The sequence below is a fragment of the Saccostrea echinata genome, unplaced genomic scaffold, assembly GCF_033153115.1.
Source record: "Saccostrea echinata isolate AGI-Se365-2 ecotype Australia unplaced genomic scaffold, CSIRO_AGI_Sech_v1 ptg000001l, whole genome shotgun sequence".
In the NCBI taxonomy this organism is placed as follows: Eukaryota; Metazoa; Mollusca; class Bivalvia; order Ostreida; family Ostreidae; genus Saccostrea; species Saccostrea echinata.
In genome coordinates, this window is record NW_026889750.1 from 29,764,270 (window position 1) to 29,827,124 (window position 62,855).

The 62,855-nt window shown below is 32.7% G+C and overlaps 2 protein-coding genes across 2 annotated transcripts; one reads left to right on the forward strand and one right to left on the reverse strand.

The window, feature by feature from the left end:
- Positions 1–5,568: 5,568 nt before the first annotated feature.
- On the forward strand, positions 5,569–14,118 carry LOC133189128 (eIF5-mimic protein 2-like). Its single transcript, XM_061324546.1, has 14 exons — positions 5,569–5,674; positions 5,989–6,056; positions 7,370–7,452; positions 7,656–7,749; positions 8,693–8,799; positions 8,939–9,004; positions 9,196–9,331; positions 11,288–11,397; positions 11,616–11,702; positions 11,810–11,893; positions 12,065–12,130; positions 12,298–12,517; positions 13,234–13,356; positions 13,522–14,118. The coding sequence occupies exons 2-14, from the start codon at positions 5,996–5,998 to the stop codon at positions 13,542–13,544; spliced, it is 1,260 nt and encodes a 419-aa protein (XP_061180530.1). The 5' UTR covers positions 5,569–5,674; positions 5,989–5,995; the 3' UTR covers positions 13,545–14,118.
- A 17,878-nt stretch (positions 14,119–31,996) lies between these two features.
- On the reverse strand, positions 31,997–59,391 carry LOC133196641 (uncharacterized). Its single transcript, XM_061332507.1, has 24 exons — positions 59,287–59,391; positions 56,294–56,538; positions 54,423–54,604; positions 53,642–53,748; positions 52,555–52,817; positions 51,700–51,861; positions 51,480–51,520; positions 51,085–51,182; positions 50,269–50,416; positions 50,142–50,189; positions 49,807–49,887; positions 49,397–49,657; positions 47,278–47,538; positions 44,264–44,518; positions 43,447–43,710; positions 42,927–43,184; positions 42,169–42,426; positions 41,502–41,756; positions 41,204–41,319; positions 34,443–34,510; positions 34,148–34,365; positions 33,744–33,840; positions 32,183–32,350; positions 31,997–32,082 (listed from the first exon to the last, which is right to left on the reverse strand). Exons 1-24 carry the CDS (start codon positions 59,389–59,391, stop codon positions 32,010–32,012), a joined length of 4,032 nt encoding a protein of 1,343 aa, XP_061188491.1. The 3' UTR covers positions 31,997–32,009.
- Between the last annotated feature and the right edge of the window lie 3,464 nt (positions 59,392–62,855).

The window sequence follows — 62,855 nt, forward strand, 5'->3', positions numbered from 1 at the left end:
AAATGTGAAACAGATGTTTCAGACTCTGTGGTATCTTTTATTTCAAGCTCACTGGGATATATCGTGTCGACATATGAATGGGAATAACTATTGTTAATTCGTCATCGATATTTCTAAATGTCGAGTTGAAGGCCACAGCAAGAGATTTCCTTTTCTCGTGTATAAGATTTTGAATAAATTCTGCTTCATATGAATACAAAAATATAAAGCACCAAATGATTTATTGTCTAATATGTCATGGCGTCAATGGTATTCTTATGGCGTCAATCATATTATTTTGATAACTCGATCTTGGATATTTTATACTATCAGTAATTATCAATTATAGAGCACAAAGAACTATGTATGGGAAAGTCGTGTTTTACACCCATTCGAGAAGAGAGCATAGCCATTAAAACAAACTTATCTTGATATCATTACTATCGCATCATCCATTACAGGTTGCATAACATTGATTTATTCATAGATTTATTCTACCTCGAATGCATCATTTTAAATGGTAAATGTATTTCATGTCCAGCAAAAAAAGCAGGAATGAAGCTAGTTAGGTCAACACATTTCTAATATCCTTATAAGACAAGGTCAACAACTCTCGAATATCCTTATACGACTAACTCATGTTCATTTTCATACCCTCTCCGTCTTCAGAATTTAACTATATTATATATTTTATTGAATAACTTAAAACTATACGGCCCATCAGTACAAAAAAAAATTAAACATAATAATGAATACATGGCGAAAGTTTGCAGGGGTGAGATCCCTAGTGTCCATCTGTCAGATTCCCCAACACTAATATTTACAGTTTATATATTTAAGCTCTGAATTAATTACATGTACATGACACTTTGACTATTCCATCATAATATGCATAAAAAAAAATAAATTTCTAAACTCATATACACAAGTATTCATATATCGATGCAATTTTATTTAATTATACAAAATGGTGAAACATTTTACAAATGAGGGAGCAAAAACTCAAAATTCTCAAACAAGTATCCATTATTTCTTAATCTGATTGCATGTCATGAATAAATAAATTTCGTAACCCATGCAACCAAAACAAGGAGGTCAGATGATGGTGAGGGTCTAGAGAGGTGTTTCTTTGGTCAGAGATTCACCAACAAAACTTAAAAGTTAATGCTAACCGTCTCAAACAGGTTCTGCCAGCAAGTCAATTATTACACCTCCTCAGTTTTGGTAACCCTGGAAATGCTACGACAGCTGAGTGACAGTGGCGAAAGGTGAGTCTCTGGCGCCTTTAAGGAACCGGAACCTGTGACTAAGGGAAGGAAAATCCTGACATAAAACTACTGTTCCAGGGGTTTTGATAAGGGTTAGCAACCCTAACATGTAAAAATTTAACTAGCATGCTACAAAAACCAAAGTCGATGAAAATAGTAACAAGGGAAGGATGGACACCACTTAGGAAACTGAACACATGATAGATGGCCAGTCAAACCCAGCAGGAAACTGATATTCAGATAGTGGACATCCCCAGTCCTTAAGAAGTATGTAGAGCTGGTTACTGGAAGTCCACACCCTCTGCCAGACAGGAAAATTGGCTAAAATCTGAAAGGAAATGGATAGGTACAACATCCAAATGCTAGGTACATGTTAAACGAGATGGATAGAAATGGGACTCGAAAACTTGCCACTGGTATTCAATTTATTTACTCAGGTAGAAACGTTGAACAGCACAGTCGTGGTGTAGGCTTAATACTCAGAAGGAAACTAAGGATGTGCATGTTATGTTGAAAACCATTCAGAGATAGACTTATTTCTGCAAGATTCCATTCAAAATATACCACCGAAAGACAAAGAAGTGGAGGAAAAGATTTTTTTAATGAAGAACTGTAGAAAGGTGTGAAGGAAACTCCATTTTATGATGTAGTCCTCAAATTAGGTGATATAAATGCAAAAGTTGGAATAATGAAAGAAAGAGATCTATAATGTGTAAATGTGGCTGTGGTGTGATAAACAACAACGGTGATAGACTAGTAGATTTTTGCCAAAAATGGTTAACTTTTGAAAGCACCATCTTCTAAAATAATACCATTCACAAGTTAACATACAGTAGACTTCACCTGATGGTCACACAAAGAACCAGATTGACCATGTACTGCATGACAAAAAGAGGTGGAGAAGAACATTGCAGGGTGTTAGAGGATTGAGAGGGGCTGATATATGAAGTGACCGCACGCTTGTCCTAGTAAAGCCGAAATTGAAACCGAGAAAGGTAAGGAAAGAACAATCACCTCAAGTGGATGTGAACAAACTCAAAGACCCCGAAGCCATGAAATCATTTCAGCTCGAGGTTAAAACCCGATTTATCATCCTAAAAAACCCAATAAGAACTCAGTATTGAACAATTCAACATCACACTCGTAGAAGCAGCAAATTAATAAAACACTGGGGTTGAAATGGGAAAAGAAAGAAAACTGGATATCATCTAAGACCTGGGAAATGGTCGAAATAAAATGCAAAACAAAGAAGAAAAAACGAACAGCCAAGTCAGCCAGACAAAGACCAGCTAAAAGTAACTTATATACTCAGAACAAGATAAAGATATAAAGAAAGGTGCACAGTGGGATAAAAGAGACTATGTAAGTATGTTGACATGCTAGCTAGCACAAAATGCAGAAGAGGCTGCCTCAAAACAAGACATGGGAACCTTAATATATCGCATCTCAAAAGCTCGAGTGGAGGATTCTAAAGCACAGATATACCTGTGCGAAAACAAGATGTAAAATTGGCCTCCAGCATAATAGAATAAGAACTTATATAGTGGAAAAATTACTCTGAAAGAGAGTAAACCAGAAATATCGATCAACAGAAGCTGAAATAAGTGAAGGTGTAGACCCCTTGGGGTCCCAGGGATCGACCGTGTACTTGCAGAAATGTTGAAAGCTGAGAAAGTATTAACTCCGAAACCCCTTATTTTACTGATATCCTGCAAACTATTTGGCAGACAGAAACGGTACCAGAGGAATAGAAGGTCGGTTTCATAGTGAAGCTGCCAAGAAAGGTGACTTAACGGACACAAATAACTGATGATGATTATGTTGTTGTCAGTTACCTCTTTATGGTTCTGAATCTTGGAAGGCGACAATCAAAATCACACAGAACTAGATACTTTTCAAACAAGATACCTTTGTAGAATACTCAATATATTCCAGCCGAACAAATTGCCACATTTTCCAATGTATCTAAAAATGTATAATCTGCAATTTCAAATAACAATAAATGGAATGTAAGACATTACACTGTCTTTGTATGGAGCTACATGTACATGCAACCCCCACTCTCCTTCATATGGAATTCCATATACGACAGCCAACTGCTGGCTGCTTACTGCCAACTGCCAGCTGCTTACTGCCAACTGCTCACTGCTTAATGCCAACTGCCACTGTTCATAGATGATATTGCCTGTTTTGTTATTTTTTTATATCTTAAATACGCATGCTTGAATAACTCCTATGATAGCAAGAACATTACAATGATAACAAAAAATTGTCGGATTCAGAAATTTTTAAACAGTGAAGGCGAGGAAGGAATAAATAGAAAGAAGGAGGATTTCTTCTTAAATGCGAAACATTTAATTTCCACATTTCCTTGCAGGCAAATAATTCAATGGCTTTTTTTGACGGGTTAGAGATTGAAGACTTATATAACGTCAGAAAAAGGGGGGGGGGGTTAAGTAGGATCCTGAGTAACTTTTATTGGTATAAGCATCTATACCAGAAATACTATAATGAAAAATCATAATACAATGCATTAATTTTACTCAATGTAAAAACTGTTGACCTCAGGTAAGGAATCAATTTCCGCTTGGGGGGGGGGGCACAACCCAACAGAAATCCCTAAACAAGTAATAAAAAGGTCACAGGCGCCATTATTAAGGGAGCACTACTGTATATTATATGTTGTCAATTTATTTGGGGACGCCCACAACCTCCACCACCAATGTTTTTATAAATCTAAGATTATCCATTAAAACGATTTAAATAAGACACGTATTAAAAAAATCACAAATACAGGTACCTTTCATAGGGTAAAAAGACACATAAAAAATATTACTAGATATTTTACCTTAGGCAAAAGTTAGGTTATTAAAATTTTTAGTAATATTTCTAGTATAAATACGTATTTCAACAAATGTTAATTTTTAGACCCTATTAAAGGTTTGTTCTTTTGTCGTATTTGCCATCAAGGACATGTGGGAATAAATGTTTTATTTTTAAGAGGAAATACTTATTCTTTCGATTTACTCCTCCCTCTCCGTCAAAGTTTCTAAATCAGCAATTGTTTTTAATACTGTAAGAACTACACACGCTAACGCTAATTCCCGTTTACATTTTACATCCATTTGATTCAATATCAATGGGAATTTGGTCATTAAAACTTGTTTGAGAACAAGAAAAGTTCATTAGTAATGGATTAATAATTTTAAAACCAGTGTCAAAGAGTTAATTGCTCTTATTGACAATTCCTTTCGGGGGGGGGGGGTTAGAAAATTTTATCAATTGAAATCAGGCTTCAAAACATCACCGGATTTTCAAATTCTCATGGAAATGGATAAATGACTCTTAATGTTTCAGTTATGTAAAATTCAACATATCAGATTGATAAAGTACATTTTTTACTTGTTATCTCATTTGAAATTGGTAATAAAATACATGTAACTATTTTTATTGTTGTTTCTAAACTTTTGGTATGAATTTTTGAAATAACAATTCATAATACCTGTAAAAAGAAATTGTTGTTTCACACGGGAGGTGGGGGTGAAAATAAATATCCGTTTTCCGTTGATTTGTATACTGATAAACACGAGTTTCACCAAAATTATAGACTTTTCCAAATATGTTATGTTTTATGAAAATTCACATAAATGTCTACATAAATATTAAAAAATCATTAAAATATGTTCAAACTATTTATTCAAGCATGAGTATTAAAGATATTAAGATATTAAAATATAAGCAATATCATCTATAGGCAGTAGCAGTTGGCAGTAAGCAGCCAGCAGTTGACTGTCGTATATGGAATTCCATATGAAGGAGAGTGGGGGTTGCATGTACATGTAGCTCCACACAAAGACAGTGTAATGTCTTACATTCCGTTTATTGTTATTTGGAATTGCAGATTATACGTACATTTTTAGATACATTGGAAAATGTGGCAATTTGTTCGGCTGGAATATTCCATACCTTCACGATATTAAGTTTTGGAGTTGAGCATTTTCATTCTTTTTAATTATTATTATTTTGTATGTCAAATTTTTTCAACCGAAGAAAAAAATAAATAATCTGTCCTTCATCATCTGCATGAAAATAAATATCTGACTCGAAAAAGTTTGAAAGTCCTCTCTCCCCCTCCTACCCCTCCCCCTTTTAATCAAATGGTCGTCCCTTTAGCATAGAATTACTTTATTCACACTAGAGAAGCTTTTAGGAAAGCTATTAATTGTTCAATGACTATTAGATTTGTTGTAAGACGCGCGAAAAGTAACTAATTTTTAAATTACGAAATATATGTAGATCAAACTATCTAATTTAAAATACCAAATCTCGCAAAATAACATCTGACGGGATTTCGGTGCGAGAGCATTTCTTTTCTATTTTTGGATCATTCTTTTTCTGAGGCAAACGGGCAAAAAGGAAGCTCTAAGGTTTGTAAATCATGTTCTTTTCAAAATGTATTTTCTAAAAGATTAAATATAATATCTCAAATTTTTAAGGTATTAATATTTCCACACTTAATCTTTTTACATTCCATAGAATTTCAGTGAGTTAATAATCACGTGTAAGACTGACATAAAAAAAAAACAATGGCTTCTTCAGGAATGGTGAAATTTTTTTCGTTTTTTGTTTTTTAACTCTCCTTTCTTCTGGAATCGTGTTCATTTTATTACATATAAAATGAATTATTGCAAATGTTAGACATTAAAAATTTACACTGTTACCAATGCTACAATATTTCCAGATTTTTTATGAGTCAGAAGGTAGAAAAACCCTCTCTATCAGGCCACCGTCTGAAAACTCGAAAAAGGGGTAAGTAATTTTTTTTTTTCAAAAAAATAAAACACACACACACACACAGTAATGTCTTCATTGAAAGGAGTGAAATCCACATGTTTACATGATAGTCTAGTAGTGTACAGAATCTATTGTTTTGTTTAGTTTTGAGACTTTTCAATGTTTATTTTACAAAATCCTCATTGTAGGATAGTGAACCCAGAGTAGAAGTTTCATTTATTATTTAGATAGTCTCTTCAAAACTGAAGATAATCTATGAATATTATATGTCTGGCAGTGAAACCTTTAGGCACCACAATCATGCTCAGGGTTCGATATTAACTTCTTTAGCACCGGTCCATATGGACCAGTGGATTTCAGTTTTCACAAGTCTGCCCGCTTTCATATGAAATTGATAATTCAGGCATCTTCAACATATTTAAATTAATGAAGAATGACTTTCCAATTAGTTGGTTCTTGTGTTTGGTCATATCTCCTATCTTTTTCTGAATGAAGAAGTAATTTCGGTCTATTGTTTGGTTTTCAACCTTAAACATGTTGGGAGGTCAAATCTTAAGTTTAAATATTTAAATGGAAAAGGAAAAAGATATATTAATTTAAAATCCGAATTAATTCGGTATTAAAATCCAAAATTTAACTAGTCAACATCAATTAGTGCTATATAAAGTTTACAAGTCCAACACTTTTTTACCAGTCTTGAACTTACAGACATGAGTAAATTTTAAACCTTGCAGCTGTTCACAGTTATTAATAATAGAATGTACACCTCTCAATAAGTAGATCCACTGTTTTGTTGTGCATAATTTTATTTTTTTCGATGCATTTTCATGACCTTAAAATAACTTAAATAAAAAATGTTGACAACCCCCCATATCTAGGGAGATTCCAGACTTCTTCAAAAACTCAAACAGAATCTGAGAAAATATGTAATGTTTCCATTGATTTGCTGACAAAAGAATGATGTCACAAACAAAGGCATATTAAATAAAAGTGCTACATTTGTCAGTTTTGTGGCAAGTTTCAAGTTCCAAGTTCAAGTTCTCAACATGCTCAAGTCGGTTTTGTGGCAGAAAGATTGATAATTTCTTTTTAACTTTTCAAGTAACTGCTTTAGCAACTAGAAAGTTTCAAACAAACCATATAATTTCAGAACACTTCTGTATTTACATGGCCCATATTAGGACCACAGAATGTGAACTTCTGTTGCTTTTGAGTAAATGGGATTTGATTTAAAGTATGCTTTAGTATACTATGGTGAACACATTTAAAAGAACCAAAAAATGGTCATTAGAAAGAATTATGTAGATTTTGAATTGTCACATTTGCAGATGAAAAGGAGAAATACGATCCTTCGTCTTTCCGTGATGCAATTATTCAAGGACTGACTGATACAGGGAATGATTTAGATCAGGTAAATATATGTAAGAAAATAATTCTGAGTTAAGTCAAGATTAGGTATCTACATCAGGCTTTGTAAAAATCATCTAGATAAAGAAGAAAGTGATGGTTAGAAATATTTTTGGCAGCATCATTCAAAATCAATAGGAAGTGTAGTAAAATGTAATTTTTTTTATGTGATTTATACAGTTAACTTTCTTGTTTTTTTTTTCAAAGGTTGCCAAATTTCTGGATTTGCAGGGAGGGAAGCTCGACTTTCGTCGATACGCAGATGTGTTATTTGACATCTTATTTGCTGGAGGACAGCTAGGTGATTATAGATAATGAAATTTGGCTGGGTGATTTTTGTTAATTTACTTTAGCTGAAAGCTTTTCTGATCAAATTTTTTGGGTGCATCATCTCATGTGTAGTAGTTAACTTTTTATATTGTCGACTTCTTAGGAACCACTAGCGCAAATTCAAACTTGCCACAAAGCATTCTTGAGTTACAAGAAATCAAGTTTTTTTTTCCAAATCATGTCCTTGTCTGCTAAGTGGGTCAGTTAAAGGGACTAATATTTTACTTGGGAGTATGCAGGATTTTTTTTTTAATTTCTCAAGATCACCAAGATCACAATTAGTTATATTAATATACAAGCATCTTTATGTAGTAAAGATTTGATTGGTCAAATCAGAATGAATAAAATGCTCCTTCTTAAGATTTTCAGGCTATAATTGGTCAAATCAGCAGTAAAGCATCTTCATGAAGTACATTTAGATATGCTCAAATCACTTCAGTGTGTTATGCATAAACCAACTCTTACAGATACATTATCATATAGGATGATCTGTTAAGACCCCCCCCCCCCCCCTCTTTCCCATTTTCAAAGTTTAATTTCTCATTTGAGAAATTTTCTAGATATATGGTATATGGGGGAAAAAAGATTTTAAAAATAAATTAAAATTTGAAGATTAATTAGAATCTAATACATGTATATAAGTAACACTAAATATGGAAGCTAATTTATGATAAAGAATGGGATAGCTGATTCTTAGTTTTTCATATGTTAATTACAACTTGTTTGATATGATGTAATAATATACTCAACAACAAGCTAGAAAAAATCTGTAATGTAATTAATTTTGAAATACATATAAAAGTTTTGCTTAAAAAATAATTACAAATTTAAAATGCAACACATGAAAGGAAGTCTAAGTGATCAAAAGTGGATACATTAATATACTGTATTTATCATTATTGATTGATTTTTAGCCCCGGGTGGATCAATTGTTGAAGATCCCACCGACACTGAAAAACTTTATAGAACAGAGGTCTGTGTGTTCAAGACTGATGATAGCAAATTGAAAGACTTTTATGAGGTAATTTTATATTGCTCAAACTTTAACATCCCATAAAAGTTGAGGTCATTGAATGCAACACTGTGTCACAAATCAAGAACATTTGATCATTTTTACTAGTGTGTGTAAGAGTTCATAACAGCCTGATTTACTTATGTAGGTATTTAACAAACTTCTGAGGAGATACAAGTACCTGGAGAGATCCTTTGAGGATGCACTGAAGAAGGTAAAATTTATTAAGAACTGAATTGGGTTTATAGCAGTATTATTTAATTTAAGGAGAATATAATCATGGAAAGAAAGAAAAAAAATTTACGATCATATGTCAGAATGTACTTTGGCCTTGTATGAATTTTTTCACAGAGTTTAAGATGGTTCACATTGTTTTAACACGTGAAATTTATTTATTGTTTTCAGATCTTGTATTTTATGAAAGGATTCAATGATGATGAAAAACGTAAACTGGCCATCATCACAGGGATATTTTTGGCAAACTCCTTTTGTTCTGCCAAAGTTCTCTCTAGCTTGTTTGAAGAACATCTGGTTAAAGATGGTAAGACATTTTACTCTTTTGACTATGAGAGATTCCAGTGTTCTAAATACTGAAATTAGGTTATTATATTTTACATTATTGGTCATATTCCGGTCATGGAAGCCTAGTAGTGGGGCATTTGCTTTGTGATTGGGAGGCCCTGGTTTGATTCTCATTCAGTCATATACCGTCATGGTAGCCCAGTGGTAGCGTATTCGCTTTGTGATCTGGAGACCTTTATTCAATTCTTGTGGTGTCAATCTAAGACATAAACATAGGTAGTGACTGTTCTTTGCCAAGTATCCAACATTAAAAGTAAAAGTCACTTTTTTTTGGATAAGACCTTAAGTGATAAGTGTCTTGGTAGATATTGGCATGATAAAGAACCCTCATGGTCATTGGCCCTGAGTGCTGAGTATAGGTCTAACTTTGAAGCTCTTCACAGATGTATGGGGACATCTATATATGAGTGCAAAATTTTCGAAAGGGATGTAAAACATCATACAATCAATCAATATTAGTCATAACAATGGGGAAAAAAGAATGCCAGAAGAGATAACTGATAAATTGTTGCAATATATGAGCATTGTACTAACATACCCCATACTGAGGGCTTTAGTGAAATAAAACAAATTCAAGTCTCCAGTTCTTATCATAATAGTAGAAAATATCCATTTTAGTTAGCAGAGGACATTCTCCCTTGAGATAAATGGTATAAATCATGAATTTGTTTATTAATTATACCCCCCCTCCCCCCGCAAACAAAGTTTAGGGGGGGTATATTGGAATCATCATGTCCGTCTGTCTGTCCATCTGTCTGTAGACGAGATTTTGTCCAGAGTGTTTCTCAGAAACTATTGTATAGATTTGTCTGAAAATTTGTACACTTATTATTCACCATATGAAGGTTTGCACCTGGTATTTTCATCATGATTGAATAATTTTTCTGCATTTTAAAGGTGTTTTTTTCATTTTTATTAAGTGATTTTGTCCTGACCTTTTCTCAAAGACTATTTCATAGAATTGTATGAAAATTTGTACACTCATTATTTACCATATGAAGATGTGCACCTGGTATTTTCAACATTATTTGATAGTTTTTCTGCATTTTACAGGGTTTTTTTTTTTTCATTTTTATTGACTTAGTCATTTTGGGTTTATTTCTAAGGTTTGAGACATAGAATCTAGAACATCTGTACAAAAATGTGAACTACAGCTTAAAACTATTCATTAAAACAAAAAAAAAATCACCAAGTATTAAAAAACAATTTTTACATTACACAGCAGATAGTGTAAATCCATTTGTCCCTTGGGAGTAAAGAGTGGACATGCATCCAGTTAAAGATTAATAATAAGTTCAGAGTGGGAAGCTGTTAGAGCATATCTGATCAAGCAGGTGTTATCTATATCTCTTGGGAATTTAAAGATTCTTTAATTCTCTTAATTGTAATTTATTGTCTGTCATAGCACATAGTTACTGGATGACCAGCCTTTTATTCTTAAAATGAATTTGATATAAAGTTATCAAGATTAATTTGATTTTGTTATTCATTGAATTTTTTTTTTCAACAATCAGTTTGCAGAGTGTCATGTCTCAAAAAGATGACAGATAATTGCAATTTATTTTTTCAATGTATTAAAAAAACAATGTCATTACAATGTATTGGTATTGATGTTTTAGTAGGTTGTTCCTTTTTGGTTTCATTCATTAAAAAAAATATAATGAGCAATTATTTTTTCACTCTAAATGTTTATAAGAAAATTGTGAACACCTCTTAGATCCATAAGATATTAGTGATTTGGCACCTCTGAAAAACCCAGCGGAGGGTATTTGTCCCTTTTGGACAGTTCTAGTTTATAAAGACCCAAGCTGTAACAATTCAAGAAATTAATGTACAGGATTTATAGATATGCATACTATAATGTTCACATCTTTTCATGGATTGTAAATATTTTGTTACTATGGTGTATCTACAGGAATATCACTGGATTTTGCTGTCATGATGTTCAAAACCTGGCTTGCAGAGAAGGACATGAACAGTATAACTACAGCTTTTAAGAAAGCTCAGCTGGAGAACAAGCTATTGGTTGGTGTTAACTGTAACAATTCAAATGCTTTAGATAATCGACATATTAGGAATATCTTATTTTGAATTAAATTTTGATCAAGACCTTGTATTCATTCACCTTTTTTTCATTGGAAAAAAAAATGTGAAAAATGAAAATGCATCAAAAAATTTTATGTTAAGTTTTCCAGCAATCAATTTTCATAACAACCTAGGTAAGGATTACAATTTTTTTACAGGAATTATTTCCTTCCAATAAGAGAGATCAGGATACCTTTGTGGCTCATTTTAAGAAAGTTGGATTGGATCCCATTGCAGATTTTCAGGTAGGACTCTGCTCTTATCAAGTTTGTAATTTTTATTTTTTAATTTTGTACTTGAGCTTTAATATTGAAAAATTTTCTTGTCATGATATTGTTGCTCTACTGAACAGGAAGCGCAAAGAAATTTTCAAGATAAGGTTGAGCTAAAGAAGCATTTAAGCGAAATGATCAAGGATGATGAGCCCCCAAAAGAGGTAATTGTCTGGGTTTTCTAATTCAGTAAATATAAAGGGATGGTGAGAGATATAATCATTCAGTCACATCATGTTTCAATCAGTTTAATTCATGTTATTTTCAGTTTGATAATGAAAGAACATCAGAGATAACAACTTCTTTGCTGATCATTATGCAATCTTTCATTTTAGATGGTTGCCTATGTGACGGAACATATGCAGAAACATAATCTTAAAGAACAAGAAGTGACCATATTGGTAAGTTATCCATAGCAATCATTGTAATTTGTTAAAAGTATATTTTACTTCTGCAGAATTCTAGCAAGATTATGATATTTTAAATAATAATCTCAGAAAGATGTATTTCATCATCTTTCTTTTACTAATTTAAGATTCATATACACTGGATATTGCATTGTTGACAGGTTTGGAGCACCATTATGGCCTCAGTGGAGTGGAACAAGAAGGATGAGTTGGTTGCAGAGCAAGCCATAAAACATCTGAAGACATATTGTCCACTTCTGGCAGCTGTGGCTAAATCTGGCAAAGCTGAACTCTCCCTTCTGGTCAAAATACAGGAGTATTGCTATGACAACATGAACTTCATGAAGTCATTTCAGAAGATCGTCTTCATGTTGTACAAAAGTAAGATTTTTTTTTTCAAAAATTTGGGTCAAGTATTCAAACAATTAATATTAATGAAGAGAAATGTGGTCCCTTTGAGCATTATAAAGCACCAAAATCCTGTGAACTTAGTAATGTAAAAGTTTGCTTGGTAAGTTTTCAAAATGTGCAAGTCTTTTATTGCATTTGATGACAAGAGCCCAGTTCCTCAAAACTATCATAAGATCTGTCATAAGTTATTTTAAAAATCTTGGATTGTTTCATGAATTAACTTGCACATGCAACAATCATTACAAATAACATTTCACAAAACTCTAAGATATTGTAAACCAACTATTATTCCCGTCATTTTTTATTCACGATTTGTCAGTTTGAAATCAATCCATGACGATTAATTTTCATGACTGAGGAAACATTCTTTACAAATATAATTAATATTCGCATTAAAGCAGGTCGTGAAACTCGCAGATATTTCTAGCACGCTAATAAAAAGTTGGTTTACAGTATGATAAAATGTTTAGACTGGTCATTGCTCACACAATAATTCTCTCTTTATTGCTAAATTTATAAATTAGCTACTTCAACTTTTGTTTAAACATGTTTTTATTTAATATCTGAATTGATAGTAGTGCGAAGTAGAACAAATTTAGTTTTAAGATAGACCTTAGACACAAGAAAGCTATATGAAATGCCCAAGATGTATACTCAATTGAAATAATGGTACTGTTTATAATCAGCTGAGGTTCTAAGAGAAGAAGTAATATTAAAATGGTACAAGGATGGACACTCAGCCAAAGGAAAGAGTGTGTTTTTGGAGCAAATGAAGAAATTTGTTGAGTGGCTGGAAAATGCCTCTGAAGGTTTGTGAATAAAAGCCATTTTCATACTATTCCATGTTCTAAGAAATGTTAAGTGTGAAGGATCTATTTAATGCTCAGATAAATTCTATTCAGTCAATTGTGACTTCCCATCTTAAAACTTGAAAAAATATTTAATTAAGTGAATCCCCTTTATTTTTCTTCCAGAATCTGAAGAAGATGAAGATTAAATCCTCATTACTATATCAGGGAGATAGTATTTTCCTCTGCCTTGCATCTGTCTATGCAGGCTCCTCCTTTTTCACCCTAAAGACAGGTGCTTTTCCATTTCCAATTTTTGTAAAATTTTAATGCACGTTATTGGTACCATTGTACCACCCATGACTTAATCAGCAGCATAGAAAATAGTTTACAAAAATGAAATGTTTAAATAAAGTTACTGGATTAGATGGTTGTACAAGTATTGTTTATAGAAGGTAACTACACAATGAATATTTTCATGTATAGTTTGTAAATTAAAATGGAATCAAGTACTGATTTTGATGATTTAGGTCTAGCTTTTGTATATTTCTTTTTCATCTTTTTACCTTAGAAGAATATCATCATAATTTGTCACGTTTCATAGATGTAATATTTGTACAGGTATCTCGGTATGTTTCTGTGCTACTATAGCAATAAACAGTGATGTAATCAATAAAACAACCACTTTTATAAATGAATTGACTTATGAATGCTTTTGAAGCAAATCAAATGATGTATTCTGTTTGTATTATGATGTATTCATAAATAAAGGTCTCTTGTATATTTAATTTTTTTTTTACGAAGACAAACATCTTATGTAAGTCTTAGGGGAAAAACATTATGTACAATGTTAGTTTGTAACTGGAAGTAGAACTCTTAGGGGTTGATGTAGCTCTTCCTACACTATCAAACCTGAACCTAGCGAAGTCATGGTTTTTATTCAGACATCCTGGTCACGGCACCAGGATGGTTTGAATAGAAACTATGACTTAGCTAGTAAAGGAGCACAATTATTGCCGATCATAATTCCAACAGTTTGTTGGAAGATCTGGTCTCCAAAGATGGATGTTTTGTTGGAAGGCATGGTCTACAAAGATAGATGTTGTGAATGAGGAACTCCAGCATCCTTTAATATTAACTTCAGAGTACTGGTGTGTAGAATCAGAGTGGTTTTTCATCTCACCTCAACGAAGTCGGGGGAGCATATGTAATACCGTCGGCGTCCCAGGTTAAAGTTTTTTGGTGCAGATTTCTTTTTAAGTACTTCTATGCCTTTTATTAATCAGAGATGCATGGAGGATGCTTGTAGTATGTTTCATTGTACCAGTCAAGGTTTCAGATGCTGCAATTTCAGGTGAAGAATGACCAGGTTAATGTTTTTGGAGCAGGTTAAAGTTTTTGGAGCAGGTCTCGTTTCCAAGTAACTATAATCCCTATATTGACCAAAATTGCATGGATGATACATCTAAGGATGCATGCTACTGGATTTCCTTCGGATGCTGGATCTGACCTACATTTTCCGGACGAGTGAACAGGTTAAAGTTTTTAGAGCAGGTCTTGTTTCCAAGTAACTATAATCCCTATATTGACCAAACTTGCATGGATGATACATCTAAGGATGCATGCTACTGGACTTGCTTCTGATGCTGGATCTGACCTACATTTTCCGGATGAGTGACCAGGTTAAAGTTTTTAGAGCAGGTCTCATTTCCAAGTAACTATAATCCCTATATTGACCAAACATGCATGGATGATACATCTAAGGATGGGCACTACTGGACTTGCTTAGGATGCTGGATCTGACCTACATTTTCCGGATGAGTGACCAGATTAAAGTTTTTGGATCAGGTCTCATTTCCAAGTAACTTTAAGCCAGATGTTGACCAAACTTGGATGATACATCTAAAGATGCACACTATCAGGCATGTATCGGATGCTGTGTCTGACCTACTTTTTCTAGATGAGTGACCAGATTAAAGTAAACTTGAGGGTTATCTGAACCAAACTTTCATGGATGATGCATCATGGGATGAACACTTTCAAACTTGCTTCGGATTCTGGATATGACTTAAATTTTCTGGATGAGTGACTAGTTTAAAGTTTTTAGGTAAGTCCATTCCCAAGTAACTGCAAGCCCTATCGGACCAAAATTGCATAAATGTTACATCTAGGGATGCACACTACTAGATTATTGGTTTGGGACTTTGCCTTACTTAAAGATAACATTCGTTGAGGTGAGCTCTGTAATCTCTGATTACCTATGTTTACAAAGTAATTTTGTAGATGACCAATGACAAGATATGAAAATTTCAAAGTTCCATTTTTATTGAAGAAGCAGTTGTCTATTATATCAAAAAGCGTAGTTGTTAATTTATAGTGAGGAATGGTTGTATAAAGTGTAGAAAAGTCATACGTTGTGATGTTACTGATTTGCAAAATTCTGCGATTTTGAATTTTCTAAAAGTTCTTACGGTTTTTGAGAATTCCCATTTGATTTACACCACTTCTCAAATCTGATGAGATTTCTCATTTACAACAGTTAAAATTTTTATAAAGGGTAAAGATAAGGACTTGATATAACAGCTGCTGGACCCGGCAATGTATTTTTGCTTGTAAAGATTTTGTATGACGTTTAGGAATCCAATATATGTAGGGTAGGTCGAACTTACTCGTCCATGGTACCTGATCCCACCTCTGTTCTCAGAGATCCTGTTGGCTCATAATTTGTATTGTTTAACTAGACTTTTTGGTATGATCACTATCCCCCCCCCCCCCCCGAAACACTTTTCAAAATTATTAGTTTAAACCTCAAAGGATTTTCTTATTTCTTCTGTTTTGATTCTTTTGTTCGTACAAGGACACCTCTACACCCCTTTACTACTCTACACACAGAAAAAATTCTGATTGAAATATTCTTATTTAGTCTTCTGAGAAAATGTTTAATCAATTACTTTACCTCTGTCGCTATCATCTCTCTGAGAATTAAGAAAGATTAGCATAAATAATGTATTTCCCAACAACCAACATGAATTTGAATTACCATATCTATATTGGATTTCGAAACTTCCTAAAAATCCTAATGTTCTACCAAGCCTCTTTCTTTACTCCTCACTGAAATATTAACAGTAAAGAAGGAGAAACTTCAGGAGTACTGTGCAACAATATATTCGAGAAGTGATGTAAATCAGATGTGGATACTTAAAAATTCTAAGGAACTTTTGGAAAATTTAAAATCACAAAATTTCACCAAAATCAACAACATAAATATATACTACGACTTTTCAACTTAATAATATTCAACCATTCCCCACGATAAATTAAAGTCCAGGCTTTTTGATATCATTGACAGCTGCTTTTTCAATTAAAAAATGGAACTTGTAAATACATGTATACTTACCTTGTCATTGGTCATTTGCAAAATTATTTTGTCAAAAAAAAAATTCTGATTGTACACACAATTGTAAGTATACTCTGAAGTTGATATTAAAAAGATGCTTGAGTTTCTGATTGACAATATCTATGTAGTTTTTGGAGACCAGGTCTTCCAACAATTTATTGGAATTCTCATGGGTATACCAATTGTGCCTCGTTATTAGCAGACCTATTTTTGTATTCATATGAGGCAGAATTTGTTCATAATCTTAAACGTGAAAAGAAGAAAACACTTGCTGTGGCCTTCAACTCGACATTTAGATATATCGACGACCTCGACATTTAGATATATCGACGACGTATTGTCAATTAACAATGGTTATTTCCATTCTTATGAAGATACGATATAGCCCGGTGAGCTTGAAATAAAAGATACCACAGAGTCTGACGCATCTTATTTGGCTAGAAAAAGACGTTAATGGCATTCTAACAACCAAGCTTTATGATAAACATGATGACTTTAACTTTTCAGTTGTCAACTTCCCTTACTTATGCAGCAATATACCTTCATCACCGGCATACGGGGTTTTTATCTCTCAGTTGACTCGATACGCAAGAGCATGCTCTACGTATGAACAATTTCTAAAACGAGGTGAGTTATTGACAAACAAGTTGATGAAACAAGAATATCAGCAGTCTCGTTTAAAGTTGTCATTCGTAAGTTCTATGGTCGATACAATGACCTTGTCAGCAAATACAATTTATCATTAAGGGTGAATTAAAAAAAAAAAATGACCACCAAATTGAAATTTTTTGAAAAAATTCAACTACCCATAGCATATTTTTCACTCTTATCATCATATTGTACATGCATTCTAGTTAAAATTCCTGAAGTTGTAATAGAATAGACAATTGGATAAAAAAAGTTGCATGATTTTTATTAGTAAAACTTTATTTGAAAAAAGAAAATATCACTATATCCTAAAAGACTTTCTAAAATACATAACAAAAAGTAATTATAGCTTTCATGCTTCAAAATGGTATCAGGGATATAAATGATTAAATCTAAACCTTGATTGAGTTTCTTCTCTTGTATATGTGGAAAAAATTTGGCTTTTTGATTGTTATTTTACATTATTTTTTCAATTCTGTTTTGAAAAGTTGTAATATGAAAGAAATATGCAACAATAACCCCCCACCCCCAAATCATTTTTTTTGGTCCATTTAAGTCAGTTCGGCTTGGCCAAGATCAGGTGCCCATTTCCAACTAAATGATGTTATATAGATGTAACTCTTTATAGTTACATCTAATCTAAATGTCTTTTGTTGCATTGCAAAGAGCAGAATGAGAGCTTTCCATTGGTATATAATATCTTATATATAGTATCTGCGTCTTTGAAAAAACAACAGAATAAAGTCAAAGATTCATAATTTTTGAAGCGTTATGCTGTTGCACTTGATTTTTTACATTTTAAAAAATGGTTAATTAAAATTATTTTGAATGAAACATTTAAAAATAAATATACTTAATTACAGAGAAATCACTCTGGTTTAGTTTATTTTTTACAGAAAAGAAAAAGGATAAAAATTGTGGAAATAATGAATAAATGTGTGCAGATATACCTTTGTTATATAATTTAAGATTTATCAATGTTGGAATAAATGCATAATTTTTAGCAAAAAAGAGCAAATATAATGTGTTTAATTCTTTTTTATTTTACTGAAGAAAAAAAGTACTATGAGAAAAATATAGTGGTTATATGGTAAAATGCGTACACATTTTGTAATTTTTTTCCCATACTGGTCAAAGTTTTTGTATAGTCCGTAGCCCCATATTTCATTATAGTTTGTGTTCAACAAAAGAATGTAGAATGTTTTTAAATACAAATACCACTGTAATTAAAGATAAAATGTCTGAAAATAAACATTTTTAAACTATAGGCTTGCTTCTGTAGTCTGTCCTGCTATGTTTGTGGTCACAACATATTTCTAAATATACATGATAAAGTTTTCCTTCTTGTGATACATACTATTATTCCATTTAGAATAATTTGCATTGTAATATTTTTAAAAGGATATTGAACCACAAAAATCCTACTTACAAAAGGGCTACGGACTCTACAAATAAATTTAGCAAATTTACAGACCATATAACCGTACTTCTGTATTAGCAAGATTTTTTTTCCTGCCTGCATCTACTGCAAAATTGGGCTTCAATGGCTTATTACTTCTCATCAACCAGTCTTAACATTCCATAGTGGGATTTGATCCCAAAACATAATGATCAACTCCTTACTTTGCAATTTAGTACAAAGTGAGACCTTCACTCTTATAACTGTGCCACCCAATCTACTTGTCACTGAACTGTTAATTTAAAAAAAAAAGCATTGATTCTTGATGGATAAATATTGTACTAATCATGTTTTTACTTCAAATGATCAATCATGTTTTGTAACTTTCTTATGAATTACACCATATGATCATGAGAAATTATATACCGATACACCTTTTGAATGACCACCTTGAGCTCCATGTATTACATTAAAATAAAAAAAATATGAAGTTATATTGTCTGTAACCCCCCAACCCCCCCCCCCCCAAAAAAAAAAAAAATCATGCCTTGATTTAAATACAGCTCCTTTTGCTTTTATTCATTATAGTTTGAACACCAATAATGCATTAATTAGTTGAACTGGAATTTCATTTGGCATTGAAAGTACACAGTACATTAGACACTTGATTTTTAAATATGGTATTTTGAATACTCAAACTCAGTAGCTTGAACTTTTATAGAATGCCAAATAATAAAAAAAAATTGCCCAAAATTTAATTATACAATTATATTTTCTTTCAGTTGATTGTCCACAATAGAGATGTTTAACGGTATAGTCCGTAGCCCCAGTGCTCACATGAAATCCAGCCATCACAGATGCTAAATTAAAGCCCATTCTTGATCTCCAGATGGTCTTGAACTATATTTTGTTATCAAAACACCAAATACATGTAATTCTGACTTGTATTATTTTGTTCTGACAATTTATATTCTACTCGTATTGTGAATCTATTTGAAGTTTTTCGTTTTATTTTGTTAAATTTCACGGGATTTTTGTATAAATTGATTTAATATCCAAATGAAAGGATTTATTAAACACGTGTGAACTCCATGATGACAATTTTAACAAATATTTAGTGATACAAACAGGTATTTCTCTATGGCCTCTCAATAAATGAAAAATACTATATGTATAGTCCGTAGCCCGAGGTCTCAAAATAGTCAATCAAAAAATGTTTGACACAGTATTTCTCTGAATATTACCAAATAAGTTTGTAATTTTCATCCCCACATACAATATCTTAAGAAAAATTGAAAGTACTTTAATGTATTTTTACTTCAAATGTCCAAATAATAAGAGTAGAAAAACTCCCAAAGATTAACAAATTTACCCATGTCCTTTATATACTGTAACATTTTAATGGAGATGAGTTATGTGACTTTTCTTGCTCAGACAATATTTTGTGAAGAGTTTGTATTTGAATTATACTTTTTTTGTTTAGTTGAATATGATAAAGATAAATGTTATGCCTGAATATGTATAGTCCGTAGCCCACTTGGGTCTCTGCTATATTAAAAGTGAAATCTTCTTAACCGCTTGACAGAAATGGACAGAAATTTCAGACAATCTGCCAAAAGGATGTAGTGTTACATGGAACATATTTGTAACACATTTCGTTTGACTTCATTTTTTTGTTAATCTGCAACCAACATGGGCACCTGATTTTGGCCAAGCCGAGTTCTTTAAATTTAAGCCAAAAGAGAATTTTGACATATAAGTTTTCTTACAAAAAATCCTAGATGTTGAAGTGACCCTATGTTACATTATTGTGTTTCACTCCTGACATCTGATATGTATTTTATCAAACATTGTTTTAAAAATTTTAACACACAACAGCCCATTCTTAATTTGTAAATCAGCTTGTCTTTTTGATATTTTTTTTATCATTTACAGTAAGTTTTTCATATTTTCAAGACTTCAAAACAAGATTATTTGCAATATGTAATATAAATACATTGTATTTAAAGATATGTGTTCAGTGATGAAAACTTATGATTCTCTGAATTGACTGTAAAATGTCTGTAATTAGTAGATAGACGTGATGTTTTGAACATCAAATAGTATCGAACTTTTTTTCAATATATTTTTAGTAAAGATAGATGAAGATCATTGATGATTATAAAAAAGTTTTGTTGCACTCCTGACCGCAGTAAAGTTAAAAATTAAAACCATAGAATACAAAATGTTGGCAACATCAAGTGGTAACGAAATTGTGCAATATTTATAGCCCATTACTTCATAATTAAAACATGAAAGTATTTAAACTTGGCTTTATATATTGAATTATTCCTTATTTATGTCAAAAAACTAGCCAAAAATATATTTAGAAGATAAAATACATTTTATAGTATATTTTCCTTCACAGGACAAACACTGTAAGCAACTTAGGTCAACCAGAAACATTCTACTCATCAATATTTTCTTTATTCGTATTTGATCAGCAATATTTCTAACATATTTGTTGTACTCCTGACCAAGAGCATGGGAGTCTTTAAAGTAGAATTGTGAAGCGAAAATTATATCAGAACTTAGCAGAACTTGTTCTGTTAAGATGGAATTACTTGAACTTTATAGTAATTTTTTCAGTGTGTTTATTTTTCACATTCTTAAAAAAGTCAAAGAAAAGATAATAACACATCTGAATTGATAACATTGAAAAAGAGAAGGATTTTAATAATAAAACTGTCAGTAATTTAGTACTAAATTATTCAAATATATCATTATTAATTGAAGAAAACTTCTTAGCATGAGTAGAAATCTTTTTATCCTATAACTTAAGGGGGAACGATCCTCTGATAAGATAGATAACTTTCCAAGTAAAATGTCCTAGTATTACTCATAGTTTACTTATCAGAGTTTAATTATCGAAACCTTTGAGCAGTCAATTCGATCAAACTTAACATATGATGGAAACTTTAACTTATATTTCCTTTGACTGTACTTTTCAAATTGTTTTATTATGTTTGACAAAAAAAAAACCATTTAAATCCAGTTTTAAAACCCTTAAAAATTGAATAAGTTCTATCTTTTGAACGATCATTTTAAAAATGGTTTAATGTATCAAGCAACAAATGTAGAATTTTTATTAGTATTATTTATAAGAAAGATAACTCTTGCTAACAGATGTATTGTTTTCTTACAACCACATATAACATTGTGATATTCTAACTTAGGAAGCAGCGCTTCATTATGATTTCTAATATGAATTTAGTAGGTATGACACTAAATATTATTTTCATATACACCGCATATTTCTAATTCTAATAAATTATCACTCTTCCTAATCTCTGTGTTAAAATTTCTTCATGTTATGATCTGACATAAAAATCATTTCTGAAAAAATAAGCAGCGCTTCATACCTCATACTATTTTTCATTTGATTTTGATGCAATAGCTCTTGATGAAAATCAATGTTGGGAAGTTTAAAAATTTTTCGTGAAATTTGGAGCAGAGGGTCATTAGTCCTTAAAACTTTTAAAAAAATGTGTTGTACTCCTGACCATAGAAATATAGATCTGAAACAAAGACAGACCCAGTAATTGAGAAATCTATTTGGTAAAAATGTTCTTTGTGTCTTTATTTTCCAAAATAAAAATCAGAGAATCAAATAATAATAAAAGTTTTTTTTTCATGCTGGGGAGCAAAACATCAAATGTTGCACTCCTGACATAATCGGGTATACACAGATACTTGACTCTCATTAATGCTGCTTGTGATTTATATAATATTTTTAAGTTTTAAATTGTGTATCAGTTATTGTTTTACACTTTGAAAATTCTTTTTTGACTTAATTGTCTTTCAGATTTTAAAAATTGATGTTTCTTGGCAACACTATATTTTTTTTCTGTTGCACTCCTGACATGTACAGTTGAACATCGGTATCTCGAACACTGATATCTCGAATACCATGTACATGTCGAAGTGATTTAGAAGTTCCAACTACTCATTCCTTAAGTATTTTACCCTCGATATTTCAAATCCTCGGATATCTCGAAGTTTTTTTCTCGGTCCCATCGAGTTCGAGATAACGAGGTTTGACTGTATAACATTTTTTTTTCAACATCAGCCAAGGCCACAACTTGGTCAAACAAAAAATGGCTACAGTCTACATTTAAAGATCAGTACTTTGAATATTATCAGGAAAGTCTTTATTTCCACCATAAACCATTATTATTTATTTCACAGATCTTAAAAAATATTGAATTTTAAAAATGTCACAAAAAAGGTGTTGCACTTCTGACATTTTTAGCATCATTTTTGGGCATATATATATATATTTTTTTTGGGGGGGGGGGGGGAATTAAGATATCAATGAGATATTTGCCAGGTATTTAGATACTATCTAAAGACATATGCTGAGACATAGACATTTGTTCCCATTGCCTGTACTTTTAGTGCAGGTTGAAAAATATGTGTTTGGTCATTTTTATTAATTCACCCTTAAGTCATATGCTGACTGACGTTTTTTCATACTAATTGTTAGGCCATTATTTACACACTTGTCGACGGACTTTTCCGTTATTTCCCGATCATGACAAGGAGCACACGGCGGATGTGACCGGTCGGCAGGGGATGCTCACTCGTCCCATGGCACCTGATCCCATCTCTGATGTTTTAGAGGCCCGTGTTTGCTCTGCTCCTAAATTTGTATTGTTTAATAGACTTTTGAGCTTGAATACTGTTATTTCCATACACTTCACTTTATGGTCATAACTATGGCATTGGTCATGCCTAGGTAAACTTGAGTGAGAATTTGGTAACCTTTTGAACTTAAGAAGGAAAAAAAGCTTTTAGGCCTAATGATATTTTCGGATCCTTTGTAAAAATATTGACTCCTGTTGTGATCTTATACTTTGCCCTAGAGATGAGACTTTGACAACATTAATCATAATTATAGGCATCATGCTGATTTGTATTCTATAGATCTGATCTAGCAAACTTGATTTCAAAGAAATCTTTTTCTACGCAATTTTATTGAAATCTTGTGTCTTCCTCTAGATTTTTTTTGGGGGTGGGGGTGGGGTGGGGGTGGGGGGATATGTAATGATTTTATGTAATCATCTGTGCAAAGATGTCTGTTTCTTACACACCAAACAGTTTTTAAAACTGAGGTCTGTCTTAAGATATAATTAATTTGTTGAAAAGGATGTATTCGCTATAACAAAAGATTTGACCTATAGGAGAGAACAATTTTCCGGAAAAAAGTCACATTTTAAAAAAATCAATGTTCTATAGTTGTTTTCTATCGTGTATTTGTCGAAATTTTTCAAATTAATTTTGCATTTTGAACCTAAAATTGTTTATTTGCACCTTTGATATTAACCTCCAAAGTTGGTCAAAATAGTATTTTGTCCGTTAAAGCACTAATTTTTGCATGAATTTTGGCATAGAAGTCCTTCAGGGCAGGCCTGCCCCTAAATTGAATTATGAAATTTTGATAGATTTTGATCTAAGAAATAATTTAAAACAAGATTTTTTCGGGGCACCCATGCCCTAGGGTCGAAATTCGTAGAAAACCTACACAAAATGCGAAAACCTATTTCTATCATACTGGTTTATATCACTGTAAAAACTGTGTTTAGAAAATAAACACTTTCATTACGTGTTTAGACCTAAACGTGTTTAATATTATATATGTTTAAAAACTAAACACTTACGTTTTAACATGTGTTATATCTAAGCGCGTTTAGATATAATACGTGTGTAGATATAAGTGTTTAGATATTGAACACTTTTCTTTGAAATACAGAGTTATCTTCCCGGAAATGACGCGTATATTTTTGAACGTTGATTAGAGCGGTTATCGAAACAAAGAAAATCCCAATGTAAGCTAAAGAAGATGTATCAAAGGGTGTGAATGATAACCAAAGTGATAACCATGAAGAGATTTTGAAGGACTTTTGAAAGGCATCTTATTACTACGATAAAGTTCTGTTTACTTTTTTATTTTACATGAATTGACCACAATGAGCAACGTAAATATAAACATGCAGTTACACATTAATGTAGATCAAGATTTCCTTCGGTTATTTTGCATTCATGAAAGCTAGAAAGGAGTTTATCCCATGTTTACCCCTTTATCCTGTGGATATGACTCATTGGATAAATTTTTCATAATCCACAGTTGTGACCTCACAATGGTTTTTGCGTTAGCGCGATGAAGTAAAATAAAGTGGAGTCCTATATAAAACAGTGTAAAACATTGGTTGTGAAGTATTAAACATGGGATAAAAAGAATCTCCCATGATTTGTAGTTGGATATGACTTTTATCCAACTCGTTGTGTGTTTTTATCCCCTCGCCAAGGCTCGGGGATAAAAAACACACAACTCGTTGGATAAAAATCATATCCAACTACAAATCATGGGAGATCCTATATATCTATATCGAATTTCATTAAAAATATTTATATCAGTAAATAGTACTATATAATAGTTAAATGAGTTTCACTTAAAGTTGCACAATAATGTCTATCAAACAAATGTAAAATTTAAGTGAGGAGCATACTTTTACTAATATTTAAATTTCTTTCTTACAGGATATGGTCCAGATCGAACTTAAAAGCAAAAACACATGTATCAGAGTAACTGGTGTCATCTCCAAGTTCAAGTGCATTTGTTGTTACAATTCAGCATTTCTCACATTCTAAAGGAAACTGGAATTTGAAAATCTACTGTTCGGTAGTTTTGAATATCATTCTTGTACATTGGAAATGGATTACTTCCTAACTCCTGACAGTCATGGATGGATACAAATCATACACTGTATGTGTTGCTAGTGAAGGACTTGCTGAACGTTAATAAATTTGATGAACCTTTTGTTACTGATGTGAGGAGAAACTGCTTGCTGAGCTGATTAATATTGAAATTAACTATAATAAATGATTATGTTTAAGCATACATGTATATTTAATTTGAAATTCCTTATGATAAATCTATGTTTAAATGTTCAGTGATGTTATTGATAGTTGTTCCTTTCTTGTGACATGGGTACCTTTGAAGTTAAAAATTTTGTTAACTATATGTACGTACGAGTGCATTAATATGCTGTACTTCTAGTAAACTTATCAAATACATTGAGTTTTCTTGTAACAGTTTATCATGTAAACAATTGTTCTGGAACCAATGTTGTAGAACTAAACATGTTAAGCAACTTAACACCTGAAGTTAAAATTTGTTTAGAAATGAGACGTGTTTAGAGCTAAACGTGTAAATAAAAAAGTGAAACAAATTATGTGTTTAGCTAAAAGTGTTTAGGGATTAAACATGTTTAGCTACTAAACACATGAAGTCTACGTGTTTAGAAATGAGACATGTTTAGAGCTAAACGTGTAAAAAAAAAAAGTGAAACAAATTATGTGTTTAGTTTTGTGTTTAGGATCTAAACACTGTTTTTACAGTGTATTTATGACGTATGTGTTCATAGTCAATATAGCTCAGAAAGATAGACCGCAGACTCTCACCATGAACATTTTTTGTGTCCTGGTTTAAATCGACCTGTTGGCATTTTTTTCTTCAAATTTTTAACCTGTATAAACACGAATTTAATTTTTTCTATACAGGCTTTTGCATTTTACTTCTATTTTCTTCCTTAAATGTATGTTTGCTGTGGACATAGAAACATTTATGGAAATGCAGATCATAAATTCTCTTTAATTAAACGCAATCAACCAGAACTATACCTCAGTGTAAGCACACTTTGTTCGAGGACACAAATCATTCACTTTGTGTTACTCGATACTGCAGGTGTCACGAAAAAAATCATGCCGAGCAAAAGTTGCTGCGTTTGTCTTTCAAGAACATCTCTGGGTAATAGTACTGTTGTTCCAGTGGGAGAGATACTGCTCTATGCAGAGTAGATGCAGTTCATTCCTAGGGAAAATTGTGTGCATTGGAGACATGTTATGCCAAAAATGCAGGAGGGTTTATTTACAGATTTAAAAAGAGTGTGGTAAGGTCAGTTAAGGTTTTATGTCCCGTTGCCATTACCCAGGCATTAAGTAAGGACTCTCATACAAAGGATGTATCTGTAAATACTGAGGGAGGGTCAGATGAACACACAATTGACTACAATAAAGTGATACACTGTAAAAAATGTGTTTAGATGATAGACACATTTCTAAGCACATTCTTGTCACACTTTTTTTAATGCGTTTAAATTTTAAACATGTTGAATTTCAGTACGCGTAATGGAAAGTGTTTTAAACATAAATACATACATGTTTAGAGTTTAAACGCAATTCTAAACACTTAGATTCGCGTTTAGAAGCTAAACACTTCAATGTTTTAAACAAGGATCTGCAAGAAAACCAAAATTGTAACAGGTGTGTCCGTTTCAAGTTTTATTTACTTCTAAACATCATATTAAAATGATAAAAAAAGGCCTAACACACAGTAAAGTGTTCTCACGGAATCATTGTCCAGTGGAATTCCTTTTACTTGTGAATGGTTTCCATTGTTTGTCACAAAGTCTTTTAGATGTTTTGACATATGAAACTATCTGGCATCTGAAGAGTTAGTAACATCCAAGTTGTTGAATTGTCTGCATTTTGTACCAGTAGCACAATACAAAGCAAATATATATGTAAAAGACTCCAGCTATGGTGTGCTTCTTGCAGTGTGATGCAATACGGATCACTATTTCAAATCCGTCGTGATGTAAACAAAGCAGCATGTTATCTGGATAATCTTGAAGGTATTTTCTACGGCAGTATAATTCACATCCATATATTATCAGAAATGAATTTTGTTCTTTCTCTCGGCTATCCAATTAACCTGTAAGAAAGGACGTACGTTGCATAAGTAACAGTATGTGCTCCTCACTGAACATGCTGAAGTTTTACATCAATTACTAAGCATATAAAAAATGTTTAAATAAATATTATTGCAACTATAGATTCAATATTTACTCTCATTAATGAATACATGATATGACACCGAAAGACATCCTTGATATAAAGTGCAATGTTATTTACTTTGCTCATCATGTTTATTTTATATAAAAACAAAAGCATACATACCCTATAGCAATAACAATGAGCCTTTCACATGTTTTTCACTATTTCTGCGGTGGTTGGCACTCAAATTCTCATCAGCTTTCTTGAAAACATCGTTTACTGTTTTGTTGTGATTTTCTTTGTTTCGACAACCGCACTTATTAACGTTCAAATGTGTATCATTTCCGGGAAGATAAATCTGCACTTGACCGAATTTAAAACAAAAAAACATGTTCAATATCTAAACGCGTATAGATTTTAAATACATTTAGATATCAGTGTTTTGTTTTTAAACACAATATCAAACACGTTTAGATCTAAACACGTAATGGAAGTGTTTATTTACTAAGCACATTTTTTACAGTGTATACATGAGAAACAAGAAACTACACGCATGTGGCCTAAAGTCAGCGACCGGAACGGATATCGATAAGCTTTTTCTAAAGACTGAAACCAATATCGGCCCTATAGGTCATCGCATATATTTACCTAGAAGTGATCCTTTCTCCACAAGAAAATACTGTGAAATCACTAATTTTCGTGGGGTTTAATTTTCGTTGTTTTCGAGGTACAAAGAGACCCACGAATTCATGATCACCACAAAATGTAAAATTCCATGTACATAACTACTCGACACTTCTCCAACCACGAAATTCAATCCCCACAAACCAATACTTTTTTCTCAAACCTCGAATATTTGACCCCACGAAAATATGTGATTTTACAGTGATGTATTAATGTGTGTATTCTCATTAGTGATAAAAACTAGGGATATTATAATTCTTCCATAAGATTTGATTATTTATCATGACTTACTCTGCATGAATAGTAACTTTACTGGATAAGTTAAGATAAGTTTTGTAAATGGTAAAATGATTTAATTGCTGGTGTGATCTGTCGACAGGGGATGCTTACTCCTCCTTGGAACTTGGTTCCATCTCTATTTTCAGCGTTTGGCTCTGATCAAAATGTGCATTATTTCATTGAATTTTGAGTCTGATCTCTGTTCGGTATCTTCACATTTCATTGCAAAATCAGAGAGAATGATATTCTTAAACAAAAGTATCACTAAACTGCATTGGATGAATTTTTCTTCTCTTCAAACAAGTAACTATTAAATGAATATGAATAAACAGAAAATATTTTAATGAGGCAAACTTTAAAAAATTGTTTGGTTGCCCGACCGACTAGCTAAAAATGGCCCGACTCGAATTTTTTTTTTTTGCATTCCGGATAATAGATTTTGAAATTTCAGCATTAATGTTGAAATTTTTTGGAAAAAAAATTTCACCTACCTACCGACCCAATTATTTTTATCTTGAGTCGGGAGAGGGCAAACAAACATTATTTTAAGTTGGCCTGACTTCTTTCTCGGATATCTTCTCTACACCTTCATTCAACTTTTGTTAACTAGTATTGAACAAAGCATCCTCATGCAGTTTGGATTTTTCTTACACATCGATGGGAGAGATGACCAAGATATGCGGTCAAAAGTTATACATAGAAATATGAAGAAAATATTAAGAATTACTTGCAGCATGGTTACATCTGGTTCTTTTGCAAAGTCACGTGATTATAGAATTTACAGGCGCGGACCTTGGATTTTGCGTTAGAGGGGGCGCCATTAGATTCCGAGGGGATTTGATACCATCTAGGTCCTTAACGATCAAGGACAGCGAAGCCCCCGTAAGCTCAAGAGAATAGGCAATTAAAAAAAATATTTCGACACAAAATAATTGTTATTTACCTGTTTCATATCGATGAATGCCATTGGAAATTATCTTAAATATTTTTGGGTTGTTTTAGAGGGGGCGCGCGCCTGGAGCGCTCCCGCCTGAATCCGCGCCTGATATAAATACATGTAGTAGGGTCATGCGTTAGCACGGCACTGTAAGCTCGCTCCTGGGGATTAAAGAGATATTAGTATTATAATGGCTAATATTGAAGTAATGGGGTGTAAGAAATTTGGGCTATACAGTTGTATTTTATTATTATATATGAATGCTTACCTGCATAATTGAATAAAGCACTAGAGAGCAGCGTTCCTATATAATATGTTGTATTCATATTTGAAGTCTATGTCCACACTTTGTATTTCATACAAATATACATCGACAATTGTTACAAACTTTTCAATTACAGAAACTCTACAGCGCCTAGATATCGAACTTTTGATACATAATCCTCCAACATGTTCATGTTCACCCTACAACTATAGTCCTGCTGGACACATCATTACTGGTGACGTCAATATAGTTAATAATGAGGACCTTAAATCACTTATTTTAAAAGGGCCAAAATTTACGGAACTCCAATCTTTCAACCGGCATCATAGTGTCACAAATATTATACATTCTGTGGAAAATTACGCCAGACGATGGGCCAAATATGAAAAAGAAGACCTTGACACTTTGTCAGAATGGATTAAAAGTATCAGATGGATGTTGAAATCTCGCATTAAGCAATTGAGGAGGGGGGGGGCAATATGAAAACCATCTATCCTTCTGTCTTCCACAATGCAGAAATGAAACAAGAATTGGATAGATTACACAATCAGTATGTACTGGTCCCAGCTAACAAAGCAGGTAACAACATTGTCTTTGTTTGTAAGACTCATTATTTCAACTGTAGTTTTAGAGGAACTAGGATTTAATTTTGCAAGTAATAATCCAACTTAAAATATATCCATAGCCCTTTTTAAGGAGGAAATTCTTCAAAATTCTATGTCAGTTTTAAATATTTTAAATATTCATAACAATCAAAATGAATTTGTATTACCATACCTATACTGGATTCCAAAACTATGAAAATCCTTACAAACAATTTGAAACAAAGATACATAGTGGGTTCCAACAAGCTCTTTTCTTTACTCCTCACTAACATATTTACAGCAATGAAGGAGAAAAATCAGAAGTACTGTACAACAATATATTCGAGAAGTGGTGTAAATCAGATGTGGATACTAAAAATTCCAAGGAACTTTTAGAAAATTTGAAATTACAAAATTTTATCAAAATCAATAACATTAAAACGTCACTTCGACTTTTTAACATTTTATACAACCATTCGAGGCTTTTTGACATCATAGACAGATGCTTTTTCAGTAAAAATGGAACATGTAAATATACTTACCTTGTCATTGGTCATTTGCAAAATTATTTGTTAGAAACATTTCGATTGTACACACAGGTACTCTAAAGTTGATATTTAAAAGATGCTTGAGCTTCTGATTGACAATATCTAATTATCTATGTAGGTAGAATTAAAACCACATACGAAATTAGACCGTCTTTATTGGGTAGGGAACAACATGAATAATTCTACTATCGTTTATTTTATATATATATTCAAGCAAATTTCTTCTTATCTGAATCTAAATGGTGGTTTCTCCTAGTTTTTATTTCATGTTCTGTAGGATATATCATTTCTATGCCAAATGTTAGATCCTGTATGAAGATTCTTGTCAATATATCTCGTCAAGATACTGACAAACAGTATATGACACATAGCAGGTCTGTAAATTTTGATACAGAATAAAGGTGATGTTACTACATTGTTTTTTGCATAACCCAGAACCCAATTTTCAAACAAACTTTTATTGAATTTTGATCGTTTGTTTATTGTTTAACGTCCCTCTCGGGAATTTTTCACTCATATGGAAACGCCACCACTTGGCGGTGGGAGGGGGGCTGCAAATTTAGACCTATAGTCGGCACTTAGGGCCATTGAGTAGTAAGGGATCTTTATCGTGCCAGCACCTACTCCGACACGGGACCTCGATTTATACGGTCTCATCCAAAGAACCGGTCTCCACATCCCGCAGTGGGATTTGAACCCGCGATATAAGGATCAACTACTTGTATTGCAACTCTACAGCAAATGCTCTAACCACTGTGCCACGCCGTGCGGTGCGGCAACTTTGATTAAGATCATTAAGTTTAGATAATGAAGTTTTTATTCTGTATTGTGACATTAAACAAATGTATAAAAGTACAAATAGTGTTTCAATAATGTGCACCTACATTCCAGCTTATTCACTCCAGTCCACTTTCAGCATCTTTTGCTCCTATCTCGAATTGTTCAGAACATTCATGTTTCACTTTTAAACACTGTGGATCAACTAGCATACGATGACATTAAGGAATGTAACTGTCACAATGGATATATTATCAGAAAGGTTATCCTGTGTATATTTCATTGCCAGTACTTAAATGGTTTGTAGATTATTTGAGGAGTATATGCAAATGCTGTAACTGGTTGCTCAAACCTGAAAAAAATTGATAAACTGTTTCGAAGTCTTAATAATTTTTTTAAATAGCTAGATATTGAAAAAAATGTTTTTTTCTTTTAATGAAAGAAAGACTAACTTAGTTTTCTTTTCATTCACCATCTCCCTGCTGCCCTTTTCCTCTTCTTGCTTCTTGCGAAGATAGAACAGGCTGATGATGACCGTTACTAGAATAAAAACGACAGCCGCCGAGACACCGAGCCCAATGCTTAATATCATGCCGTTATTATCTGGCAAATACATAGATCTAGATTAAATTCAATATAATATCATGTGCACCACAAAGGCACATAATACGCCCGAAAGGATAATAGGTTATTACAAATTACTTTACAGCAATGTTACACCATGCCTGCGGATACATCAATGACAAGGCGTAATGATTCTAGGTCTTACATTGTGTAAGAAATTGGACACGATTTGATAAAATATCCAAAACGCAGACACGGTCAATGACCAACTTTTGGGTCGAGGAGCCGTTTCCCCCCGAAAATGTTGATTCTAGGTCTCATCTGTTTCATATTTGGATATTTTACTAGAAAAAGACGTTAATGGTAATCTAACAACAAAGCTATATGTTAAGCGTAATGACTTTAATTTTTCAATCGTCAATTCACTTACTTATGCAGCAATATACCCTAATCACCTGCATATGGGATGTATATCTCTCAGTCGATTCGATACGCAAGAGCATGCTCTACGTATGTACAATTTCTACAACGAGGTAAGTTATTGACAAACAAGTTGATGAAACAAGAATATCAACAGTTTCGTTTAAAGTCATTATTTCGTAAGTTCTATGGTCGATACAATGACCTTGTCAGTAATTACAATCTATCATTAAGTCATATGTTGACTGATGCTTTTCATACTAATTGTTAGGCCATTATTTACACACTGAATTGTCGACGAATTTTCCCGTTATTTCACGATCATGACAAGGAGCAGACGGCGGGTGTGACCGGTCGGCAGAAGATGCTCACTCCTCCATGGCACCTGATCCAATCTCTGATGTTTTTGGAGGTTCGTGCTCTGCTCCCGATTTGTAGTGTTTTAATGGACTTTGAGCTTGAATACCGTTCGTTATCTCCATATTTCATTGTGCAAGATATGGTCCAGATACCATTTGATTATGCGCAGGCATAAAATGCAAAACGAGGTCACAGCAAGCTTCTGTTGGCTTGAAACACATCTCTCACCCAAGATACATAAGCTCAGAAGGTTTGACGATCCCAAGCGTCTTTATGGTGAAATATAAACACAAACAAAAAACTTACAGACAGACAGGTATACCATACCATAATAAGATGCGAAAAAAAATTATAAATTCATATCATATGAAATTCAACTTGAATAGTTATAATTTATCTCATTAAACAACATGGAAATGGTCATCATATTTATTTTTTAATCAAACTGTATCAACAATTTCAGGAGTTCTGTGTATATTTGAATTATGTCAGACTCCCTTTCACAACATAAGTCATTTTACTTACCTGGTCTAACGTTGTTTCTGGAAGATAAGAAAAAAATGATTTCAAACGTTCATCATATTTTTTTTCAACTGTCGACCTATTATTTTATTTATATTCTATACATTGAATTTAAACAATATAGCATCATAACACCTATGTACTTACACACACATCCCAAGATCTTCATTGCAGTACTCCCTTATAGAACATGTCACATATAACTGAGCTATTTCACATGCACGAGTTTGTCGCGTAAACGTCACTAGGAAAAAATCATTAAAAGGTTTTATATTGCCACTACTTCTTTCTGTGTCACTTAATTAGAGTGAAAGAACGTCTAATTTTTTAATTATTGTATGCTTTTATACTTTCAACATATACATCTATGTGAATCAAAGTGTCCATTTTAAAAATATATAAGAGATTTTCGTAATTCAAACTCCAAGAAGATACTAGTACATGTAAATTTTTTATGTATCGTTAGAACGTCAAGTCTACGACAAACAGCAAAATAAGTGCATAACTCTGGAGCAGGTTTAACAGTTTTCATTTACAAAATGTGAACATACCATTCTCTGTTCTGTCGTTTGTCATCAGGGTGACGTTAGAAAATGATGTGGTTGACCCTCCGATATTTATAGAGTTGCCCCCACTGGACAGGTTGGACAGGGTTTTGGAGAGTGCAGCTGTACTAGCAGTTTTATTGTCCCCGTCTATCACCACATCGTGTTCCACGGAGATGTCGCTCAAAGAGCGGGTGCTTCGTTTTCTTCTGACTGTTTTGGGTCTAAATTTGATAGAAAGCCAAATAAACGAGTACACACTTAAAGAGAAAGAAAAATATTGCCATCTAATTTTACTCACACGACGATAATGTCTTTAATATGAATGCTTTTGAAGTTGTTGACTTTAGATCTGTAAAAGTTTTCTAACTGAAAAGATAAAAAAAAAAGGTTTCTGTTATATTCAAATTAACGTTAAGTAATTACACAAATTACAACCATTTGAAAGCATACTTTTTATTTTCTTAAATACATTACAAGCAGTTCAGAGTTTTTAAATTCATATGGTCGGTCACCCTCTTGTAGGAAATCATCTTTGGCTTACTTTATTAATTATTATAAAAATCAGGTTAGAATACAATTTAACGAATTGAGAGAAACAAGTTACTATGCTCAGAATACATTACACATATACTATACATGAATAAAATCAGAAAAACAAGTTCCATAACTCAAAATCGTGATCATCTGGCAAATAAACCTTTGTGTTGAAAATATATTTATTTCGTGATCATTTTTGTCTTTCAATAATAAAATTCATCTTATACTTGCCTATTAACATGTAACGCACGATATATCCTTATGTGGAAATTAAGGTTAGAAATAATATTTTGAAGAATTTTTTTCTTTTCCTTTAAAACAGTATTTCAACTATACATCGACATATAATGGACATGCTACATTAACGTGAATGAGAAAAATACGTGAAAGACAAGTGCATTTTTCTGTCTTCGCCAGAGTTATACTATTTCATAAAAAAATTCTCAAATTCAAAACTTCAGATTATATGTAAAAAAGAGAAATTAGTTTAAGTCAAAAAATTACAAATTTGATATCGCATAGACCTTAACAAAGGATTTTGCAAAACAATACGTGAGCATGAAGAAACAACGTCTACAGAATACTAGTAATATGGGCGAATTCAAAAATAATGACCCGCTAATTGAAATTTTTTGGGGAAAAAATTCATATCATTATAGCATATTTTTCTATCATAACATCATATTGTACATACATTCTGTTTTGCATTTCTGAAGTTACAATAGAAAAGACAAATGGCATAAAAAGGTTTCAAAATTTTTATTAGACCTTTATTTGAAAAAAGAAAATATTACTACATCCAAAAAGACAATTTCAAATTCATAATCAAAAGAAATTATAGTTTTTATCCTTCAAGCTTTAGTCAGAGATATGATATAGATGATTAGATCTAAACCTTGGTTGAGTTTCTTCTCGTGTATATGTGAAAGAAATTGGTTTTTGATTGTTTTTTTACATTGATTGTTTCAATTTTTTGAAAAGTTTTAAAATGAAATAAATATGATACGATAAATTCCCCCAAAGTTACTTTTTTGTCCATTAGTCATTTTTTTTTTAATCTAAGCCAAAAAAAGAATTTTGATAGTTTTCTTACAAAAAGTACTAGATTTTGAAGTGATCCTATTTTACCTTATTTTGCTGTACTCTGGACATCTAGTATGGTTTTATTTACCTTATTTTGCTGTACTCTGGACATCTAGTATGGTTTTATTTACCTTATTTTGCTGTACTCTGGACATCTAGTATGGTTTTATTTACCTTATTTTGCTGTACTTTGGACATCTAGTATGGTTTTATTTACCTTATTTTGCTGTACTCTGGACATCTAGTATGGTTTTATTTACCTTATTTTGCTGTACTCTGGACATCTAGTATGGTTTTATTTACCTTATTTTGCTGTACTCTGGACATCTAGTATGGTTTTATTTACCTTATTTTGTTGCACTCTGGACATCTAGTATGGTTTTATTTACCTTATTTTGCTGTACTCTGGACATCTAGTATGGTTTTATTTACCTTATTTTGCTGTACTCTGGACATCTAGTATGGTTTTATTTACCTTATTTTGTTGCACTCTGGACATCTAGTATGGTTTTATTTAACATTGTTTTAAAAATTATAACACACATAACCCATTCAACGTTTGTAAAGCAATTCGTCGTTTTGTTATTTTTATCATTTACGGCAAGTTTTGGATATTTTCTTGACTTCAAAATATGATTATTTGCTTATGTAATATATATTTAAAAATATATGTTTAGTGACGAAAACTATTCTGTGAATTGACTGTAAAATGTCCAAAAATATTCGTAATTTGTTGATAGACATAATGATTTCAACTAGAAATAGTATCAAACATTTTCTGCAATTTATTTTTAGTAAAGATAGTTGAAGTAAGTTCATTGATAATTATAATACAGCTTTGTTGCACTCATGACTGCATTAAAATCTAATCTAAAATCAAAACCATCGAACACAAAAATTCTTAAATTGTTCTCAATATCAAGTTGCAACGAAATTGTGCAACGAAAATGTTTATAGGCCAATACTTCATTGTAAAAACACATAGACTTATTTTAACTTGGTTGTATATCTTGATTTATTCCTTTTTATTGTCACAATACGTGAAAGACAAGTGCATTTTTCTGTCTTTGCCAGAGTTCTACTATTTCATAAAAAAAATTGTCAAATTCAAAACCTCAGATTATATGTAAAAAAGAGAGATTAGTTTAAGTCAAAAAATTACAAATTTGATATCGCATAGACCTTAACAAAGGATTTTGCAAAACAATACGTGAGCATGAAGAAACAACGTCTACAGAATACTAGTAATATGGGCGAATTCAAAAATAATGACCCGCTAATTGAAATTTTTTGGGGAAAAAATTCATATTATTATGCATATTTTTCTATCATAACATCATATTGTACATACATTCTGTTTTGCATTTCTGAAGTTACAATAGAAAAGACAAATGGCATAAAAAGGTTTCAAAATTTTTATTAGACCTTTATTTGAAAAAAGAAAATATTACTACATCCAAAAAGACAATTTCAAATTCATAATCAAAAGAAATTATAGTTTTTATCCTTCAAGCTTTAGTCAGAGATATGATATAGATGATTAGATCTAAACCTTGGTTGAGTTTCTTCTCGTGTATATGTGAAAGAAATTGGTTTTTGATTGTTTTTTTACATTGATTGTTTCAATTTTTTGAAAAGTTTTAAAATGAAATAAATATGATACGATAAATTCCCCCAAAGTTACTTTTTTGTCCATTAGTCATTTTTTTTTAATCTAAGCCAAAAAAAGAATTTTGATAGTTTTCTCACAAAAAGTACTAGATTTTGAAGTGATCCTATTTTACCTTATTTTGCTGTACTCTGGACATCTAGTATGGTTTTATTTACCTTATTTTGCTGTACTCTGGACATCTAGTATGGTTTTATTTACCTTATTTTGCTGTACTCTGGACATCTAGTATGGTTTTATTTACCTTATTTTGTTGCACTCTGGACATCTAGTATGGTTTTATTTACCTTATTTTGCTGTACTCTGGACATCTAGTATGGTTTTATTTACCTTATTTTGCTGTACTCTGGACATCTAGTATGGTTTTATTTACCTTATTTTGTTGCACTCTGGACATCTAGTATGGTTTTATTTAACATTGTTTTAAAAATTATAACACACATAACCCATTCAACGTTTGTAAAGCAATTCGTCGTTTTGTTATTTTTATTATTTACGGCAAGTTTTGGATATTTTCTTGACTTCAAAATATGATTATTTGCTTATGTAATATATATTTAAAAATATATGTTTAGTGACGAAAACTATTCTGTGAATTGACTGTAAAATGTCCAAAAATATTCGTAATTTGTTGATAGACATAATGATTTCAACTAGAAATAGTATCAAACATTTTCTGCAATTTATTTTTAGTAAAGATAGTTGAAGTAAGTTCATTGATAATTATAATACAGCTTTGTTGCACTCATGACTGCATTAAAATCTAATCTAAAATCAAAACCATCGAACACAAAAATTCTTAAATTGTTCTCAATATCAAGTTGCAACGAAATTGTGCAACGAAAATGTTTATAGGCCAATACTTCATTGTAAAAACACATAGACTTATTTTAACTTGGTTGTATATCTTGATTTATTCCTTTTTATTGTCACAATACGTGAAAGACAAGTGCATTTTTCTGTCTTTGCCAGAGTTCTACTATTTCATAAAAAAAATTGTCAAATTCAAAACCTCAGATTATATGTAAAAAAGAGAGATTAGTTTAAGTCAAAAAATTACAAATTTGATATCGCATAGACCTTAACAAAGGATTTTGCAAAACAATACGTGAGCATGAAGAAACAACGTCTACAGAATACTAGTAATATGGGCGAATTCAAAAATAATGACCCGCTAATTGAAATTTTTTGGGGAAAAAATTCATATTATTATGCATATTTTTCTATCATAACATCATATTGTACATACATTCTGTTTTGCATTTCTGAAGTTACAATAGAAAAGACAAATGGCATAAAAAGGTTTCAAAATTTTTATTAGACCTTTATTTGAAAAAAGAAAATATTACTACATCCAAAAAGACAATTTCAAATTCATAATCAAAAGAAATTATAGTTTTTATCCTTCAAGCTTTAGTCAGAGATATGATATAGATGATTAGATCTAAACCTTGGTTGAGTTTCTTCTCGTGTATATGTGAAAGAAATTGGTTTTTGATTGTTTTTTTACATTGATTGTTTCAATTTTTTGAAAAGTTTTAAAATGAAATAAATATGATACGATAAATTCCCCCAAAGTTACTTTTTTGTCCATTAGTCATTTTTTTTTAATCTAAGCCAAAAAAAGAATTTTGATAGTTTTCTCACAAAAAGTACTAGATTTTGAAGTGATCCTATTTTACCTTATTTTGCTGTACTCTGGACATCTAGTATGGTTTTATTTACCTTATTTTGCTGTACTCTGGACATCTAGTATGGTTTTATTTACCTTATTTTGCTGTACTCTGGACATCTAGTATGGTTTTATTTACCTTATTTTGTTGCACTCTGGACATCTAGTATGGTTTTATTTACCTTATTTTGCTGTACTCTGGACATCTAGTATGGTTTTATTTACCTTATTTTGCTGTACTCTGGACATCTAGTATGGTTTTATTTACCTTATTTTGTTGCACTCTGGACATCTAGTATGGTTTTATTTAACATTGTTTTAAAAATTATAACACACATAACCCATTCAACGTTTGTAAAGCAATTCGTCGTTTTGTTATTTTTATTATTTACGGCAAGTTTTGGATATTTTCTTGACTTCAAAATATGATTATTTGCTTATGTAATATATATTTAAAAATATATGTTTAGTGACGAAAACTATTCTGTGAATTGACTGTAAAATGTCCAAAAATATTCGTAATTTGTTGATAGACATAATGATTTCAACTAGAAATAGTATCAAACATTTTCTGCAATTTATTTTTAGTAAAGATAGTTGAAGTAAGTTCATTGATAATTATAATACAGCTTTGTTGCACTCATGACTGCATTAAAATCTAATCTAAAATCAAAACCATCGAACACAAAAATTCTTAAATTGTTCTCAATATCAAGTTGCAACGAAATTGTGCAATGTTTATAGGCCAATACTTCATTGTAAAAACACATAGACTTATTTAAACTTGGTTGTATATCTTGATTTATTTCTTTTTATTGTCACAAAACTTGCTAAGAATATAATAAGAAGATAAAAGTATATTTTATAGTATTTTATTCCTTCCAAGGTACAAACACCGTAAGCAATATTGAGGTCAACAAGAAACATTCTACTCATCATTTTTTTTCTTTATATCTGATCATTAACATTTTTGTTGCACTACTGACCAAGAGCATGAGAGTATTTAAGGAAGAATTGTGATGCATAAATTACAACGTTTACAATTAAACTACTTTATACTGTTGTTTCAGTGAAGTTGTGATAGAATTACTTGAATTTCATAACAATTTTTCAGTGTATTTTTTTTTAGTTCAAAAAAAAAAATTAAAAGAAAAGATTAAAAAAAACATCTGGATTGATACAATTGAAAAAAAGAGACAGATTTTAATAACAAAACTGTCAATAATTTAGTACTAAATTATTCAAATCGATTATCATTGATTTAAGAATACTTATTAGTATGAATAGAAGTCTTTTCGTCATTGAACTTTGATCTTTAAAAAAAAAGTGTTACACTTCTGATCATAGAAATATGGAAAAATGTTCTTTGTGTGTTTATTTTCCAAAAATAGAAAGCAAAGAATCATATACCGATAAACCTGTTTCCATCTTGAGGAGCAAAACATCAAATGTTGCACTCCTGACATAATTAGGTATGCACAGATACTTGACTCTCATTAATGCCGCTTGTGACATATATAACATTTTTAACTTATAAATGGTATATCAGTTATTGTTTTACACTTTGAAAATTCCTTTTGGCTTAATTATCATACAATTTTTTTTAAATCAATGTTTATTCGGCAACACTACATTTTTTTTCTGGCATGACATGGTATAACATTTTTTAACAGCAGCCATGGTCATAAATTGGTCAAACAAAAATTACTACAGTCTGAATTTAAAGCTTAATACATTAAATTTTTATTAGGAAAGTCTTTATTTCCAACATAACCATTATTACTTGTTTCACAGATCTTCAAAAATATTAAATTTTCCAAATGTCACCAGAAAGGTGTTTCAACATCATTTTTGGGCGTAACTTATTTGTGACTTGAGATATCAATGATATATTTGGTAGGTATTTAGCCAATATCAAAAGACATATGCTGAGTTATACACGTAGAAATTTATTCACATTGCCTGTATTTTTAGTGCAAGTTGATAAATATTCATTTTTTTTCAATTCACACATACATTGATGTTTAATATACTTCGTCATTTCAAATTACATTCAAAGCTAGTTAAAATCTACTTATTAAGAGCATTCTTCACTTACCGCCGTTTGACTCTCGGCGACTAGTTTAGTGTACTCTAGAGACGTCTTGTTGGCAACGTCGTTTACGTTAACATTAGACAGAGTTAACACTATTTCATACACTAACTCCTTTACAGCTGAAAATAAAGAGGAACTTTTCCTGATATATATTTATACATTATTGTGTTTCACTATGGAAAAAAAACTTGACAAATAATGAGGAATTGAGAAAGATTTTTGATTCTGACTTTCAAAAATGGTCATCAATATACTCGATAAGTATTGTATCAATGCATAAGTTTAAGTAAAATATATGTACTGTTATTCCATTGATGTATAGCTTGTGCTTTATTTCCAGATCCGTCCACCATATTGACCGTCAGAGAATACTCTCCGTTCCGAAGCTCTGTTCCGACCCATTTGTTATTACATGACACCTCTCTCACCTGTACTGGGGACTGAACTGTACAAACTGACGTCACTTCTTCGTTCGTTGTCCACGACAACATCATACTTCCGGCTGTTTTTAATGAGGGTATACCAGTCCACTGCAGGGAGGGTGGTGTCACGTCCTCTGAAAATTTAGAGTCATATTCTAGTATGACATGCTTTAAACCTCATCATCTTCAGAGTTGACATGTGAATTACTTAAAGTCCACGAAAACGAGAGATTAGTTTGAATGTTTCATGGTTTCGTGTTAACATAAACTAGTTACTGAACTTTCTTTTACTCCAAACGCGTTTCCGCTACACATTAGGGAACTTTGTCAACCTGTATAAATGACAACGCAGTACTACATGAGACTTTTGTAACAACTTGTGCATGGAATAAGTCGATCTTTGTATACCATGGTAGTTATAGTGTTTATTCAATAGAAATAGCTAATCATGTATTGCATATGAAATATCCGAGCTAAACAACGATATTTTCACTCTTGGAATAAAGTTGTTGAAAAAATGCTCTGGTATTTACATTGTCGGTTTACCATTAATCCATCTGTATACATATGGTCCTCCGAAGTTTCCTGAAGAGTCCGTGACGGAGATCACAAGTTTGTAAGATCCTGGGGGAAGTAACATACCCCTCCATCCTCCATCACATGACGATTTCCGGTAGAAGTTGGCGGGACCATTGACGACGCAGCTGCTGTTTACCGGCTCCGTGACAGCCCAGGTTATTGTGGCATTACTATATGTTCTCGAAGGTGCTTTTGAAAATGCTAGCCGTGGTCGGATAGTATCCACTAGGACATTATTATATATATTAGTTTGTTTTTATTAAAACGAAAGTTATATATGTACTATGATTTACATATTTCAAAGTAATGATGATTCCTACGGTTCAAAAATTTTTATTGGAACCTATAGGAAGTATCCAATTTTCATATTTTGCGATGCTATTTACATTTATATGTAAATAAATATTTATATCTATATGTTCCAAAATCAAAAAAGATGAAATATGATTATATTTCCATTTTAGATTTTGTTTCCTGGCTAGAATATAATCTCCACAAAGAATTCAACCGAGAAATTAACCGTTATAGATTTCTTTCAAAACTGCATAGAGGCCATGATAAAACACACCTAAGAATTTAAAAAAATACGTTCTATGTGAACGATAACCAAAAATGTTTTTAGAAGTATTGTTTTAGGGTAAACTTAAGAGTAACAATCCTCAGACTTTAACTGTACATTAAATGAGATGCTAATGATGTCACTTTTACTTCTTACAAAGACATACCATTTCGCCAGTTATGAACAAAAGGACCAGCTGTGTTATTCCCTAGATCTACTGTTATAATGCTGAGTTTGTAATTTCCTCCCTGCATACTGCTACCAGACCAGGTACCAGAATTACACAAGAACACCTCTTTGTTGTTGGGCGTGGTTAATGTACACGTTGTCGATACTGGCTCATTCACAGACCACGTGATTTTTGCGTCATTTATTGTAAGGACATCAATTCGTGTAAATGTTAGAACAGGAGGAGTGACGTCCTCTATTAAAATGTTTAGAAAACAGTTAACTGTGATTTACCAAACCTTCTTTGGTAACTGTATAAACCTTTGTATAATAAGTGATATTTCAACATGTTTTTTTCATTATTCAAAAAATTGTATTCTAGTTAAGGATTTCAATTACTAGGATACTTTTGCAGGACTCAAACCTACGCATTAAAAAAATTCAGCTATAACAAATATTTTAATACTGTCTCATGGAAATGAATTTCAAGTAAATGATAATGGGAAAAAATAACTTACTGTTGTACCACGTGTATTTGTACGTTGGCGCCGAATTTCTGGATTTATCCCTGGCTGTAATTTCTAATGTTACATTTCCCTCCGGCAAAAATATCCCATTCCAACTTCCATCACAGCCAGGAAACACTTGGCGCTGTACTGATGTTGTGATAACACATGTTGACGTAGCAAATTCGTTGAATGTCCACGTAATCGTTGCATTATCAGTAGATTTATGACAGTGAGGTGTATTTGTAAACTTCAATTCTGGGGGTTTTACGTCCCCTTAAATTAAGAAAAGAATTACTTGCACAATTTAACAATACAATGATGGACAATACTACAAAATATCTCAAAAAAATAACATTTGACCTATAGCAATAAATAGTAACCTATAGAGAATTTCTTTTCTTAAACTATCGTTCCACAGTGTGATTTTAGGTGACAGAATGTGTGTTTTTTTTTAATCCAGTTGGGGTTGGAAGATCATTTTTAAGCCAAGCGGTATTCAAACAGAAACATATTCCAGGTATGAATGGGATTAAAACACTTTTCACACAACAAGAGTGTGGTAGTTCGCAAGTACTACGTACTCAGTATACTTATCAAAGGAGGATGTAGAGTGGAGATTTTAGGTATTTTAATAAAAAATATTCATGAAACATGAATGTATTTCGACTTACGCGAGTGAGTCAATTGGCAATTTTTGTGAGAAAGTGATTTTTTTGGAACCTGAACTTTACTTTTTACTTACACGACATCGTCAAAGATATTGCAAAATTACGGACTGTATCACTTTATGATCTCACCAACAGAAGCCAACAAGTTCACAACTTACTGTTATACCACTTATGCTGGAAAGGACCTGCCATGTTTAAAGATTCGTCATAGACTGTGACATTCAGAACAAAATTTCCTTCTGGTAGATAGTCCTCGCTCCATCCTTTATCACACACCACTGAACGATAGAATGATGGACCCTCAATTTCACAAACTCCAGAAGCGACCTCGTTAGTCACCCACGTGATGTTGGCTTTGCTAAGTGAACGTCTTGGTTTCCGCCTAAATGTGAGTATTGGAGGTGTAACGTCGACTAAAAACAATATTTGAAATGCATTAGCTGTATATTTGTAAGGGGAACACATCAACATAAAAATTATGGTTAATTTCATTGATTTTATTAATATTTTACATTTCTTTCTACTGATGTCATTTCTAGTTGAAACGGTCATGACCAAGAGCAGATATTGATTCGGGTATTATAAGATAGAGTTAAATAGAGGTTCAATAACCTGTGTGAGTTTCATCCCGAGTTTCTTAATTTTTTAGTGTTAAAAGGACACGAGCTTGCAGAGTACAGGTACAAACTAGAAAACTGACAATCGGAGAGGGCCCCGCTAAGGGCTGTGGCTGTTTAAGGAAAGTGCCAACTGCATTTAGTTGTATACATCCAGGCATACATACAAACAGACAAATTGATATTATCCCGAAATGTATATGCGTATAGGTGCCTTGCTCTTATAGTAAAGTACTTTTAAAAAATGAAAAAAAAAGTTTCGTTGAAAGTTCACGAGTCATCGCATCACAATAAAAGCGTTGGCAGATGGACAGTTAGACGGACGGACGGACAGATAGACAGACGGACAGAAAATGTGATATTTCTATAGGGATCGCGCAATTTTCCTGCGAGACCCTTATTAATAGGGCTTCCTAGCACCAGAATCCCAAACCCAGTCGTAAAGAATTTTCTAAATTCTGGTAGAACACCCTTCCTCGTTAAAATACTCTCTTTGCCTCCTGGATGCCCGGGAGCAAAAAAAGATTTTCAAAGAATAAATGCATTTTGACTATGATATGATCTATAGAGACCCACCTGAACACCAGAATCCCTGACCAGGAGATAATTACCTTCACAATTTTGGAAGAGGCACTTTGTTCATCAAAACCATGCACTTACTAGTAGTAGCTAAATATCCAAGAACAGAGATTTTCAGAGAATCAATGCATTTTCACTATATGATCAATATAGTCACACCCTAACATCAGACCTCCTGATTTAGGGGCCATGAAATTCACAATTTTGGAAAAAGTGCTCATCAAAACTATTTCCTTGCTTAATACCTAAAATCAAAGAAGAATATTTTTAAAGAATTCTAGCATTTTCACTAAAGATTATTTTTAGAAACCTACCCTAACACCTGAACCCCTGAACCAAGGGCCATGAATTTCACAATATCAGTAGAGGGCTCAATGATTGTTATAATCATATAAACAGTTTGACTACTTGATGTCCAGGAGTAAAAAAAGATTTTTGAAGATTGCAATGATTTTTATGGTTTTTCGTCCCACCCTTAGGGTCCAAGTGGGGCAAAGACCATAAAATTAACAATTTTCGTTCCCTTTGTCAAAGAAATGCCATGACATTTCAGAGAAGGCTAGAAATGTTCAAATATTAACGGATGTAGCACGACGACGGACGAAAACAGAAAGCAATGGGTCACCTGAGGGACTCAAGTTACCTAAAAATCAAGGAATGAGAGTTAGAAAAAAATCGGTAACTAAAGAGCACGTATTACGGAACCCTTTTTCTAGCATTGCAAAAACTGAATTTCTTCACATCTTATGGTATAATTACTTCGCGGATCATGGCAGATCACAGCAACCAATCAAAGGCTTTGCTGATCAAATGCTCGCAAGGAGTTCTCTAACATGTAAGAGAACCAAAATCAGAATAGTGATGACATCATATAGCTCTAATGGGAGAAGACATTTTCATACAACAGGTCGTCGGAAGGGTGTAAATTTTTATCCCTCAAGATCTTGACCATGTTGCAAAAAATGTTTTCGAAAATAATTAATTGTAGTTAACAGAAGTAACTTACAGTCGCAATGATTTATATTTTATGTTTTAAAAAAAAGTAAAATTTTATCAAGAATATTGATATATATTTTTTTAAAAATGATGCAGTTACTCCCATAAGTCACTTTATTTCATAAATCAAAAGCATATTTTCTACTTTTTTCACATCGTCTGAAAAAGGAAAAATATGGTCTCTATAAGTTTAAGATTGTTACAATTGATTCCGATTTGTTTTTGACATTTCTCATGTTTTCAGATGAAGTACGGATTTTTGCATTTGAATGTTTTGCTGATTAGTTGTTTTAGCCTTGGAAAATGAACGCATGGAAAATATACCTTTACACAACATATTTTTATTCGCCAGTGTAGCAGATCAGAGGCATAGGTATCACTTTATCTAGAGTTCATTCCGATTCTGTCTGCCTGACTTTCTGAGAGGAGTCACATTTTCACAAACAAGCCTCGACCTAGAACTATCTTATTTTAAATCATTTCATCGTGATATTTTATGGAAAAATAATTCTCAAATGCCATCATTATAGAAATTAGAAATTGTTAGCTGAAATTCAAAATTGGATGTTTTCGCAAAAAAAAAAAAAAAAAAAAAAATGCCGTTATCATTGATAATTGGAGTCGATCTGCATATACATCTCCCGATGTATCTGGCATCAATGTGACTGAGCAAAACGCATCAGTAAACACTTAAGAGTAAATACATCGATGTTCTCTTTAAGAATTCTTGGTGCAAATGAAAATAAAAACATGAATATTCTACAATATTCATGAATCTATCATCGGGATCATTCATAAGCAGTTTTTGTCTAACATAAGCAGTGTCTAAGAAATCCATTATTTCCATTGACTATCAGCCGGCAATCCGTGTTCATTGAACATTCTAGTTCATATAATCTAATATCACATAAAACAAACGAAAGGATACATAACATTACCACTAAGAATAGTTACACCAAAGTGTAAGCATAATTATATACTGTTAGTCCAAGTGTGAAGAAATGGCCCTCCTTGAAGACCAACCAGATCCACCAAGGTGATGCTGATCTGGTATGAGCCACGCGGTAAGTCAACAGCCTCCCATTGACCATCACATAATTCGTTTGTCTTGGTGGTGTTTGGATATGTAATGATACAAGAGGAAGATGCAACAGGCTCGCTTGCATTCCACGTGATGGATGCATTGCTTTTGGTAAGCGAAGGGTTCAAGGTGAAACTGAGATTTGGGGGTGTCATATCATCTGAAATACAAACCAGGACTAAGATTAAGAAGAAATATAGCAAACACAAAGGTGTCATTAAGCACTCTTGGAATACATTTTTCATAACAGTTGCTTTTGTGACAAATAGAATAATCTTAAAATTCTATTATACATATCATACAAGAGTTGTCCCAGAAAAACGCCAACTTTTTAAAGCTATATATGGCGTATTCAAATAATCAATATTAAGAAGATCTTACTATTTGTTTCATTACTTTATACATAAAGATAAGACTTTTCTGTAAATTACTCAATTTTAATCAATGACGTTTCAAAGATATCAAAAGTATAAAACAATAAAATATTTATTTACCGACTCCACAAAAAAATAGAGATTTGAATATATCCGCCTTAATTTGATCGCGTGACACTATATTTAGACAATCAACAATAATGGCGAACAATGAGAACAAGAAGTAGACCAGCGAACACAAGCAGTTTAACAGACTAAGAGAATAAAGAAAGGAAGAGACAAACACAGAGAGAAGTAAAGAGAAAATTTTGTTACAATATCATGTCCATTTATACCTCTTCTTCCATCATGGCTTTCTCGCCGAAATACGGCTGAAGTATTGCCGACTCGGCGTTAAACAATAACAATCAATCAATCAATCCATCATGGCTTTAATGCTGTAGTTTCCCACAGTCATGTTCGTGGCGGATCTTATTAATATTCAACACAAAGTGTAAAGTCAATTTAATTATAGAAACAAGGGTTATTCGAGTTCAAAATCGGTAAAAGTTTTAATTTAAACGTACATAACATATATCATGTTTTTTTTTTTTTACACTCAATTACGTATTATTATGTTTTAGTTCAGATAAGCCATGTATACCTTTAAATATCTCATAAAATATCTGACCAAAATGATTCACTGGAAGAGGAACCTGATTGAACAAACAAGCATTCTGAGAGTATTGCATTAGCAATACTAGTCCCCTACCGGCAAGTGTAATCTGGTTCCCGTTAAAAATTGAAAATGCCATAATTCTGTCAAAAATCAATGAAGCGGAACGAAATGCAAACTTAATCTATAACTCATCAAGGTAAAGTTACATACCAAAAAACAGCTCAATATCTGCAAGCGTTCAGAAGAAAATTGCGGAAAACCCTGAGAAATTGAAAAGGTCATAATTCCGTCAAAAATCATTGAAGCGGAACGAAATTCAAAGTTGTTCTGTAACTCATCAAGATACACTCACATACCAAAAGTCAGCTCAATATCTGCAAGCATTTAGAAAAAAAGTGCGGAAAACCAAGTGGGACAGACAGACAGAGGGAAAGATAGACAAACAGACAGACAGACGGACGGACAGACTCAGAGGAAACCTATAGTCCCATCCGGTTTCACTAGTAGGGGACTAATAAACTGAAAAGTAAGAATCAGAACGTCATACGTGGAGACCAACTTCTCGAGAAGTTGGAATCATCATCAGGGTTGGAAAATGGTCTTTTCAAAAAATCCATTACGCGATCTTTAGAGTGTGTGAGAAAGGTATTTCAGTTACTAAATGAAAATCAAATGTACTGTCCAAATCCTGCTTCAAATGAAATTTTAAGATTCTCAAGAAAAAAAAAGCGCAATTCCTAAACAATTTTACAAACGCCAGGAACGTGTTGGGCCAACAGTAAATCAGTTTGACTGAAATAAAATTGTTATTTATAGAGATACTGTATTAAAATTTATACCAAGCATGCATAAATTGTTGATTATTATGCATGCAAATTTTTTCAACTTTTTAATATCATTGATACAAAAAAATATTGTAAATGTTGGCGTTTTTTCTGGGACAACCCTCGTATAATACTGGTTTGGAGATATGTGATCAAACTTACTGATAACCCACTGGTGAGTGTAAGGGCCGGCTTTGTTCCCAGACAAGTCTTCTATGTCAATACTGATGACGTAGTTTCCTGGTGCCAATTGGCTACTGAACGATTTACTGCACGAGACAACAGACGCACCGGTAGGCGTGGTTAAATTACATTGTTCCACTGAGAGAGCTTCGTTCACCGTCCAAGTCATGATGTACATTTCGTCGCTGTTCTTTTGTGATGGAGTTGACGTAAAGTTTAAGACAGGTGGGCTAAGGTCAACTATACCGAAAAAATAACAAAAACAGCAGTTGCAAGATAGTTGTTCATGATAACAAAATATCGTTTAATTTGCAGTCGGTTTTTTTAAAAAAAAATATTTTCGTAAGTAATGATGGATGAATTTGTACAAAGCAGGTGGGGTTCCTTACCAACAGTAAAATTCCAGAAGAAAGGTTGTGAGATCCCTGTCCAGTCTGTTGTACAGCTGAAAGAATCCGCAGCAACGGCTCCTGATATAAAACAGTTTTGCAGGTTACTAAGAAATCAGCTTTTTATATAAGGTTACAAAGAAATGAGCTTTTATATGAAATTCGGAACACAAACGTTTGAAGGGCTGTAATCACCGAATACATTTCCTGTCTGGTTCAGCAAAAGTTTTTTGCAGTATGTCTTATCGTCTTTGGCAATTTTGTATGTCTTAGAATGGAAAGCACATGGCAACAATTATAGAATGGCATATCAATAAAAATTCTGAACATATTACCTGACTCCACAAGAACATAGTACTCTCCAGTAGGTAAAATAATGGAATCTGCAAAGAATTTTTTTTAACTTTAACACATCAGATCTGTAAATAAATCTTTATCATGTTAGTTTAAAGTCAGAGTTACCTGGGGAGCCACCCAACGTGACTGTGACTTCCCTGCCGCCTGAGTCCGGAAAGGAGGCCACAGCTGGGTCTGTCAGATTCAGTTTGTGTGCCACAGTTCCGTTGGTATGATGTATTATAAGGAATTTTTCTGATGTCGGTCGAACGAACTAGCAAGAAAGAAATGTAATATGTTTTAGGTCAATTTCAAGATGTTTATTTTGAATTTAAATAGACTAAAGATTTTTTTATATTTTTTTAAATTTTTTATTTATGATTTGTAAGTTGCTGTAGGTTTTTCCCTTTCTTTATACTTTTATTTGCAATATGGATCTTGCTTTTATACAGCCCAGTAGCTAAGTACTTCGGTACTAGCTTGAAATACGGATATATATTTAATTGCTGTGGTGAAATTTAGAAATTTATTTCAAAAATTAAGGATTATCTCCCTCATGCATAACTCTGATCCTTTGACGTATTTGGCTCCAGTCTTTGGCACCCACTTTTTTCAGCTCTTCAAAGTTTTATTTAAATATTTCGGATTTCCAATGTGTCGGCATGAGCAATCACTGAAGAGACATAATTTGTCGAAATGCGCATCTTGTGCATCAAAATTGGTACCGTATAAGTTTTGCATGGAACTGATTGCTTCGGATCTGATTCATTCTGGAATGAGTTTTTCGTATATTGAAGGTCAAGATATTATGAGCTATGCCTAAGAGATTGGCACTAGTCAATATGTTGTTGAGTGTGCCCCTCACCTTGTCAAAGGCCACAGATGATAAGTTTCCTTGTTCAAAGGTAACGGACTTTAATTTTTATGTTGGTAGATAGTTACCTTTCTGTTAAAACACATCTTTAATGTGTTTGTGAGTTTATCCTCAATTTCTCGCAATGGCGTTAAACATCCTTTTGTTAGCTCTATTGCAGGTGGGGCTACAAAGAAAATGATATCATCTGAAAAGCAACAACAATGAAAATAGTTTTGATTTCCATTGTAAAATATTGATCTGGTATACAAAGACAGAATATCATCTAATCTTTACTCTTCTTCATTATGCAAAAATAATGTTTCATACATAACAAAAATTTTAAAACAAAGAACTTGAAAAGTATGATCCTAAAATATGGAACATTACTCAGGCAAACAATAAAACACGTAAACAGTATACTGCGAGGTGAATGATATCAGATTACTTGGTATCATTCGAAGAGTTCTATGTTACCACTTACTTCCTTTCAGAAGATCAACACAGATCATACTGGAAGTTAATCTGAAAGAGCATATTTTCGCAATTAATCGAAATGGTTTATTATCATTTAATTACAAAGTGTCAGGTATTAACAATATCAAATGATACGAAGAACATCCACTTAATTGCGCGTCCAATAGTTTTTGTCTACCAGTCGGTCTACACTTGACAGAATACTCTTGTAAATTAACCATGCCTACTTATTATTTATTTCTGCATTGAAGCACAGCAAGTGCAGTCCACTTTGACTCTGCGTCGGTGTCCATGTGACTGTAATTGACCATTCCCTTCCGGAGCTACCATAGGGAGACAAGCTGGACTTCCCAATTCCTACCGGACCCATTATGGATAATTTTGTTATCCTTTAAATTGATATATGACATCTAAAGTTAATAATCAAATGACTACTATCTATTTTTAATAAGAAAGACATACATGAATACTGTAAAAGAAAAAGCAACGGTTCCCACTGTCACAAACTTGATGTGGAAAGCAAGACGAAACGGACATGACCATTCAGTTCCCTTTGTATTCCTTTATGTTAGTTTCTCTTACTTTCCTCTTAACTGTTTTGTGGGTAATGGAGTATATTCATGTGGTGAACACAAGCGTGATACTTGCTTCAAACATTCTAACAGTCTCTTTGTCTTTGTGTGACGTTTGTATATTTTGCCTTTGCCTTGTTTTCTACTTTCCTTCAACAAGTACAGCATTCGCTGGAGATCCTTGTGCCGAAGAAAACATGAATCAGGTAATCAAAGCAATGAAATACAATTTTTCGTTTCGTTTTGTTTTCATCCAGTTCTTATATGTTTTTCTCTCGTGTAGTCTCGATTTCGTGATTTGTTCTGAATTGCATCTACTTTGTGCACGTTGCCCTACTTTCCTCTTGAATTTACCTTTTTGTTGCACTACGCTCAGTTTATATTTTTTATGTATTGTGAAAACCATTGCTCTTTTTCCCCACTAATTCAGGTTCTGTGAATCTACTTTCAAGAAACCAAATACACGTATAATATCTAAGTTTTGTGACAAAACCCAGGCTTAACACTTACGTATGAGAGGCACTTGTAGTTCTGGCCACAAGAATTTTTGTGAATGTGTTTGAGACAACATAACAGCTGCCTTCGGTAGGAGTAGGATCAACAAAGATAGGAGCATCAGTGCACTTGAGTGGGTCGTCAAACACTACTATTAGAAACTGAAGGGGAACCGAGCTGAGCACAGTTGCCGGAGCCGTGGTTGAGAAGTCTTCGATTTGTACGTGCACACCAAAGGTTCCGGTTCTGGTCGTGTTATAGGAAAACATGCAAGTGTCCTACAGAAAAAAGAAACATTGACTGGTCAGGTTGAAAAAAGAAAGCCTGCATGTATAAATACCAAATTACATGTAATCCATTAAAAAGCTGTTATAGAAGTGGAGATAATTCAGATAAGAGCTATAGACGAACAATTAGTCACAAGAAAGAGGTAATATAACGCAATTTTAAAATTTCATGCAGAATTCATAAACACAAAATTCTGACAATTCAGTAAGTTTGACCTCTTCATCGGTAAGGGTCTCGGGCATGGTCATATGGGGGTATTTTGAGAAAATATTCATGAATTTTTTTTTCCAAACGTGCTCTTACATTTTATAATCCATGATATCTCGCTGCATGTGTCGGAATCAATGAACACTTTTCTTGGGAACACCTTTTCTTGAGATTTAACAATCATATTTTCAACTTAAATAACATAGTCAAAAGTATGCAAATTTACAAGTCATATTTTAACAAGGCAGGCTTTGCTAGTGACATGCATTAGTATTCCTTGTTTATCGTTACACAGAGAAAACTGCGTTTAATTCTATTCATTGCATTGTATGTTAAGGTCATTAAGACATTTTTAGGGCAGGTAAATCCATTGAAATTTCTTTCAATACTGTGTCACCAAGACCTCGGATAAAGTACGAGTCCATTCACACTGCCCAAAAAGGTCTGTTTTCAATTTGCTCAAACTATAGATTTCACAACCGCCAATTACCAAAATTGAAAATTCTCTAAGATTTTTTTTCTATTTTATTTATTTTTGGATAGTTAGCAAAACCCTTCTAAAATTGTTATGCTTATAAATATAAAAGTTTATTTTTGATATACAAACCTTGTCTATTGTACTTCCCGAGAGTCCATTACAAAGATACCCACATTCGTCAGTGTCGCTCCCGCTGGAAAAACGACATCTGACAATATCCCCATCAGCATCAATCACTGCAACAAAAGTGTGAAGTGTTGCACGAAGTTAAAATACGTATATGTACTTGTAGTATGAAAAAAGTAAAGATAGCTTACAGTGGTCGATCTCAAGAAAACTTACAAACAACATAAATCTGTGAACAGAGCAAAAACAAAAGCAAGGACCCCAAGAAATTCCAGAGGTGGAATCAGGTGCCTAGGAGGAGTAAGCATCCCCTCTCGACCTGTCACATCCGCCTTGAGCCTTATGTATGTCAAGTAGGCGTAATATTCCGAAGTCAAATTTAGTATAAAACAAATGCCTAACAATTGATATGAAATATGTGAGACAAAATACGACTCAATGATTGGTTATTTTGCTTACAATGTCAATAAACATGTAACGACCATAGAATTTATGAAATGCTGACTTTAAACGAGGTTGTTGAAATTCCTATAACTTTGTCAGTAGCCTGCCTCGGTTTAAAAATTGATCAACTCAAAGCATTCTCTTGAATATCGAATAAGTGGAGACACAAACACGATATGCAGGTGAAAGTGGAATATTACTACGTCAATTGGGAGAGATGACGATGGAAAAGCTGAGTTCATCTCCTTTGTCATACAGTTTAATTGTTAGTTGGCCCTTATCGTCAATAGTAAGTGAATCGGATGTGGCTGATATATATTCCATAAGGTTATAACTGTACCTGGAATTCTGAATGTGTGTGGACAATTATAGAGAAGGCGAATTATTGGCGCCATGGTAACTACTGGGGAGGAGTTTATGACCCCGGTGTCCACCCTCGGCGCTGTGTTGGCTGTCATGGTCATCCTAACATTTTTTGATGAAGCACCAGTGGTCAAAGTCTGCCAACAACACTGCTCCATTCTGGGAAGGAAAAAAATTGCTTATTCTTATTTTGAGACAAGAATTTGATAATGTATGGGTAGGTTTGATTTCAAAAGAAATGTGCTTGGGAAAACGATTGTCAATTTTATAAAACATTTACACATAAGATGCCATGAAAATATAGAAATTGCAAAATGTTGACTTTAAACAAAATATCCTTGTATCATCAACTTATTTGTCAAGAGTTTGTCTCGTTTTAGAAATTGTTCGTTCGTAAAAAAAAATGCTCTTGCGTATTGAATCAACTCCAAATGCATGTGATAATGGTACATTGTTATTTATGTATAAATAATTAGGGGAAGGTGATGATTAAAAAAAAGTTGAAGTCATCACGTATATCAAGTTTAGTTGTTGGTTTGCCATCAACGTATTTCTCTAATAAAATATGTCAATATGAAACTGATTTGTCAGACTCTGTGGTGTCTTTTATTTTGAGTACAAAGGGTTCTATCGAAGCAAGGAGAATATTGTTAATTGACAAAATGTCGTCGATATATCCAAATCTTGATTTGAAGGACACAGCCAGAGACTTTTTCTTTTCATGTTGAAGTTTTTTAATAAATTCTGTTCCAAAGGAAAACAGAGGCACAATTAGTTCCCATGAGAAGTCCAACAGATTGTTGGAAAACCTGGTCTTCCAAAACTACATAGATATTGTCAATCACAAACTCGAACATATTTTTATCATCAACTTCGGAGTACCTATGCGTACAATCAGAATGTTTTAAACCAAAATATGTTTGCAAATGACCAATGACAAGGTAAGTAAATTTGCGAGTTCCATTTTTATTAAAAACGCAGTTGTCAATAATGTCTAAAAGCCTAGTTTTTATTCTATCATGGGAAATGGTAATAAAAGTGTTGAAAAGTCGTACGCTTTAATGCTGTTGATTTTGCTAAAATTTTGTCACTTCAACTTTCAAAAAAAAAATTATTTTGTGAGGAATAAAGTAAGAAGGTTGTTAGAAAATTTCCTAGAACTCGCTATGTATCTTTGTTAGTATGGACTTTATGTAGTTTAAGAATCTAGTATAGGTATGATTAATCAAATTCAATTTGTTTGTTTGGAACATTAAAAATATTTAAAACTGATATGTGATTTTGAAGAATTTCCTCCTTAAAAAGCGAACTATGATTATAAGTTGGATTACCACTTGTGGAATTAAATCTAAGTTTTTCTAAAATACAATTATAATAATGAGCCTTAAAAACAAATGCAATATTGTTATCTGCTTTGTCAGCTGGAACCAGTATATATTGATCGTGTAAAATATCTAATTCTTTTTTCACTGCTGAATTACTGAAGACAGCAGGATAGATGGTTTTCATATATTGCCCCTCAACCATTTTACGCGAGGTTATGACATCCATCTTATTCTTTAATCCATTTTGACAAAGTGTCAAGGTCTTATCCTTCAGATTTGACCAATCGTCTGGCATAATCTTCGACAGAATTCATAACATTAAGAAATGTTTACGCTCATCACGAAATCTAACTTAGATACTGAAGCATAACTTCTCTAATTAGAGAATTCCTTTTTGCACACCAAGTATTGCATCTCGGTGTTGTTTCATCATTTAAGGTTTAGCACATCTTAAGAATCATTGTTTTGTTTACCTAAATACGTAGAATCATAGAATCATCTTAAGAATCATAGCTTTGTTTACCTAAATACGTAGTTGATCCCCGGCGTCGGGAGAGTAAACGTGAAGGTTCCCTCGCCTAAAGACCAGTTCTCGCTGGAACTATAAGCAATGCATTTCCCATGCATTGAGCTGATCTGTGTGTTGCACCCCGTCCTGCAGTACAGCTTACCATCGACCGTTATTAGACCCTGGGAAGAAATCTTGCTGTCGTCACAGCTAGCTCCACTGTATGTACGTCTCCAAGCCATCTGGTAGGATATTTCAATCTGCAATGGTCACATTTGGATTTTAAAATTTTAAGAATAATGTAATCGTAAAAATACTTGTGGTCCTCAGTAAGAAAATAAGGGATATGTCCTTGTAATTAAAAATTCTAATAATGGCTTTCATAGTGAACTTGTTTATGTTGTGTGTGTCGCTGATCTGAGATATTTTAGGCAAAAATAAAGTTATGATTTTGAATTTAATTCATGGGAAAGTGAAATGGTAGCATTTCCAATATCCACATTGTGGTCTAGGATGATGATTTGTACTTTTTTTTTTATCTGGGTTTGTTTTGTTTTGAATTTATATCTACACATGGCAAACAACACTTACAATATAATTTTCTCGCCCAAATTCAAATATTAAGAACTAAATCATAAAATAAAGTTAAACGGTAAAAACTCACTGAAGTAGTATATGGAGTAAGAGAATGCAACCTGAAAGACAGACTAACACGACATTTTTATGAACAAAAAAAAGAAGAAGAAAAGAGCAAGTGTTTTAAACCGTAGAAGGAGTACACAGGAAAAAGTATACGTCTTGGTATACTCAAGGATGGGAAACCCAGAATTTTAATCTTACTTAACATCAAAAGCAGTTGTGAGCAAGGAATACCGAGAATGCAAGAGAATGGAAGGACATGCGAAGATTAGGAAAAAGAGACAATACCAGACAGAACTATAAAAAAAAAAACTCAAAAAGTCTGCTTCTTCAAAATACATAGACTGCAATTGCCTCGGAATATATATAAAGATCGATGCAAGAGAAGAGTAAAAAGAAAATGTGTAAAACAATGTGACTAGTTATGAATCTAATTAATTGTGTTTTCTTTCTTTTAATATCTGGTATATAGGCTAATGCTTGTTAACAATGATTCTATAAGTTCAAGATAAGATGTCGAGAATATTTAAACCATTAGTTTATTGTAGTTTTAAGTACAGACTTGGAATTGGCGACAAGTTTTGAAAACTTGTCACCCCTTTCTCTTATTCCATGAATGCAAATGTCAATCTACAGACAAACTTTAGTGGAATCCAATATGTAGTGATGTGAAATAATAATAAATATTGAGTGAATATTGACAATTACATTTAGAAGAAAGATTATATATGTACTAAAAAAAAGTTTGTTTTTAAAGAGAGAAGACATTTCAGGAAACGCGTTTTATGGAAATAATAACTACAGTAAAACTCGGTTACAGCAAAGTCCTGGGGGCCTGTAAATTGACTTCGTTATTTACGCAATTTATTATCCGTATAACCAATTTGTTAAAGTATAGATAGCGAATTCGCAATATACATATGCACATGTTTTCCTTCAAGTTTGATTACTGATTATATGTCCGGGGATGTATTAAATACAAAATTAACATTGGATAACAAATTCTTTTCGATGAATTTCATAATAAATAAAAATAGTAACGAAAAATTACATACGTCGACTCAATATATCTCAATAAACTCGAAATAAAAGACACCACAGAGACTGCCATATCTGTTTCATATTTGGATGTTTTACTGGCTTTAGACGTCGATGACCAACTAACAACTTAACTTTATTACAAATATGATGTCTTCTGCTTTTCCTTCTTCAGCTACCCCTATTTATGCAGTAATATTCCACTTATTACTTGCAGCAGATGTTTATGATTCCCAACTGATTCGATACGCAAAAAACATATTATGATGTACGATCAATTTTTTAACTGAAACAGGCTACTGACAAATTAATTTATGTAACAGAGCTTAAAACAATCTCGTTTAAAGTCAGCATTTTGCGAAATCTGTGATCAGAAATATGACCCTGTTTGCAAATACAACTTAACGTTTTGTCGTATTTTTAATCGCATATTTCATACTAATTGTTTTACCACTTTATACTTTTTGACTACGGATTTAGCTGATCAAATACAGAGGGAGGGGATGCTTACTTCTCCTGAGCATTTGATCACCTCTAGTCTGTTTTTGTCCTGTTCACGGTTTATATAGTACAGGATTTATGAAAATAATAACTGTTCGTTATCTTCGAATTCACCTTTGATAATAACATCTGTTGAAGTGTATACACAGAATCAATTCATTGCAGAATAGCTCGCTACCATTTCACAGACATTTTTTTCCCTAGCTTTGAGTACAACAAAAATTGTTCATAACTAATTTTTTTTAAAAAGCCCATTTTCTAGTAATTTTTTCTACATGTTAAACATGCAAATGAGTAAATGCGTAAAAAAAATCCCATGGAAACGTCCAAGCATTTTACGTGCACTGCACGTACCAACTCTAGAAAAACTTTGTGAATTTTAATTATGATATAAAATGTCAACAGTTTAGGATACAGTTAAAAAGTTTATGAAATCATAAACTTTGTGAATTTTACTTTTAATTGTCAACAGTTCAAAATTAAGTTTAAAAGTTGATAGAATCATTACAAAACATGATTGATATAAATTGACCTTTCATAAAGCAATTTATTTTAGTCATTTAAGTTATGTTTAAAATGAATTCGCAAAAATATATCATACTTTTTATGATAAATTTGAAATATTTTGGAGTAAAAACCATTGAAATCGACCTTTTACAGTTTAAAATTCCGAAAGTACCCTACATTGATATACTTGTCAAATGCAAAAAATTTCCAAAGTGAAGTTGGAACAAAAATAATAAATACTTTAGTGAGACTGAAGGTCAGCAAATAGATATACAAATCCTAAAAAAAAAAAAAAATAAATAACCCGCTAACAACAACTGTACCTGTTGAGGTGATGATGTTGGCTTCCAAGAAATGGATCCGCCTCTGAAATGACTACAGGTAACAAAGGACATCAGAAAAAGAAATATATATGTCTTCAGCAGCATATTTAGCTGCGATGAATTTGTGCAGGTTGAATAAATTTCGGATACTGGATGGATGTTCCATACACCCGTCACTGCTAACCGCCCTATCCAAGAAACGGGTCATGGAGAACTACTTAATCTGCTCTTATGGAAAGGCAGAAAAACAAGTCTGGGTTCATAACGAAGGTCTTAATGATAGATAAATAGCTTAACATGACGATGCGTTTTAATTTTCCCCCCCAACACAACTGACAGTCCCAGCGGGACTTAGAGGTAATTGAATGATTATTGTAGGTGTTATTATGGGTTAATGTACGAGCTACCTCTCCATTCCTTTAAAGAAATAGAGCCCAGACCCGAAGGGACCGAGGCCCACTGCTTTTAAAAAATGGAGAGGTACCAGGATATTGCATCAATAAAAATTATATTGTTAAGATGTTTCTTCATTGTCGTTATCTTTATATGAAATAGGCATGCTTTAAGAGTGTTAAATATGCATTCAAATAATTTGTAATATTATTGTTATACCTTTAAGAAGTGATTCCTATAAAAATCTATACTAAAAAAAAGTCATAACATTTCCGATCTTTTACGGTCATAAAAAAAATCGATGTTTGACCACAGAGTGAGATATTGGACGTGTCGATGAGATATTGGACCGCTTACGTCACATTGTGGGCGGGATGAGCTATATCTTATTTGCATTTTCTGGTGTTCGACAGTGACAGATTTGACCGAGTTTTACCGCAGTGCGGGTAAAGGAAATTTACATCATTGAAGCCAGCACAGGCAAACAGTTTGGTTCTTGGGTCCGACAAAACGCATGTTGCCCTCGAACCCAGTCAATAAATGTACACGTGTAAATTACTTGAATATGATTCGTCAAGAAACATTTGTTTAAAAACACTGTTAACCTCTGAATGATGAAACCACGCCCTCAGCGCGATGAAACTTAGCAACAGTCAACACTGCTTGACGACGAGTGATCTACAAAAAAATATATATATATATTGACTGCGCGGAATCTATGCATGCGCGCTTCACTTTATATGTATTTGTATAAAACATTCAGTATAATATAATAAATACTGCATATAGTTGAGAGTAACATTGAAAATTTTCACCCTCAGAAAATCTTGTCAACCTCGTCTGTGGCTCGATTGATAATAGTTTTCTTGGGGGGGGGGGGGGGGAGGGGATTTCAATGTTACCCTCAGCTATCAACTACATGAATAATTCATGCAGGATCTATATAATACGTAGATTCTTGTATTGCAAAGAAGATATGATTCTTTTTCCTCATCACCGTTGGTAGTTTAGTGTGGAGAGTATCTGACTTAAAGAGTACCGTCCTGTAAAGTAGGCTTTCCCCTCTAAAATCTTTTTCCCCAGATAAATGGCTTTAGAATAAGATACCACCATCCCAACCCCGGAAAATAAACTCTAGAGTAGGATTTCCTCCACTAAAATGACTCTAGAGTAGAATTTCCCCTACGGAAATCCAACACCAGATTCAATTTTCCGGGGAAGGGGAATCCTACTTCATATTAGTTATATAGTGCGATTTCCTCCAGAGCCAATTTTCCCTCGAATAAAATACCATGCCTGTACTAATATATAAGGGGGAGCGACGCATTGATACAACGCAGCAAAGTGTTCCTTCCCTAATTTCCCACAGGTGCTCTGGCAGCGAACAATCTTTGATTTACTTCACAAAGATTATAATCAAAAAGTCTAGTTGCGCATTTAACACTTTTAAGAAATTTTCAAAATGGCGACCAGTTCCATTGAAACTTACGTATGAAAATTGAAAATTTCGAATTTCATTTTTCTCGGTAACTGCCCAACCAATTCTTTTAAAGCATGAAAGTCTTATCTTTTCATCTGGTCAAACCGGTTTGAGAAAAAAATGGTACATTGTAATTGGTTGGACAATGTTTTAACTGTATCCATGGAACAAAAAGGAGGAATTTTATTTTTAAATGGGCTTTCTCCAATTGTTTTTCAAACTACATGTACAAAATATTGATGTGTAAGTGTCTCCCTAAGTTTCTGGAGTTTAAATATTTAAAAAAAACTGTCGTCATGGATCTAAAAATGGTGAATTTTGAAAAAAAATGAAATTTTGCAAAACTTTAAGAGATTATTTCTCTCTTCTTTCAAATCTAATATTACGCAGTTGAGTCGTGCATTTGGCTCTTTGAGAGAAAATTTCTTTAAAGATTTTTTTTTTCTGTATACCCATGAAAAGAATTGACCGCTTCTTAAGGCTCCACCCTAGACCCAAGTGGACCAAACTTGAATCCACACATGGGGATGCACTCTTGGTAATTATCCAAGAGTAAAAATTTTAATAATTATTAAAGGAAGATAATGTATTTAAGGTGTATCACTAGCTTAGTCCTTCCTTAAGGCATGAACCGGGGTAATATGAATTCACAATTCTGTTAAAGAGCTTAATCCGTCGACAATTCAGAGTGTAAATAATGGCCTAACAATTAGTATATAAAACGACAGTCAGAATATGACTTAATGATAGATTGTATTTGCTGACAAGAAGTTTAACCCTATTATAATCACAAACCTTCTTAATCAAGGAGAACATACGAAGATTTTTCAAGAGTGTACAAATATTGATGGTTTTGTCCAAACCCCTTAAGCCCCAGGTGGGTGGGAACTATGCAATTCACAGTTTTTGTCCATACGTTACGTACAAAATTTGGTTGATTTTAGTCTAGCTTTTCAGAGGAGAATCTGAGAATGTTTAAACGTTTAGGAAACACATTTGCCACAAAGCATCTTTGAGTATTGGGCTCTTGGAGGTATGACCGAAAGCGCGTAATTTTTTAAATGTGAAAATAGTTTTGGATTAATTTAAAATTCTTCCTGAGAACCACCTCGCCTAAATTGAGAAATCTTGTGATCAATATTTCTTTAGAATTACGATTTTTTCAGGGTTGGGCCACATAATGGTTCCATAGTTTAACATATATATGTTGTTTTGGGAACATCTTTTAAATTATTTCTCAACACTTCAGATCTGGAAATTACCGTAAATAATTCCAAACGTTCTCAAGCAATGTAGAGATTTTTTCTCTAGCATTGTACCTATGTTGGGGTCAAATAAAAAAAGTATATGGAACAGTCTTAAAAAAGTCTACAATTTTAAAAAACATTTCACAAGAACTAGGTGACATCATTTTATCTGGTGTAGATTCATACCTTGTGCAGGTATAAGGCCACGAATTGGTTCTAAATTTGACAGAAGAAATACTTTTTATCCTCTTTTTATTTGCAGGACGATCTTCACAGGATGTGAAGATGAACAGAGGTGCCGATGTTGATAATGATCATCACCTAGTAACAGCATCTATCAAATTTATACTTCATAGCGCAGTGGAAAAATCATGACAAAAAAGAATTTTGATTCGGACAAACTGAAAGACAGCAAAATATATAATGAATTCAACATTACATTTAGGAAT

Bases quoted from the DNA above. Each gene is read 5' to 3' on its own strand.
- LOC133189128 (XM_061324546.1), top strand. From the start codon at position 5,996: ATGAGTCAGAAGGTAGAAAAACCCTCTCTATCAGGCCACCGTCTGAAA. The intron at 7,750-8,692 runs GTGATTATAGAT...ATTGATTTTTAG, and splicing joins ATTTGCTGGAGGACAGCTAG to CCCCGGGTGGATCAATTGTT. The intron at 9,005-9,195 runs GTAAAATTTATT...TATTGTTTTCAG, and splicing joins TTGAGGATGCACTGAAGAAG to ATCTTGTATTTTATGAAAGG.
- LOC133196641 (XM_061332507.1), bottom strand. From the start codon at position 59,391: ATGCTGCTGAAGACATATATATTTCTTTTTCTGATGTCCTTTGTTACC. The intron at 53,749-54,422 runs GTACAGTTATAA...CTTTTGTTGCAG, and splicing joins ACACACATTCAGAATTCCAG to TGATTGATGCTGATGGGGAT. The intron at 41,757-42,168 runs GTAAACCGACAA...CTAAATTTTCAG, and splicing joins TGTATACAGATGGATTAATG to AGGACGTGACACCACCCTCC.